The sequence below is a fragment of the Aethalodelphis obliquidens genome, unplaced genomic scaffold, assembly GCF_003676395.1.
Source record: "Aethalodelphis obliquidens isolate GAN/ISIS:26980383/991018 unplaced genomic scaffold, ASM367639v1 scaffold3, whole genome shotgun sequence".
Lineage (NCBI taxonomy): Eukaryota > Metazoa > Chordata > Mammalia > Artiodactyla > Delphinidae > Aethalodelphis > Aethalodelphis obliquidens.
The window spans coordinates 77,889,631-77,961,719 of record NW_020837947.1 but is presented as its reverse complement, the minus strand read 5'-3'; the positions used below and the strand labels follow the sequence as shown (position 1 = coordinate 77,961,719).

Here is a 72,089-nt window from a genome sequence, read left to right as displayed (position 1 = left end):
TTTCAAAGTTGATTTATGTTTTGAAAAGGTGCCTCTTTCTGCTTGTAAAACACTCAGCTGGCCACATTTTCACTTACTTTTCAACTGGTAACTGTAGGCACGCTTGGGGGAAAAGAAGTTAGCTTATGTTTATACCCCTCTCAATGTTTCTAATTTTCAGTTTGTAAGAAATAAAGAAAATGAATTATAAAATTTTGCCTCAACTCTTGAAAGGGAGATTCCATAATTTCAGAACTTGGATGAGAAGACAAAACACTAACAATGTGACGTTGATCAAGATATTTCTTTGGCATTTCCTTTCAGCCTCCACATAGACATTTGAGCCTAGTTTTTATACAATGGACATTACTAATTTCCTCTAGCTCCTCTATGTGCTTGCACGAAAGAGGAAAAACATGTCTGAAAGGCTAATAAAAGAAATAGTGAAACACATAGTTGAATGGTTAAAATATTAAGTGTTTCAAAATGGTAAAATTTGAAACTCTGAGTAAGAGACTGAGTATGAATGATTTAAAAAAATGAAGACATTTCGATTCGTTTCTGAAAAAAAGAAATGGAAACATTCTGCTTAAATGTTTATTTTCTCTTTTTTTCAAAATTTTGATGTTTCATTGCTGTTATTTTTATTGTATGAGATAATATTTGATATTTCATTAACATTGAATATATTTTTAAACATAAACTTTGTCTTTAAAAGAGTCTTCTGTGATATTGAAGTGATGTAGCAATCAGTTGACCTTAAGTTCAAATGTAGATCAGAATATTAATTTTCAAGTTACAGAATTCCTAGCAAAGAGGGGTGCGGTTATAGCTATGAAAACACTCCAAATATATATACAGAAAGAAACAGTAAATATCAGCAGTAACAAGCTTATGAATTACTTTAATTCTATAGTTTTATGATCAAATTTCCTGTTTTCTAAGAGAACCAAAAATATGTTAAAACATGACATGAACAGAACATTTAGTTGTTGGTGAAAGTTATAATTTATATTTTGTAGAATTGCACAAAGAAACATGAATGACAATACAGACAAGCGAGTGATTTGGGGAAATGATTAGACTTAGAATAAAGTGCTTGCAACACTGGGCTAAGAGCATGAAGTTAGTTACTGTTAAAATACCAAAAAAAAAAAAATTGCTTTCCTGAGTCTAGCTAAGTGACTAAGAGTGAGGAAACAGCTTGGGTCAAATCCAGATTAAAATCTTTGTGTTCAGACAATCTGAAAGCTTCCTTTTCCCTTTATTGCGTATTTCATGAAAGAATAAGCTATATCATATGTTAAAATATCTGCTATTCCCTCTTTAAGAAGTTAGATTCAAAACAATCCATTGTCCACTTCCACTCAGAAGTATTTAAACATATTTAGTTCACACCATTGCTCAGGTTTGTGTTCAAAAGTAGGTAATGAAGAAGCAAGGAGAAAAGAGTTCACTTGAGTTGATAACTATCACTAAGAAAAATTTGAGATGTATTCAAATTTATATGTAAGTTTCACTAATTTTTATTTGAATTTTAAATGTAAAAAATTCTGCTATTCAAAAGTATTTCACCTCTGGAGTAAATAACATTCAAAGATTAAAAAATATTTACACTTTGAACTCTACAAATATTAGTCCCTTGAAAGATTTTTTCAGTTACAAAATATTTCTGTTACTAGTATCAGATGTTCAGACTCTACAACAGTTGGGAATTTACGAAATTAATTATTCGTGTACAAATTCCCCCTCATAAATTTTGGCTGCCTTCACGGAAGGCTTTCACCAAGTGCTATCCAATTTTCACCTCTCCTTCATTCTCATGCTCTCTTATGAAAACAAAAGGAAGAAGAAAAAATAAATCTAAGATTAAATGACTCTTCCACCAATTCACACTCAAAGTTAAAAAAGAACATTTGGGGACCCCATAATACACCTATCTTCCCCCAAAAAAGTATCAAGAAAATTGGAAACAATTATTGTTAAACATAAAAACATAGACCTAATTTCCTATACCTTTGCTGAAACACAACTGGTCTTTTAAGAGAATGAAAATATAACTGAAAAATACAGTATTTGTCTTTCTCTTATTTCACTAAGCATAATAAAACAGACCAGTGAATACAGCAAACAGAAGCACACTCAGAGATACAGAGAACAAACTAGTGGTTACCAGTGGGGAGAAGGGGCAGGATTAGGGAAGGGGATTAAGAGATACCGGCTGCTAGGTATAAAATAAATAAGATACAAGGATATAATGTACAGCACAGGGAATATTACCAATATTTTATAATAACTTTATATGGAATATAATCTATAAACATATTGAATCACTGTGTTATACACCTGAAACTAATATAGTATTGTAAATCAATTATACTTCAATTGAGAAAAAAGAGAGAGTGAAAATAAATAGTTTGTATTATTACAGCCTTTTGGGGAAACATCAAGCATCACCTGTGGTTTTGCTTTGGTAGCAAAATGAAATGGCAAGTTTCTGTTAACGTATGTGGGACTCTCTCACCCCCTGCCGGAATGCTTCAATCACCCCTCCACTTGCTTGGTGGATATTTATGATCACAATGTGTGATTCTTCTGGTGAAGATTTCTGGAGGTTTGTGATGGAAAACGGAACACTGAGGGAGTTTTCAGTACAAAAACTAAAGTACTGTTGAGGAGAAAGTCCTTGCCTATAGAAACCAGTTGCCAAAGACCTAATCATTCATTTCCTTCATCTGTTATTTTCAAACAGTTGTTTTACTTAACTAATAACATTGTTGTTGCAATGTTAATTTTAAAATTTAATGTTCAGCTTTCAACAAGATCAAAATAGCATGGCAGAGTTCAGTGGAAGAAGAGAAATACTATATGCATCATCAAGGCCTTTATATCTTTAGAGCAAGTTACCAGTGACACATACAGTCACCACGTCTACCAGGTGTTCCAAGGGGATGCTTTTACCTGCTGCATTTTATTTGTCCTATAGAACTTGCTTTGTGTTAACAGATTTAAGAAAATAGACGTCTAAGGAAAACACAGGTAAATTAGACCCCTTCTCTCTAGCGTGATTAAAATGTTTCCTTTACAACCGTAGGTTCTTACTTAGGACTATGACCAATATTCTTACTTTCTCCAGGAAGCTAGTTGAAAGTGTTTAAATATCTAAAGTTAGAACAATAAAAAAATTATTCAAGTATAAAATAATACTTCAATGGATATATTATAGCAAAACAAATTACAGTCTCCAGTGAGATTGGATACCATGACCTGAAAAATTATATACTGTATTCCAACAGTGAGAAAAAAATTTGATTAAATATTCACATTTTAAAAAATATATATCAAGGTACTTCAAACCTTTTCCCCAGCAACACTTTAGTATGTATACTGAGCTGGTCATCTTAAGATCATGGTAAGAAATCTTCTAATGCTCTGTTTTTGTTTTTGTTTTTTGCGGTACGTGGGCCTCTCTCTGCTGTGGCCTCTCCCGTTGCGGAGCACAGGCTCCGGATCCGCTCTCAGCGGCCATGGCTCACGGGCCCAGCCACTCCGCGGCATGTGGGATCTTCCCGGACCGGGGCACGAACCCGTGTCCCCTGCATCGGCAGGCGGACTCTCAACCACTGCGCCACCAGGGAAGCCCCTAATGCTCTGTTTTAATCACAGAAAGATTAAATACATTTCACTTAATTCATTTTACTAATAAACAAATCAGAAAACAGAAAATTTCTTGAAAGTTTTTGTTATTTTTAAAATTATCTTATCATTCTTTCAAGTTAAGACCTCTGTATCTTTAAATTTATCTTCACTGGAATACTCTATGCTGTTCAAATTAATGCTTATGGGTCTCAGGTGTCTTAATAACATACAATTGTATAAGATAGAAGATTGTTGATCATGGTATGTCATAGTTTTAGGGGGAATTTATTTTAATTGAAAAATGTGTTTATCCAGAATTAACAAAATATAGGAAATTGAGCCCTGCCATCTACTAACTCTTTGATATGTTGTTTAATCTCTTTGATCTCCAAATTTCTCACCTAATGAGTGGAAATTGTAATAAGCAACATCATAAAGATGTTGTTAAAATTATGAGACTTATAAAGTATAATGTCTGCTACATGATTTATTATTGTAGTTGCTATTTTCACTTTTTGACAGTATAAATATAATATGGTATTTCATTTTGTTAATTTGCCTGACATATAAGAAACAAATAAATTTCCAGTACTATTTATAACCCAAATTTATGAAAAAAACAGTTGTCCTGAAGTACATAAAGTTGAAAGACATCCTTCATAACAAAACTGCATATTATCATTTCAGGAATAGTGAAAGCACATGGCTGGCAATAGAACACTAAAATATGTCTGGTATTGTCTCATTCAGAAATAGAGGTAATTTTTCATAGTTCTGAAAACATCAAAGAATGGATGGAGTTAGGAGAAATATAACATATGCATTTCTATAATGTGTAGTTATAGACCAGTAAAAGTGAGTCTATACGATGAGGCAATTACATGGACATTTAAAAAAAATAAAAACTAATTTAATACCAAGATCTTCTCTTTTTTATCTAGATATTTTGACTAAAAGACTACCTCAGCAATAAATTATCTAATTTAAGTACACTATTCCATTTTCTTTGCTAATACAGTATTTACCTATTGTTTGTTATGATTGTTGAGTTACTGTTGAGATAATAGACAATATATATACCTTGATGTATAATATATTTCAAAGAAAAATGTAGAATATGGAAAAATTTTGCTTTCTTCATGTAGTTTCTTAATCATGTATTTTGACTATTCCCCAAAGGAAATAATAATTTAAAAAACACACCTCAGATTTTCAGTTTCTATTTTTCAGTTTTTCCTTTGCTTATTTAGAACTGACCCTGAGCAAAACAAACAAACATAAAAAAAAAAAAAAAAAACCCAAAAAACAAAAAACTGTGGAGTGGATTTGTTCTGTTTTCCTCCTAGTTTCCTTTCCCATATTTGACACTATTTATATACAGGCGCCAGAGCGTGTCCTTGGAGTTGTTTTTCCAGTAGTGGTGATGGATTTACATTGATCCATCCACACTCATTGGCTCAATCTCCTGTGGACACCATCCTGTACTCGTTGGACACCAGGTCAACATCAGGGCTCTGGTTTTGCCTTGGAGCTGAGTAAAATGAACTGTCCCACATGTAGACTTCACTCAGCTCATCCCAGGTAAAACAAAAGTAGGGGTGCCCTTTTCCCAACCATCCTTCTTAACTCTTCTGACAAACCACCAATGTGCCTGAGCTCTAAGAATTCTAGGGAAGTTGTCTGTATTTAACCCTGTTCTCTTCTTTACAGGTAGGACTTGGAGCCCAAGACTTATGAGAAAAACCTCCAAGTGATGTGCATTTTAAAAAGAAAGCCCAGAAATTACAACTCCATACAAGTGAGTAAGATATCTTTTTAATGTTCTCTAGGTAACTGTTTACTTCAGCTGTTCACTGTCCTACTAAAGGTAGTGATGTCTTCAGTGTTATGCAGGAGTCCCCCTCACCTCATGTTGCCTTGTGTCATTTGCCTTTAATAAATTCATATTCTTGCGTTCATTTGCTTAACTTTTACATTTCCAGACAACCTAGTCATTGGAGAACTCTTATATTTCTGAGTTCCTTGCTTAAATAATATTTAGCCAGTTGAAGCGTTCAATTATCAGACTTTATATTAGCTTTAGGTTAAGAATTCTTAAAACAATAGAAGTATTATCAAATAATTCACTTCCTGTCTCTACAAAAGATACTGATCACCCTTCCTAAAAACATAGACTGTTGTAATGTGTTCATCTTTGTATTTTCCTAATGTTTACATGTAGCCCATTCTTCATTCCAGAAGATGAAATCCCTTGATTTCATGATTAGAAAATAAGTTTTCTCATTTTCTCCTGAGTACATTTTACACTGTGTATATTTAATGCTGCTTGTGGAAAAGAAAGACCTAATTTTTTCTTCAGTTGGTAAAATAGAGAAAAAAATAGGTAATAATCTAAACACACTATGCTATCCCAGGCAAAATAATATAGGAATGCCACACTAGTCTAATCCATAGTTTGTCTAGCATAATGTTCAACTTCTTAGAGAGGAAATTTCTAACATAAATGAGTGACATAGATGCATTTGATCTTTTAATTTTACTTTTATTTACTTTATTGGTAACATTATAACAATATTAAGAATAATAAAACTGGAGTACGCTTATCCAGGGTCTTTAATTCTAAATGATTAAAATGTATTTCACCTCTTACATTTTAGTTGTTATTTTGCTTACCTTTTAGTTGACAAGTAAAATCATGTAAATTAGCCAAAGACAGAAAATTAAGAGAATTTTTGATGATTTTTAAAGAAATTTGAAACAGTCTGAAACTTACAGAAATTTGTAAGTATAATACAAAACTTTTTTTTGTCCTGAATCATTTGAGAATTGGTTGCTGATATGATATTATGTCACACCCCAAATACTTTAGTGCAGCCATCCCCAATTTTGGCACCAGGGACCAGTTTTGTGGAAGACAATTTTTCCACAGATGGGGCGGGTGTGGGGCGAGGTCCAGGTGGTAACACAGCGATAGGGAGGATGGTTCAGGAGGTAATGAGAGCGACGGGGAGCGATGGGGAGCGGCAGGTGAAGCTTCACTTGCTTGCTGCCGCTCGTCTCCTGCTCTGTGGCCTGGTTCCTAACAGGCCGTGGACTGGTACTGGTCCATGGACTGGGGGTTGGGGACCCCTGCTTTAGTGTATATTTCCTACAAGTAGGGATAGTCTCCAACACAACCACAATGCAGTCATCTAAGTCTGGACATTCACTTTGATAGTTTACTACCATCTAATCCTTAGACTTCACTCAAGTTCCCCAATTATCCCAATGTTCTTTATAGAAAAAAAGACAGTTTACCAATACATTGTATATTTAGTTGTGTCTCATATTATCCTTCAATTTGAAAGAATTTCCCGGTTGTTCTTTGTCTCTTATGACTTTGTTATGTTTGAATTTTGTTGTTACTTTGTAGAATGTCCCTCAACTTGGATTTAGCTAATGTTTCTTTCTGATTAGATTCAGCTTCTGTGCATTTGGCAGAAATATGACAGAAGTTACACTGTGTTCTTTTAACTGCCTCCTATAAGGTGGCACACATTTTAAAATTTTTCCTATTACTGATAATATTTACTTTTATCACTGGAATGATGTGGTATCTGCTGCTCCACTGTAAAATGACTCCTTTTCTCTTTGTATAAATAAATATTTTGTAGGAAGGTAGCATGTAACTATGTAATTATCCTGTTCTTTAGAAAACTTTCAATTTATTTAATTATATTAGTTGAATTCCTAGTTCCTATTTTGCTGAATGAGTTATAATCTATTACTCTAAATGTTCATTTTCATGCTCAAATTATCTCCAGTTTAGTCAATGGCTTCCGTGAAATTTAGGCTTGCTTCTGGGTCCTTTTAAAAAAGTGCCCTTTGAGCCAAGAATGTTAAGTGAGGAAAAATAGTCTTTTCAATAAACAGTGTTGGGAAAACTGTATATTCACAAGCAAAAGAATGAAATTGGACTCCTATCTTATTAACTTCAAAAATTAACTTGAAATAGATTAAAGACTTAAAGGAAAGTCTTGAAACCATAAAACTCCTAGAAGAAAACCCAAGGAAAAATCCTCTTGACAAGGGTCTTAGTAATGAATTTTTTGGATATGACATCAAAAGCACAAAGGGAAAAAAGCAAAAATAAATAAGTGGGGCTACATCAAACTAAAAAGCTTCTGCCCAGGAAAGGAACCAATCAATAAAATGAAGGGGCAGCCTACAGAACAGAAGAAAATATTTGAAAACCATACATAAGGTAGTGGGTTAATATCCAAAATACACGAGGTCATCTTACAACTCAATAACAAAAAAATAAACAAAAACAAATCATCTGATTAAAAAATGGGCAGAGAACCTGAATAGACATTTTTCTAAAGAAGACATACAAATGACTGGCAGATACATGAAAAGGTGCTCAACATCACTAACCATCAGGGAAAAGCAAATCAAAACCACGGGGAGATATCACCTCACCCATGTTAGAATAGCTATTATCAGAAAGACAAGAGGATGTTGGAGAAGATACAGAGAAAAGGGAAACTTTGTGCACTGTTGGCGGGAATGTAAATTGGTACAGCCATATGAAAAACAGTATGGAGATTCTTCAAAAAATTAAAAATAGAACAACTATACGATCCAGCAATTCCACCTTTGGGTATATATCTGAAAGAAATAAAATCACTATCTCAAAGAGCTATCTATACCCCCATATTCATAGCAGCATTATTCACAGTAGCCAAGGTATGGAAGCAACCAAAGTGTCATCAACAGATGAATGGATAAAGAAAATATGAGAGAGAGAGACAGACAGACAGACACTGGAATATCATTCAACCATAAAAATAAGGAATTTCTGCTATTTGTCACACATGGAAGGACCTTGAGGACATTATGCTCAGTGAAATAAGTCAGTTAGAGAAAGACAAATACTGTATGATCTCACTTGTATGTGGAATCTAAAAAAAGCTGAACCCATGGAAACAGAGTAGAAAGGTGACTGCCAGGGGCTGAGGGTCGGAGGAAATGGGACGATATTGGTCATAGGATACAAACTTCCAGTTATAAGATGAATAAGTTCTCGGGTCTAATGTACAGCATGGTGACTCTAGTTAACGATACTCTATTATATACTTGAAAGTTGCTAACAGAGTAGATCTTAAATGTTGCCGAAATATGCAGAAACAAAATTATAGTTATGTGAGGTGATGGCTGTGTTAACAAATCTTATTGTGGTAGTCATGTCACCATATGTACATGTATCAAATCATCATGTTGTATACCTTAAACTTACACAATGTTATAAGTTAATTATATCTCAATAAAGTGATAAAAAAATAAAAAGTCCTCTTCATTCTTTGGGTATTTTCTACCACCACAAAATGTTAGTTCTTAAATTTTCTGGCACAACATGCTCCATTCTGTATTTTCCCTGCCCCAGCTGTGAAGTTGGCTATTTCTCCAATGCTCCTTTGATTGAAGAATGACAATTAGAAGTAGCAATCTGAGGGTTACATTTGCCTATTGTTATTGGGTGTTGCTGCTCCCAGGCCATTTTGATGGACAAAGCTATATTAACTTTGACATCTACCTATATAAGTGTTGAAATGCATGAGTTTACATTGCAATATTCAATTTCAAACCAATGCTACAGGGTCCATCCTATTTTTCTCACTTTCCATATTGTTCACCCACCATGAGAAATCTGACTACCATTAGCCTTAATGTATTGATTATTTAACCAGTCTCCTGCCTGTTAACCAACATCCCCTTGCCAGTGCTTCCCCTCCACTGCATAGATGCCCTCCCCACCTGCTCTGGGCTCCAACACAACCAACATGGGCATTGTTCTCACCACACTGGGCCCCGACACCCACACTGGGCAGCCCTCGTTACCCTGCTCAGGCTGATACCCACCTCTGAAGCACTGCAGCTCCCCTGGCTTGCTTGATGCTCCCGATGATTTGGAGTCTAAATTGCCTGTAAAAGAAAGGGAACGGGAAGAGGAAGGGTCATCTTTGTATTTTAAAAATCTAATTTAATAAAAGAACTTATTGTTTGACATTCTGTGGCACCCTTTGGGATGCCTTGTTCATCTTGATCTCACCACTACTGGACAGCTTAAGGGTGTTTCCTCTTACTTCTCTCTTGAAACACTTTTCTCTCTTGTTTTGTAAGGCCACATCTTAGATACTTTTTCTTTATTATTATTGACCACTTTCCCCCAATCATCTGCATTTATTTCTTTTCTTGTACTCATTCATTAAATAATAATGTTCTCCAGAGTCCTGTCTTCAGGCTTTTTTTCCATGGGAGAGCTACTTGATGGGATTCAGCAATGACCTATACTATTTAAGTGCAAAAAATTAATTGCAATAAAAAAACATAATTACTGGGCCAGACTCATACACCCCATAGCCTGGAGCCCAGGTGAGGCTCCTATTTCAGCAGCATAGCCCCATAATAACATGCATGGCCCCTGAACACTGTGTGACCTTGGAAAGTAAGCTGCAAGTTTATCGGTGGTACAATGGGGTAACCCAAGTTCTCATGAGCATCGTTGTGGGTCTCAAGCACAGGCATAAGGTCAGAGCAACACGAAGTTTTGGTAAGGTGTTGGCAAGGACTTAGTTGTATGGACACTGATTTCCAAAGTTGGTAATGTGTAGCCTGTGAGATGAGATGGCTCTTACCATAGGTTACCTAGCTCTTTTCAGAATTGAGAGAGTGGGTAGTAATCAAAGTTGTATGAAAAGGGTGTGAGACCCCGATCAGGAGAGCCAAAGACAAATTCAGGGGTGCTGGCTGGCACTAGGAGTGTCCGAGAGGTGCTAAGCAAGACAGTGCTGGAATCCTGGAAGACAAGGCATGAAGACAGGGCATGTATGAGTGCCAGGGGTCAGAAAAAGTGATTATTTCACCCAGGCTGGCAGTTTGAGGTAAGAATGCACTTTGTCATCATGAGCTGGTCACGGTTTCTCTTTACTATTTGGTGATGTTCTCTTTGGCTATCTAAAAAGGAAAAAAAAATTCCGAAGTAACTTTTAGAAATATTTGTGCAAAAGTTAAAATTCCAGCAATAAAACAAATTAATGTGTTAATCTCAACACAAATAAGAATATGACATTTCTATGTCTTGCATCACCTTTGTCATTGTTTTTGATGAATCAGTTTTAGATTATTTACTCTCAAAGGAATAGCATGTGATCTATTCTTTTTTATTTGTTGGTTTAAGAAAATAAGCTTATAGAACCACTTAGCAATTTCAGGGAAACAATTCTTCTTTTCACTATGATGTAACTTATTTGTAGATTTACAGCTACATTAATGGGACAAAATAGCATATTTTAAAAGAAGTTGAACCAATCAAAGAAGGGATTTGCAAATTATTCTGGTATTGTCCTCATTTCATCTCCCTTTGGATGTAATCTCGTTGATAGTGGAGTAAGGACAGAGTAAAAAGCCGGATGTAGAGGAAATAATAAAAAGAAAAACAAAAAAGGCTGAGCTCATCTTCAGCCTGGGCTGCATCTCATGCATCTCAGCACTGGTCATGTTTATCAGAGTTCCCAAGTATGGCAGTGACAAACCCTTTTTCCTGGCTTCTTGCCTTACACAGAATTAATAAGTAATGAGTTCATTATCTTAGGAAAGAGTGGTTCCATTATCGTATCTTTTTTAAACCATTTACTTTGGTTACCAGCTGTTATTGATTCATATTTGAGACACATAATATTATGACAGATATCTGTATTTATATCTATGAATCTCACATCGAAGACAGAATGGCACAGCACACACACACACATGCATAATGTATGTCTATGTATGTAAATATATTGTTATTATGCAAATGAATGATAATCATTTTCTAATGAGAGCTTACCATTTTATCGTTTAAAATATTTATTTGATTTCATGGCTTGATTTGAAAAAGACCCGTTGAAGGAGGTCAACTGTAGAGGGTTTTTTAGAAAGTTAAGTTTTCTGATTTCTCATGTCCAATAAGTAGAAAACATCATGTATGGGGTGGAGGCAGGGAGAGGAGTGGACAGAATGATGAAAGCTGAAAGCCGCTCAAGGTCCGCTTGCCCTGAAAGGTAGCTCACAGAGAGGAACACTGGTTTCATAGACATCTTTTCAAATTAGTCCTCCTCAGAGAACAACTGCCACCATTTTAAAACCTGCTATCTCTTTGCTGATTATCTGGGATAAAATCATCACAATTCTCTTCCTAATGAGCAGAATTTTTTTTTTTTAATGTCGAAGGAGCAGAAGTAGCCACAGCATAGATGAAGGCATTTGTGTAATATCTAGTAAATATACCACCGTGCCTCATAAATATTAAGTTCAGGACAACTTTCATCCAAAAGTGGGATTAGTTTGATCCAAACCAGATGAATGAAGAAAGCAGCTACCGTGTAAATAGTTCACTTGTTACTTTTCCAGATAGAAAACAAGCTAACTATAAATAATTTGGGGGCTGTTTAAAAGGCTTTCATAGTTTTGTCAGGATAACATTAATTTTTGGAATCTTTAAAATGTAATATTTTCCAGAGGTAAACTCTGAAGGGTTAGATGAGCATACAGACACATAAAAATATTTTAAGTGATACAACAGTAGATTTCTTCCCTACACTTTTTCAGTTTTAGTCGGGGACTGGTTTTTCTAGGTAATGTTTTTAAGACATTATGTTTAAACAGGTATAAAGAAGGCACTTTGTTTGTAGACCTAGAGGACCATGACATGTCCATAACGGAAAAAGGAATGTCTTTGTTGTATTTGCTTCAGACCACCATTCCCTGGCTATGTATCCATTGTCTACTTCAGCAAAAAACAAGCAGTGATGTTTTCAGTGAATAATGCCATTATGTAACCTTCCACCAATATGTGAATGGTCAGAGTGGTCCATCCAGTCCTTCTGCCTGCCTTTCCGCCCTTACCTTACCATTCCTTTACATCTGTGATGAGAAAGAGAAAAGAAACGAAAGGAGCAGAGCAATGCTTTAGACGAAGTTTGAATCCCTTCCTCTCCAAAAAGAAAATTCATTTTGCAATTTGAATTCCAACATCTCATTTTTCTTCTTCCCATTTTTTTTTTTTGTACTAACCCTCTTCTCTTTTAGGTTCAGTGCCTGTGTTGAATTTTCAACTCTCTCTACTTTCTCTTCCTGTCCTCCCTTGCATTCTGAAGGCTGAGATCCTTTCAGTAAATGATAGTTTGAATTAGTTCTGTTTTTTAATCTTGAATCTTCATATCCACATGCCTTGGGATCCACATGTTTTATTGAACATTAGAATGAGATATTATCTTGAGACTAGGTTCTGTTTTATTTATTTGTATCCTTCCCTCTCTGATGAATGGAGAAGCTAGCACAGTGTTTGGCACATAATAAAAGGTGCTCAATAAATAATTGCTGAAAAAGGGAGTCACATACCTGAGTTCTAGTGCTGGCCCTCAGTAATTGAGCCACAGGGAACTTTAGTTTTTTCTGCTATAAAACTGGATGTGGACATTACGTAGTTGTTATCTTAACTAAATGAGATGACTTATCTAAAAAGTGACCTGCAGAGTTCCAAGGACACAGTAAGTCCTCAATAAATATTAGTTCCAGTCTCTGTAGGCTAGTCATTTAATTTTCATAAACTGTACTCTCCTCTTTTGCACAAGAGGATTATAGTATTTCCTGGAACTTCCTGATAGGCTTGTTCTGAGGATTAAATAAGTTTAGGTTTGTGGAACTCCTTTTGCAATATTAAAAAAAATGATATAAATTTTATTAAGGTATTGAAAATGTTTATCAAACAGATTCAAAAACTGATGGATTAAGGAATTTAAGAACAAGACTGCTGTCGAGTGATTCTTCTCTTTCAAGGACAAATCAGTATTTATACTTTTTTAAAAGGTGTTTATGATTACTTGTGGTCCGTTTGTCTAAAACACATAATGTGGTGACTAATTGCAGAGTTGTGAGGCAGTTCTGCTTGGGTTTCAGTTCTGGCTTTAGCACTTTCCAGATATATAATCTTAGGCCACATCTCAATGCTTTAGTTTCCCCATTTGTGAGATGGCCACAGTAAGAGCGCTGACATTATGGAGTTGGGATGACTAAATGAGATAACGTGTAGAACTTGCTTTGAGCAGAGACTGAGGTGTACTAAGTACGTAGTATATGTCAGCTCTTGCTTTAAATAGAATCATCAATTTTTGTATGTTTTCCTGTAACCCTGACAACTTTAAATTTTTGGTCAACTCCATTTTATACTCCAGCATGGAAGAAATATCACACTGTATTTTGATCCAAACTGAAGAAGCATAAATAAAAAATATATATTGGGGCAAGGGGGATCTTTCACTTCAGTAAATTGATGTTTTATATAAAAGATGAGATTTTGTAAAAAAAAATTTAAATGATTAAGACTCTCCATTTTAACTATCGATGATTCCAATAATATTGACGATCATTCTGCTGGGAAAAATGATTATGTCTTGGTCAATGTCCTCTTAGTTGAAATGAACAGGAACACACCTCAAATTGTGTAGGCTACAAAGGGGCTTTTGTGGACAAATACTAGGTATTTCACAGAATCCAAGATCAGCTAGGCCATGGGAGAACTTATTCCAGGAGTAGGTAGTACTCTCAGTTCTTTATTTCTACTTTTCTCTCTGTGCTCTGTAGTCATGTTACCACCGAACCTGGTCCCCCTTGACGGGCTAGTACATGGTGTCAGGGAGGAAAGCATGGTTGCTGAGAGACCACCCTAACCCATGGGGCAGAGCTTGGAGAGAAGGGCTGGCTGTGTGCTGAGCAACCTGGAAGGTCTCTACTGTAGATTTCCACCTAAAATAAATGTATACTATAATGATGAACCAGGAAATCTTTCAGTGTCATACCTTTAAAAGGAAAGCACATTTTGATTTAAAAATATACCCAGAAGAGAAATAATAATGCTACCCTGCAATCTGCTGCATATATTGTTCCCAAATGGGAAGGATTAATTTGTTTACTGACTGAAAATGTATGAGATTCAATGTGTTTCTGATAAGTCTGTTTTGAATGGAATGCTCAGTACTTTTTAATATTCTTTTTTAAAGCCAAATGAAATATAAAAATTATTTGAATTTTAACCGTGGGCCAGGAAAAGGTGAGTGGCAAAATTCCTATAAATTTATAAACCCTCTATATTTCAAGTTGATCATTTGGTCTTTCAAGTAGAATTTGTGCTCCTGGAATAGCTATAATAACTCACTCATGTAAATTACCATTTGGTCACATCTTTAGTCTGCCCCCAAATTGTTTTTGGAGGCATCTTAATCTCTTCTGGCTTCATAGAAGTTGGCAGACAAGGCAGCAGGGAGCTATTGTGGGTTTGTCTGTTGATATAGGGCCAGAGCTTCTGCTCCTGTCCTGAATTAGGTTCATTGACAATATTCCCCTCACCACCTCACTCTTTCCCAGACTTTATTTGAAGAGTTTTAAGGTTCCGTTTGATGCAAAGAGCAGAGATTTGGGAAATGAGTAGGAAAGTCAAGATCTGGGAGAATGAGTGAGAGGAAGACAAAGGAAAAGATTGTTAAAGTTTAGGACTTTAAATAAATTTTCAGTGGCCTCATAACATCTTAGCACTTTAGTTCATAACCCAGAAATATGTATTATATGTATATATTTGGTAAATATGTGTGTGTGTTCTATATATAATAAAACACATGGCATTAAATCTTTGGGTTTTTTTAGTAACACTTATAGTTTGCAAAGAAATAATAATATACAGTGTCTCTGGCTAAAATTACTAATATGAATTTAGCAATAATTATTAGAACATGCAGTCCTTTGGCAAATACACCATTAAACAAATTAGCAGACAGAGCCTCTACGATGGTTTATTTTGCATATTGAGTTGATGGTTCATATCAAGTAGCACAAATAATTGATGATGTGGGTAAAATAAGCTGCCAGGGCCAAATTCATGAAGAATCTTTCATCAGGCATTTTAAAAGAGAGATGACCATTTAGAAAGATTTAGGAAGCCTTGGAGGAAACTTGCATTGGATGATTAGATCTGACACTTTTATTTATTTATTTGGTTGCACTGGGTCTTAGTGGTAGCAGGCAGGCTCCTTAGTTGTTGCTTGCCAGCTCCTTAGTTGTGGCACATGGGTTCCTCCTTAGTTGTGCCAGGTGGGATCCTTTAGTTGTGGCTTGTGGGCTCCTTAGTTGTAGCATGCGAACTCTTGGTTGTGGCATGCGTGTGGGATCTAGTTCCCTGACTGGGGATTGAACATGGGCCCCCTGCATTGGGAATGTGGATTCTTAACCACTGTATCACCAGGGAAGTCCCAGATCTGACACTTTTCTTTAAGTTAGGGTCTATTTTCAAAATAATAGGAGATTTTATAATTTACCCCAGGCTGCTATTATTTTTGGTACTACACATATGACCTTTCAGGTTTGTTTTCTTTAATCAAATATCTGATTCTTCTTGGACAAAAGCCAAGGCTCTGTAAGTCTCCATCCCTTTAATTATAAAATGATCCTGTAAAAAGTGATGTTCTGTGATCATAAAAGGTCTTTCTCCAGATTTAAGAGCATCTAAAGAGCTGTGAATAGTAAACAAGTCTGTCTGCAAAGATCCATGGAGGGAGGTAATAAATTTATATTTTGAAAGTCAATAATTCTAGATGTCTGGGGTTTCATTGGGAAAAACTAAGATCACAACAGAGTTTGCTACAGAGAATCATGGAGGCAGAAGTAACAAAACAAGCAAATCAAAAGAGGGGCTCTCAAATTTAAAAGAACTATGTTTTGTCCTTTTCCTACATGTATTTACTTTTTATTACCTTTAAGATTTGCTGTTCTGAGTAAGCCAAACTGTGGGTCTTACTTTTCATTCTTGTCTTAGGCTTTCTAGGGCATTGGGTTTGTGCATGAATTTTGGTTATATTTACCAAAGGCAATATAGAGATATTCTGAGAAAATGTCTATGATGAAAAGTGTTATAACTCAGTAATTTCAGCACATATAATAATTTTCCCCCCAACCTGTAAGTTGCTTTAACCATGCCTATGCATCTGGCACATAGTAAATACTTTAAAAATGTTACTGAATAAATTAATTCTATTCAGAGAGAAGTCTCTCAGTATTTTAATAGAAAAGGCTTTCACAGAGACTGAGTCTGGGTATGAATTTATTCTGATTACTACTGCTCAGGTAAACAATTAGGGTGCTTGATTTATTTATTGTAAACAAGGCAAATATGTCCCAAGTTAACTCTATTTTAAAGAAATATTAATTCTTCTTTGTTTCAGCTCTTTTCCCTCTCTCCCACTGTTACCTAAAAACTGGGTTCACCTCTTGGTGGGTGTCAAGCCTAAAGACACAATCAAACCAAAGATTGGAAGAAGGAAGGATTTAATAATTGTGGCAAGTATGGAGAACAGTGGAGATCTTGCCCAAAGCAGTGTCTCTGCAAACAGCAAAATTGGGGACCTTTTAAGCTAAGGGTACATGCATATTCATGAAGGGGCTTGGACAATTGACAGAATCTGAGCTTTAGTTGATGGGAGTCATGAGGGTCAGAAAAGATCAGCATTATCCTCCCTTAGGTTCCAGTTGATCTGGTGGTTGAGCATTCAGGCTAATGTTTATCATTGAAAGAGAACTGGGAGTCTTTACAACTGATATGTTATCTTTGCTGTTGTTACTTCTTTTGCCTGATAACAGTCCTTTGTTCCCGCATTCTTGTGTTCCCTTAAGATCATTAATTACTGAGACCTGTTCAGGGGCAAGCATTGTGGCCAGACTTAGATCACAAAATGGCTTAGGCCTAAAATGCCTTCTCTTATGTCAAGAAAACCATGCCTGGTTCTCTTTCTCTGGGGATGCCCTACCTTATCTGCTTATGTATCTTTTATGTTTCCATTGTCTCTCTTCTGCATGTTCTTCTTCCCTTTTCCTTGTGTCTTCTTTTCCCTTCCATGGTTCCCCTTTTTCTTTCCTATTCTTTCCCTCCCCTTAATGTCTTCCTTTTTTTAATGTAGTCATAAAAGAGAACAGACAGCAGAAGCAAGAATTACAATCTTGCAGCCTGTGAAATGAAAACCACATTCACACAAAGATAGACAAAATGAAAAGGCAGAGGACTATGTACGAGATGAAGGAAGAAGATAAAACCCCAGAAAAACAACTAAATGAACTGGAGATGGGCAACCTTCCAGAAAAAGAATTCAGAATAATGATAGTGAAGATGACCCAGGACCTCAGAAAAAGAACGGAGGCAAAGATTGAGAATATGCAAGAAATGTTTAACAAAGACCTAGAAGAATTAAAGAACAAACAAACAGAGATGAACAATAAAATAATTGAAATGAAAAATACACTAGAAGGAATCAATAGCAGAATAACTGAGGCAGAAGAACAGATAAGTGACCTGGAAGACAGAATGGTGGAATTCACTGCCACAGAACAGAATAAAGAAAAAGAATGAAAAGAAATGAAGACAGCATAAGAAACCTCTGGGACAACATTAAGCACAACAACATTCACATTATAGGGGTCTGAGAAGGAGAAGAGAGAGAGAAAGGACCTGAGAAAATATTTGAAGAGATTATAGTCTAAAAATTCCCTAACATGGGAAAGGAAATAGCCACCCAAGTCCAGGAAGCACAGAGAGTCCCATACAGGATAAATCCAAGGAGAAACACACCGAGACACATAATAATAAAATTGGCAAACATTGAAGACAAAGAAAAATTATTGAAAGCAACAAGGGAAAAAATGACAAATAACATAAAAGGGAACTCCCATAATGTTAACAGCTGATTTCTCAGCAGAAACGCTGTAACCAGAAGGGAGTGGCAGGATATACTTAAAGTGATGAAAGGGAAGAACCTACAACCAGGATTACTCTACCCAGCAAAGATCTCATTCAGATTCGATGGAGACATCAAACGCTTTACAGACAAGCAAAAGCTAAGAGAATTCAGCACCACCAAACCAGCTCTACAACAAATGCTAAAGGAATGTCTCTAAGTGGGAAACACAAGAGAAGAAAAGGACCTACAGAAACAAACCCAAAGCAATTAAGAAAATGGTAATAGGTACACACATATTGATAATTACCTTAAATGTGAATGGATTAAAAGCTCCAACCAAAAGACACAGGCTTTCTGAATGGATACAAAAACAAGACCCATATATATACTGTCTACAAGAGACCCTCTTCAGACCTAGGGACACATACAGACTGAAAGTGAGGGAATGGAAAAAGATATCCCATGCAAATGGAAAGCAAAAGAAAGTTGGAGTAGCAATACTCATATCAGACAAAATAGACTTTAAAATAAAGATTATTACAAGAGACAAGGAAGGACACTACATAATGATCAAGGGATCGATCCAAGAAGAAGATATAACAATTGTAAATATTTATGCACCCAACATAGGAGCACCTCAATACATAAGGCAAATCCTAATAGGTATAAAAGAAGAAATTGACAGTAACACAGTAATAGTGGGGGACATTAACACCTCATTTACACCAACGGACAGATCATCCAGACAGAAAATTAATTAGGAAACAGAAGTTTTAAATGACACAATAGACCAGATAGATTTAATTGATATTTATAGGATGTTCCATCCGAAAACAGCAGATTACACTTTCTTCTCAAGTGCACATGGAACACTCTCCAGGATAGATCACATCTTGGGTCACAAATCAACCCTTGGTAAATTTAAGAAAATTGAAATCATATCAAGCATCTTTCCCAACCACAATGCTATGAGATTAGAAATCAATCACATGGATAAAAACATAAAAAGCACAAGCACATGGAGGCTAAACAATACGTTACTAAATAACCAAGAGATCACTGAGGAAATCAAAGAGGAAATCAAAAAATACCTAGAGACAAATAACAATGAAAACATGACAATCCAAAACCGATGGGATGCAGCAAAAGCAGTTCTAAGAGGGAAGTTTATAGCAATACAAGCCTACCTCAAGAAACAAGAAAAATCTCTAATAAACAATCTAACTTTACACCTAAAGGAACTAGAGAAAGAAGAACAAACAAAACCCAAAGTTCACAGAATGAAAGATATCATAAAGATCACAGCAGAAATAAATGAAGTAGAAACAAAGAAAACAATAGCAAAGATCAATCAAACTAAAAGATGGTTCTTTGAGAAGATAAACCAAATGATAAACACTTAGCCAGACACATCAAGAAAAAAAGGGAGAGGATGCAAATCAATAAAATTTGAAATGAAAAAGGGAAGATATGACAGACACTGTAGAAATACAAAGCATCATGAGACTGCTACAAGCAACTTTATGCCAATAAAATGGACAACCACGAAGAAATGGACAAATTCTCAGAAACGTACAACCTTCCAAGACTGAACCATGAAGAAATAGAAAATATGAACAGACCAGTAAGTAATGAAATTGAAATTGTGATTAAGTCTTCCAAAAAAATTCCAGCACCAGATGGTTTCACATATGAATTCTATCAAGCATTTAGAGAAGAGCTAACACCCATCTTTCTCAAACTCTTCCAAAAAATTGCAGAGCAAGGCAGACTCCTAAACTCATTCTATGAGGCCACAATTGCGCTGATACCAGAACTAGACAATGATACAGAAAAAGAAAATTACCAACCAATATTACTGATGAATATGGATACAAAACTCCTCAACAAAATACTAGCAAACAGAATCCAACAACACATTAAAAGGATTATACACCATGATCAAGTGAGATTTATCCCAGGGATGCAAGGATTCTCCAATATATGCAAATCAATCAATGTGATACACCATATTAAGAAATTGAAGAATAAAAACCGTATGATCATCTCAATAGATTCAGAAAAATCTTTTGACAAAATTTCACACCCATTTATGGTAAAAACTCTCCAGAAAGTGGGCATAGAGGGAACGTACCTCAACATAATAAATGTCATATATGACAAACTAATAGCACACATCATTGTCAATGGTGAAAAACTGAAAGCTTTTCCTCTAAGATCAGGAAAAAGACAAGGATGTCCACTCTCACCACTATTATTCATTACAGTTTTGGAAGTCCTAGCCATGGCAATCAGAGAAGAAAAAGAAATAAAATGAATACAAATTGGAAAAGAAGAAATAAAACTGTTTCTGTTTGCAGATGACATGATACTATACATAGATAATCTTAAAGATGCCACCAGAAAACTACCAGAGCTAATCAATGAATTTTGTAAAGTTGAAGAATATAAAATTAATGCACAGAAATCTCTTGCAATCTTATATACTAAGAGTGAAAGACCAGAAAGAGAAATTAAGGAAACAATCCCATCACCACTGCAACAAAAAGAATAAAATACCTAGGAATAAACCTACCTAAGGAGATAAGAGACCTGTACTCAGAAAACTATGACACTGATGAAAGAAATTAAAGGTGATACAAACAGATGGAGAGATATACCATGTCCTTGGATTGGAAGAATCAATATTGTGAAAATGTATATACTACCCAAAGCAATCTACAGATTCAGTGCAATCCCTATCAAATTACCAATGGCATGTTTTACAGAACAAGGGCAAAAATTTCACAATTTGTATGGAAACACAGAAGAGCCCGAATAAAAAAAAACAATCTTGAGGGAAGAAAGCAGAACTGCAGGAATCAGACTCCCTGGCTTCAGACTATACTACAAAGCTACAGTAATCAAGACAATATGGTACTGGCACAAAAACAGAAATATAGATCAATGGAACCGGATAGAAAGTCCAGAGATAAACCCATACACCTATGGTCAACTAATCTATGACAAAAGAGGCAAGGATATACAATAGAGAAAAGACAGTCTCTTCAATAAGTGGTGCTGGGAAAACTGGACAGCTACATGTAAAAGAATGAAATTAGAACACTCCCTAACACCATATACAAAAATAAACTCAAAATGAATTAAAGACCTAAATGTAAGACTGGACACTATAAAGCTCTTAGAGGAAAACATAGGAAGAATACTCCTTGACATAAATCACAGCAAGATCTCTTTTGACCCACCTCCTAGAGTGACGGAAATTTAAAAAAATTTAAAAATGGTACCTAATTATACTTAAAAGTTTTTGCACAACAAAGGAAACTCTAAACAACATGAAAAGACAACCCTCAGAATAGAAGAAAATATTTGCAGATGAATCAACGGACAAAAGATTAATCTCCAAAATATATAAACAGCTCATGTAGGTCCATATTAAGAAAAAAACAACAACAAGCCAGTCAAAAAATGGGCAGAAGACCTAAATAGACATTTCTCCAAAGAAGGCATACAGATGGCCAAGAAGCACATGAATATATGCTCAACATCACTAATTATTAGAGAAATGCAAATGAAAACTACAATGAAGTATCACCTCACACCAGTTAGAATGAACACCATCAGAAAATCTACAAACAACAAATGCTGGAGAGGGTGTGGAGAAAAGGGAACCCTCATATACTGTTGGTGGGAATGTAAATTGATACAGCCACTATGGAGAACAGTATGGAAAAAAACTTAAAGTAGAATTACCATATGATCCAGCAATCCTTGTACTCAGCATATACTCAGAGAAAACCATAATTCAAAAAGACACATGCACCTCAATGTCCATTGCAGCACTATTTACAATAGCCAGGTCATGGAAGCAACCTAAATGCCCATTGACAGATGAATGGATAAAGAAGATGTGGTACATATGTACAATGGAATATTACTCAGCCATAAAAAGGAATGAAATTGGGTCATTAATAGAGACATGGATGGATGTAGAGACTGTCATACAGAGTAAAGTAAGTCAGAAAGAGAGAAACAAATATCATATATTAATGCATGTATGTGGAATCTAGAAAAATGGTACAGATGAACTGGTTTGCAAGGCAGAAATAGAGACAGAGTTGTAGAGAACAAATGTATGGACACTAAGGGGGAAAGTTGGGGGTGGTGGTGGTTGGATGAATTGGGAGATGGTGATTCACATATATACACTAATATGTGTAAAATAGATAACTAATAAGAACTTGCTGTATAAAAAATAAAATGAATAAAATTCAAATAAAAAAGAAGGGAAGGAAAAAGATAATTAAAAGGTAGAGAAATTAATTTTACTGACCTTATAATTCTGCCCAGGATTATAAAAAATAAATAAATAGTCATAAAACAAAGTAGATATTTTTAATATTAAAGTTTAATTTCTTCTAACGTACATTAGTTTTACATTTTGCAAACAAAATGCCTATATGATGCTTCCTTAGTCTTTAAAAAAGTCCATTTCCCATTTTGATTATTTCCTATTTGAATCATTCAAAGTTTTCCAAAGATACAAATATCTTGTCAGAATGGAAGTTACTAGCCATTATATGTTTTGTGGAGAAGTACTCTAATTTCATACATTTAAAATTACTATTTTGAAAGATTGTATGGTGGTTCCTAAACTCCAGAAAGATATTAGATTTAGAGAATAATAAGCTTAAATAACAAAGTTTCCAAGCTACTTTGTAATTAGAACAATAACAAATACTTTCCTTGGCATCAACTCACTACTTTTGTAGTAAATCAATTGTAAGTGAGTAAATCCATCGTTGGTTGGAAAGAAAGATTAGCATATCACTTTCTATAGTTCTTTTCAGTAAACAGGTGGATGGAAAAAAAGAGAAAGGAATAGATGTGAGTGGGAGATGAGAAACGACAGTTCCTCCAGGATGAGACAAGAAATATGGAGTATGTCCTTAGGTGCACTGAAGACTTATGTTTAACTAGGTTCCTCCTCTAGCAGCAGGCCCATACCTACACAACCCATCATCTTCCCAGGAGCTCAATAACCACCTGGGTCTCACTTGATGAGAAGGATGAAGAAGACAATCCAGTTCCTGTGGAGACCATCAGCAGGATAATGCCTTGTCATTGAATTCATCAGTCAGAGAGTCGGGGCGTCACATATGATCATCCATAAGATATTCCTTCATGACAGATGAGATGAGAATTCAGCACCTAAGACTCCAATCATAGCAAATTCTGTGGAGGGACACAGCATAACTCTCTCTTTTTCCATGCCGCCATCTGAGGCTAGATAGGAAATATCATTTGCTCTCTTAGTAGAAATCTACTTTAATTAAGAGTCTATCTTCCTCAAACAGTCTTCCCTTGGGTTTCATGACACCTCATTTTCTCCATTTTTCTCTTAGTATTCTTTATGATTTATAAATACATTCATTATCTAGCTTATATTAATTTTTATTTCATATGGTTCAGTGGTCATTCATTAAGATACATTTTTTCTCCATCAGATATTTGATGAACTTCATTTATATTAAATTAATTCAAGGATACAGAAGACAATGGGATGAAGGAAATAAAACTAGTGTTGGGTGGGGCTGGGGTCCAGAAGTGGTTCAAGTTGATGCTGATGAACCTAAGTATTTCAATGAAATAAAAACTGAAGTTTTATTTGAGACCTATGAAATATTCCTTGATATAGTGCTGTCTGTTTTGAAAGAGGAAAATGTTTCAAAGGCAAAACATTTAGAAAGAAAACATTGTGTTTTCACATGCTGATATCATCCTAGGAAAGTAAAACGCAAATGACTACAAAGGATTAAAATCTGAAGACCAGATACAGCATTTATCTGTTTGGACTAGGTAAACATGAGCCAAAGAGCAATATTGCTACATGATTTTGCCTGGGAGTGATTAAATTGGAGTGCTCTGTGACTTCTGAATTATGATTATTTACTTGGTCTTTATTTTTGTCTGCAGAGGGCCAGGTTGCTATTCCCTTTCTTGGTGAATTACTCAAATACTCTTGAGATCTTCCTAGACCTCTTTCTTGCTCCATAATAAAAACTGTTGTTCTTACACAAATTACAGCTTTAAGGCATAGATATATTGGAATACAAGAGATGGACGTAGCTTGCAGAAGTGATTTATTAGATGGAGCAACCCTTAAATATTTGAATGGTTGTAATTTGAGAGATTTGTAATCCAGTTAGCATTCATTATGTGGTTATTATGTGGCAGGTGTCGTGCTCAGGCCTCCAAACAAATCGCCCCATTTAAATTCAAATCAACATTATGATGTAGACACTATTGACTATATTATCATATTATCTCTGTTTTTCAGATGGAGAAATCCAGTCCACAGCAGTTCAGTAATTTTCCTGAGGACACACAGATACTGAAACATGGGGCCAGGATATGAACCTGTTATTCTGACCCAGGGCACTGATGAAAACACTCCAGCTCATCACTTCTTTGCTTTGTATACCTTTGGCCAAGACAAGAAACAGTGACCAATGGAAGCCACAGCAAGGCAGATGCAGGCTGAATAAAAAGAACTTTCTAATGATGAGATCTATACAAAGTAGAATGGAGTGCTTTGGAAATGATTGCTGCCTCCTTGGTTTTGTTCAACTGGAGATGGAATGAAGGCTTTGTGGCAATGTTGCAGTGGATATTTTTACTTCATGACAAAGTTAAACTATTTTTATTTTTTTTCCTTCTTGTCCTAGAGTCTATGATACTATGAAAAAATTTCATGTGGATATGTCTACTCCTAACTTACCAGCAAGAGTAGCTGTCTCTGCCTCTTAAATTTCCTTTCACAAAATGCCTCCACTGCTCACGTTGACTGGATCTTTTCCTCAATTTCCTTTACAAAGATCTGTATTAGATTAGAAATGGAGTCTGAGCATGGAAGAGGAATGCTAATGAAATTCAAAGTATGAAAAGAAGATGGAGAAAAAGAAGACCAAATGCAGAAAAATAAAAGAAAGAATGGCTAAGCCTCTCCTCTTTCTAAGTTAGTGGTTGAAAATTTCTTCTGAATTTCTTAATGAAAATGGGGTATGTAAGTACAGATACTCCTTAGTTTATAAACATATTATCTTTCAAAAAGCTCTTTCTTAAGTCTGTTTTTTTTTTTAAGCTCAAATGGCCTTAAGAAACTGATTAAGTCAGGTTCAAGTCCAGAATATATTTTTATAAAATTGGTTAGTAAATGAGTTCAAAGTGTTACAATTTGCATATTCCATCCCAATGATGTCTTTCTTATTAGGGATCCTTTTACAAAACTGGTCAATATTGAGCATTTTCCTGCTAACAATAATCTACACACACTACTTGAACCCTTGATACCAGATACCAATTATACTTGTGATAAAATTTTTATCAATGGTATTTTACCTGATCAGGTTTTAATTTCTCAAACTCCTATATTTCATCTGATTTAACAGTAGGTTTTTCCTTTTGTGAATTGCTACCTCTTGCTTGTTATCAATTGCCTGGACACATAATTTTTCATAAGTGATATGATTTTCTTTATATCCTTTAGAAATATTCTTACAATTGAAACACTCAGCCAACATGTCTGTAAAATATTTTTCATTTCCTTATCACTTTCATTTAAAAATATGTCTATTTTTATCATAATTATACATCACTTTTTACTGGCATTTTTAAGTCTCCCTTTTTTTTTTTTTTACTTTATTGGGAAAAAAAATGGTGTATAAGTCAAGATAGTTTATGCTGAGGTAACAAAAAATACCAAAATCTCAATGGCTTAATACAACTAAAGTTTATTTAGGTGCTTGCGTTACATGTCCATTTTGGGTCAGTGGTGGAGCTGGGCGTTCTGCCCCGGCAAGTCATTCCTCACTATCCTGAAATGCTGGCGCCTTTTCAGTGTACTACTTCAGAGTTTTTGAAATGGAGCAGGACCCTATGGGGCCTTCCCAGGACAGACACAACACATACACATCCCATTTCCTCTGCTTGCCTTTTATCTGTAGAGAAATTTTAGCTGAAGTTTAAACTTAATCAGAGAAGTGAGAAAATGCAGAAGCAAAGGAAAACAGTCAAACAAGACCAAATAAATAATAGTTTAGTCATTAAACATAGTCAAGGACGTTTAGTTCCTCCTCAAGGGCTACAGATAATATTCTGAGCCATATTATTTTAGCTGTTTTGTAGATGCTGAAACCCTCACTGGGTGGAAGAAGTTAACTACATGATGACCAGACTGTAGCCATGACATAAGCTTCCACAATTCTGAGAACTGGCCTCAAGGAAATGGGAACAAACTGACCCCGGAACTGAAGATTAACTGTATTTAAAACAATCAAGATGACACTGATCAGACCATAGCATGACCAATTTCAAGATGATTGTCAGAGCTGACTGTGCTGTTCTGCTTGCAGCCCCCTTCCTCCACCTATACACCCCTGAAACTCTGCTTTAAAAACTTTTTCCCACTGATCAGCAGTGGGGAATTGACCTTTGGACATGAGTCCATCTTATCCCCTGGTTCCTGAATAAAGCAACCTTTCCTTTCTACCAACATTTACCTCTTGAGTATTGGCTTCTGAGCAGCAAGCAGCTGGACCAGAGTTCAGTAACATTTTCAGCTTCAGAGGAAAACGGGGTAAGAGCTGCGTATTGGAAATTAAATGCTTCCTCCCCAAATGGCATGAGTTACTTCCACTCACATTTTATTGGCCAAGTCAGGGCACATCACCTCTCTTAACTTCCAGGAGGTGGGGAAGCACAACCTTTTGCGTACTTATAAATAAAGAACAGGCTATTGGTAAACATTGGTGGTACACTGGGATTTTAGTTTTCTTAAGCACTCTTAAATCTAAATCATGTAACATATACCCTAACAGGTTTGTATGCAAGTTTACAGCTGAGATTAAAATGACCACCCTTGCAATCTGTCGATGTGGGCAGAGTTGATGTACTTTGTTCTAGATGGAGACTTTGTGTATCTGTGAGGGTATTTTAGTTGAAAATACATAGATTTCAGTGACACAAGGCTGGCATGAACTCCTCTGCCTGACGATCAGGGGTTTCCTATGATGCAGGTCTCTTTCAGTAGAGCTGGTTGGGTCAACAGTATTACAGAGAAATTTCTGAGCTGCTTGCTGGGTTCCAAGAACTATGAATTGAGACCCCTCTGTAAAGGTGCTAGGGAAGCAATGAAGAAGATATTACTAATTTTACTAAAATAAGAATTATTTTTATAAAAGACATTAGCCCATGACATAACATTACATTCTTGGCCATAGTCTCCACATTAAAAACAGAAATGGCACAATCTTACAAACCATTGTCCAGGGTTGGGCCAAAATGGTGTTTACAGAGCCTTCAAGGTCTCTGAAAACTTTCTCTAAATGAGTTTATTTCAGAAACTTAAATTTAGACATTAGTTATAGCCCTTCACCCTTTTCCCAAGAATTCAGATGCTCTCTTTGTACAATTTTAAAACTCTAACTAGCTGAAGATTGTTAAAAGTGAACAAGTGTTGTCTTGGAGTCAAGATGGTGGTATGGGAAGATGCAGAGTTTGTGTCTCCCCACAACTAATGCAACTGACAGACACTGGTGGGGGACCCCAATGCCCAAGGAGATGGGAAGAACCCCCAAGCGAACTGGTAAGAGGTGGGGGGACTGAGGGGGGAGGAGAAGTGGATGCCAGACAGGACTGGCACCCCTGAGGGGTGGCTGAGAAGGGAGAGGGTTTCCCACACCTGGAGAGACCGTCAGGGCCTCAGATCAGGGTGGGGGAGCAGACCCAGTGTTTCCCTTGCCCAATCAGCCAGGGAAGTCTGCTCAGGTCTCAGGCTGGGTCCTATGCCATCAGAGGTCCCCTCGGGGCTGGGTTTGCCCTGGGGGTGAAGGAGGGAGTCCGGGAGAGAACAGGAGAGGCAGGCAGGAGGGCCCCTCCAGTACCAGAGGAGGGGGAAAGGAGCGGAGGGTGTTTGCCCTGTCCAATCAGGCACGGGGAGCCTGCTGAGCTCGAAGTCTAGTCCCCTGCCCTCCAAAGCCCCCTATAGGCCGCATGGGCCCTGGGGTCATAGGAGGGAGGCTGGGGAAATCAAGAGAGACAGGTGGGAGTGGACCTACAGGACCAGAGGAGCAGGAGAGGAGCAGAGGGCATTTGCTCCGCCCACTAGAGCCCAGAAAGCCTGCTGGGCTCCCAGGTGGGGTCCCCAACCCTCTGAAACCAGAGGCAGAAGCCACGCCTGGGCTCCTACTGTTCTGTTGAGCCTAAGCCCCACCCCCAAAAACCCCCCACCTTTTCCAGCACTGTGGGTCCTGAGCATTGGCCCTGCCCACTGTCCAAACATCACCCCTGCTTAGGTCCTGTCCTGCACAGCCAAGGCCTTTTCCACCTTTTTTTTTTTTCTCCTCCTCTTTTTTATTATTGTGGTCCGTTTTATCTTCTGGCTGTTGTTTCATCTATATTTTTATTTTTATATTTTTTCTAACATAGCTGTTAGTTGGTTTCCTAGTTTAATTTTATTTTTTACTTTACTATTCTCTCTTTTTTTTGGTTTTTGCCACTCCACGCAGCTTGCAGGATCTTGGTTCACGAGCCAGGGGTCAGGCCAAAACTCCTGCAGTGGGAGCTCTGAGTCCAAACCACTGGACTAACAGAGAACCTCAGACCCCAGGGAATATTCATCAGAGTGAGGGCTCCCAGATGTCCTCATCTTAGCACCAAGACCCAGGTCTATCCAACAGCTTACAAACTCCAGTGTTGGAAGCCTCAGGCCAAACAACCAGTAAGACAGGAACACAGTCTCCAAAATAAAAAAAAATTAAAAAATAAAATGAGAGAACAAAAAGATATGCCACAGATGAAGAAGCAAGGTAAAACTGACAAGACCAAATATAGGAAGACGAAATAGATAATATACCTGAAAAATAGTGCAGAGTAATGATAGTAAAGATGATCCAGAATCTCGGAAATAGAATGGAGGCACAGAATGAGAAAATACAAGAAATGTTTAACAGAGATCTAGAATAACTAAAGAACAAATAAACAGAGATGAACAACACAATAACTGAAATGAAAAATATACTAGAAGGAATCAATAACAGAATAACTGAGGCAGAAGAACGAATAAGTGAGCTGGAAGACAAAATGGTGGAAATAACTGCTGAGGAGCAGAATAAAGAAAAATGAATGAAAAGAATTGAAGACAATCTCAGAGATCTCTGGAACAACACTAAATGCATCAACATTCAAGTTATAGGGGTCCCACAAGAATAAGAGAAAAAGAAAGGGTCTGAGAAAATATTTGAAGAGATTATAGTGGAAAACTTCCCTAACATGGGAAAGGAAATAGTGACCCAAGTTCAAGAAGAACAGAGTCCCATACAGGATAAAACCTAGGAGAAACACACCAAGACACATATTAATCAAACTAACAAAAATAAATTTAAAGAAAAAATGTTAAAAGCAGCAAGGGAAAAACAAAAAATAACATACAAAGGAATCCCCATAAGGTTATCAGCTGATTTTTCAGCAGAAACTCTGCAGGCCAGAAGCGAGTGGCAGGATATAATAAAAGTGATGAAAGAGAAAGACCTACAACCAAGATTACTGTACCCAGCAAGGATCTCATTCAGATTTGATGGAGAAATCAAAAGCTTTCAGACAAGCAAAAGCTAAGAGAATTCAGCACCACCAAACCAGCTTTAAAACAAATGCTAAAGAAACTTCTCTAGGCAGAAAACACAAGAGAAGAAAATGACCCACAAAAACAAACCCCAAACAATTAAGAAAATGCTAATAGGAACATACATATTAAAAATAACCTTGAATGTAAATGGATTAAATGCTCCAACCAAAAGATAAGGACTAGATGAATGGATACAAAACAAGACCCATATATATGCTGTCTACAAGAGACCCACTTCATACCTAGGGACACATACAGACTGAAAGTGAAGGAATGGAAAAAGGTGTTCCATGCAAATGGAAATCGAAAGCTGGAGTAGCAACACTCATATCAGATGAAATAGAATTTAAAATAAAGACTGTTACAAGAGACAAGGAAGGACACTACATAATGATCAAGGGATCAATCCAAGAAGAGGATATAACAATTATAAATGCTTATGCACCCAACATAGGAGCATCTCAATACATAAGACAAATGCTAACAATCATGAAAGGGGAAATCGACAGTAACACAAAAATACGGGAATTTAACATCCCACTTACACCAACGGACAGATCATCCAAACAGAAAATAAATAAGGAAACACAAGCTTTAAATGACACAATAGACCAGATAGATCTAATTGATATTTATAGAACATTCCACACAAAAGTGGGAAAATACACTTTCTTCTCAAGTGAACACAGAACATTATCTAGGATAGATCACATCTTGGGTCACAAATCAAGCCTTGGAAAATTTAAGAAAATTGAAATCATAACAAACATCTTTTCTGACCACAACACTAAGAGATTGGAAATCAGTTACAGGAAAAAACTATAAAAACCACAAATAATGGAGGCTAAACAGTGTGCTACTAAATAACCAAGAGACCACTGAAGAAATCAAAGAAGAAATAAGAGAAATACACAGAAACAAATGACAATGAAAACACAACAACCCAAAACCTATGGGATGCAGCAAAAGCAATTCTAGGAGGAAAGTTTATAGCAATTCAATCTCACCTCAAGAAACACAAAATATCTCAAATAAACAATCTAACCCTACACCTAAAGAAACTAGAGAAAGAAGAACAAAGAATACCAAAAGTCCATAGAAGGAAAGAAATCATAAAGATCAGAGCAGAAATAAGTGAAATAGAAACAAAGAAAACAATAGCAATGATCAATAAAACTAAAAGCTGGCTCTTTGAGAAGATAAACAAAATTGATAAACCCTTCACCAGACGCCTCAAGAAAAAAAGGGAGAGGGCAGAAATCAATTAAATTAGAAATGAAAAAGGAGAAATCACAACTAACACCACAGAAATACAAAGGACTCTAAAAGACTACTACAAAACAATTATATGATGATAAAATGGACAACCACAAAGAAATGGACAAATTCTTGGAAGGTACAATTTTCCAAGACTGAACGAGGAAGAATTAGAAAATATAAACAGATTTTCGTAAGTAATGAAAGTGAAACTGTTATTAGAAATCTTTAAACAAGCAAAACTCCAGACAAGATGGCTTTACAGGCGAGTACTACCAAACATTTAGAGAAGAGCTAACACTGATCCTTCTCAAACTCTTCCAAAAAATTGTAGAGGGAGGAACACTCCCAAATTCATTCTATGAAGCTACCATCACCCTGATATCAAAACCAGAAAAAGATATCACAAAAAAAGAAAATGATAGACCAATATCACTGATGAACATAGATGCAAAAATCCTAAACAAAACACTAATAAACAGAATCCAACAACATATTACAAGGATCATACACCATGATCAAGTGGGATTTATCCCAGGGATGCAAGGATTCTTCAATATATGCAAATCAATCAATGTGGTACACCATATTGACAAATTAAGGAATAAAAACCATATGATGATCTCAATAGACTCAGAAAAAGCTTTTGACAAAATTCAGCACTGGTTTATGATAAAAAATCTCCAGAAGATGGGCATAGAGGGAATATACCTCAACATGATAAAGGCCATACATGACAAACCCACAGCAAACATCATATTCAATGGTGAAAAACTGAAAGCATTTCCACTAAGATCAGAAACAAGACAAGGAGGTCTACTCTCACCACCCTTATTCAACATAGTTTTGGAAGTCCTAGCCACGGCAATCAGAGGAGAAAAAGAAATAAAAGCAATACACACTGGAAAAGAAGAAGTAAAATTGTCACTGTTTACAGATGACATACTATACTTAGAAAATCCTAAAGATGCCACCAGAAAACGACTAGAACTAATCAATTAATTTGGTAAGGTTGCAGGATATAAAATTAATGCACAGAAATCCCTGGCATTCCTATACAGTAACAACTAAAAATCAGAAAGAGATATTAAGCAAAAAATCCCATTTACCATTGCAACAAAAAGAATAAAATACCTAGGAAAAAACCTACCTAAGGTGGCTAAAGACTTGTACTCAGAAAATTATAAAACACTGATGAAAGAAATCAAAGGTAACATAAACAGCTGGAGAGATATACCATGTACTTGGATTGGAAGAATCAACATTGTGAAAATAATTATACTACCCAAAGCAATCTACAGATTCAATGCAATCCCTATCAAACTACCATTGGCATCCTTCACAGAATTAGAACAAAAAATTTTACAATTCGTATGGCAACACAAGAGATCCTGAACAGCCAAAGCAATCTTGCGAAAGAAAAACAGAGCTGGAGGAAGCAGGCTCCCTGACTTCAGACTACACTACAAAGCTACAGTAATCAAGACAGTATGGTACTGGCACAAAACAGAAATATAGATCAATGGTACAGGATAGAAAGCCCAGAGATAAACTGACGCACATACAGCCACCTAATTTATGACAAAGGAGGCAAGAACATACAATGGAGAAAAGACAGTCTCTTCAATAAGTGGTGTTGGGAAAACTGGACAGCTACTTGTAAAAGAATGAAATTAGAACACTCCCTAACACCATACACAAAAATAAACTCAAAATGGATTAGAGACCTAAATGTAAGACCGGACACTATAAAACTCCTAGAGAAAAACATAGAAAGAACACTCTTTGACATAATCACAGCAAGATCTCTTTTGACCCACCTCCTAGAGTAATAGAAATAAAAACAAAATAAACAAATGGGACCTAATGAAACTTAAAAGCTTTTGCACAGCAAAGGGTACCATACACAAGATGAAAAGACAGCATTCAGAGTGGGAGAAAATATTTGCAAATAAAACAAGGAACAAAGGATTAATCTCCAAAATATACAAACAGCTCATGGAACTCAATATCAAAAAAAACCAAACAATTCAATTAAAAAATGGCCAGAAGACCTAAATAGACATTTCTCCAAAGGAGACATACAGATGGCAAAGAGACACATGAAAAGATGCTCAACATCACTAATTATTAGAGAACTGCAAATCAAAATTACAATGAGATATCACTTCACACCAGTCAGAATGGCCATTATCAAAAATTCTAGAAACAATAAATGCTGGAAAGGGTGTGGTGAAAAGGGAACTCTCCTGCACTGTTGGTGGGAATGTAAATTGATACAACCACTATGGAGAACAGAATGGAGGTTCCTTAATAAACTAAAAATAGAACTACCATATGACCCAGCAATCCCACTATTGGGCTTGTACCCTGAGAAAACCATAATTCAAAAAGAAATTTGTACCACAGTGTTCATTGCAGCACTATTTACAATAGCCAGGACATGGAACCAACTTAAATGTCCATTGACAGATGAATGGATAAAGAAGATGTGGCACATATATACAATGGAATATTACTCAACCATAAAAAGAAGCAAAACTGAGTTATTTGTAGTGAGGTGGATGGACCCAGAGTCTGTCATACAGAGTGAAATAACTTAGAAAGAGAAAAACAAATAGTGTATGCTAACACATATATACGGAATCTAAAAAAAAAAAAAAAAAGGTACTGGTTAACCTCGTGGCAGGGCAGGAATAAAGACATAGACATAGAGAATGGACTTGAGGAGGCGGTGAGGAGGGGGAAGCTGGGGGAAAGTGAGAGTGGCATGGACATCTATACAGTACCAATAGTTAGGTAGTGGGAAGCAACCGCATAGCACTGGGAGATCAGCTTGGTGACCTAGAGAGGTAGGATAGGGAAGGTGGGAGGGAGGCTCAAGAGGGAAGGGATAGGGGGATACATGTATGCATATGGTTGATTCTCTTTGTTGTACAACAGAAACTAACACAGTATTGTGAAGGAATTATACTCAAATAAAAATCTATTAAAAAAAAAAGTCAACAAGTGTTCACCCTTAGAAAGAAGCTACCTGACTTTTATTTCTGCAGAGATTTGAATATTGCTTCCCAAGTCTTTAAACAACAACAGGGGTGACTAATTAGGATCAACCTCGCCTCCTGTCTTCCCTCTCTTCCGTTTTCTCAGTTCCTCTTTTTCTCTCTCTCATTTGCTTGCTCTCACTTTCTGCCTCTCTTTCCCTCAGGCTACCTTTCTCTCTCTTTTTATTTATGTTGTCTTCTCTTTATTTTTTCTTTCATTCTCTGAATTAAAAAGAGATAAATAGTTCTTTCTGAAATGTTTTGCTTAGCAGCCTAGCCCCTGATCTGGTATGATCTGACTAATCTCTTGGAGGATGGCTTAAGCAGTATAGAAGTATATGGAAGGCACTCAAATGAAATTGGTCCTGTCTTTAGACAATGATTAAATGTTTTGTAATTTGAAAAAAAATGGAAATGTAAGCAGTAATTCATTAATGTTCAATGTTTCTTTTTTCTTCCTTTAAAATTCTTGTTTCTTGGGAAGAATACAAGAAATAATTTTGTACTGTTGAATAAATCCTGGTCGGAGGAACACTTAGTATGATGGGTAATCATCTATGTTAATCGGATGAAACTTTGTAAACTCCTCCGACAAGGTTACTGTGGCATCTTTTCTGACTTAGGGGGCCCTTTTCTATGCCATAGCTTCATTCTCAACATAGTCCTCTAAACTTCCTAATCTTTCTGTCATACAATAAATCTCACTGAAGGTGTAACTATGTAATTTCCTAAAACATTTTTTTTTCTGAAGTGATAGAAATAATTTCTGTTCACTAAAAGGAAGTAAGTACATTTTTAAAGAGAAAAGATGTACAGCTACTAAACAGCCCAACTGTATTCAAAATAATTCTAGCACTTTTCCACCAGATGGCACCCCCTTTTTGAACTTTGGCAAGAGATTCTGAAGGCTGAGGAAAGCCTCTCTCATTTTAGAAATGGGGTTGGTTCTGGAAAAGATTTTCAGTCAGCGAAATTGAATTAATAAAAAATAATACTTAGACTTTTCTAAGATGCTTCCACATAAAATGCATGATTAACTTAATAAATTAAGTTTATTAAATTAATTTATTAAATTAAATTAATATATTTAATTTGGTAAAATTAAATCTATGTAAATAAAGCCAATCCCAGTTTAACCTGAACTCCCCAGGACTTAATTTCCATCAAGTTTTAATTTTCATATGATCTTTCTAAATGACTCTCATTTTGAGTGCCTCCTTTAACTTTTAAAAAAGCACAGCAACCGAGTATATTTAGCAATTGAGTGTCCCAAATGAAGACTTGACTTAATTTATAAATCAACCATCCACCTGCCCATCAAAATTCCTAGGTAAACACTTTACCATTTTGTTCAAAACCATGGGATTGGTAGTGGGATCTTCCAAGTTAAACAATATGGGGCCAAGTCTACTGGCTGCACACTTCTTGTTTATGTATGTGGCTCTGTCTGAATCTCTGACTAAAGTCTAACACTATCTTTGTTGCTCTTCTATGGTGACCTTTTCAAGTGGATCAGGGCGTGAGATGCCTTCCCAGATGTCACCCCAACACAATCAGTCAGTGGAAAAGCATCCTATTTCAGTCTTGTATTCACTAAAGACATTACATTTTACTGAATAGGATCCAAATTGGATGATGTCCTTTGTTTTTGTTGGAGTTTTGCTCATTGATGATAAACAATCACGCTGAGAACTCAGGAACAGATCTTCATCATTTAGAGGGAACAAGAGCCAGTGAGAGAGATCTATCTAAAAATACACATCTGAGGCTTCAAGGCCAGGCTTCTTGTCCCTCTTGCTTCTCACATGTTGAAGACTGTCAGGGAGGTGGGAGGGGGCCCAGCACAAGATAGACTGAGTTAGATGGAACTAGAAAGGATTTTCAGAACTGATTTCTATGTCACTGACCTTATACTTGCTTAAAAATGAGATGTTCACATTTTCCCACACTCCCCTACATATGGATGCTCAGCTTGATAATATTTTTCTCATCTCTGAATTTGCTCAAGATCAAGGTAAAATTAGTATCTCACCTTATGAGATGAAATTTTAAAAAAGAGAAATGTTAGGTTTTAATAGTGGTATTCTTTCACTAACTATTAAGTTATTTATTTCTTCTAGTATAGTTCATATTTTAGACAAATGTCACATTATTTGATTTCTATAATGAAACTATCAATTATAATATTTGATAGGTTCAGGGAAGATGTATTTTTGATAAGGTATCTAAAATAATTCTTTAGGAACTGTTACTCGTTTCTGACATGATTGAGCATCTTAATCTGTCCACATGGTTACCAGATTTAACAAATAAAAGTACAAGATGCCCAGTTAAGTTTGAATTTCAAATAAATAATACATAAGTTTTTAGTATAAGTATACTACATGTAATATTTGGGACATACTTATATTTTTAAAAACTGTAGTTTATCTGAAATTCAAATGAACTGTGAAATTCAAACTTTCCTATCTTTTGTGTGTCATCTCCACCTAGTAAGTGACTCTTCTAGTGCAGCCTTCCTCCACAGTTTCCACAGCAAGCACTGTGGAAAACTTTCCACATAGACCCACCCCTCAGGACCTCTCAACCTTTTTGCCAGTATCTTACTTTCCAAGTATGGACTCCTACTTTTAAGAAATGAACCACTGCAGTTTGCTATTCTTGGGAAAATTCCATGCCAACTTCACATGAAATTGAAGATCCAGTATGATAGAAATTTTCCAGAGAGGTTCCTGGATTCTCTGAAGGGAGTCTCCTGAAGAAGCGCGTTGCTTGTTGTAGTTCTCCAAACTTCCCTTCACAGTGTTATATTAAACTACCCAGGAACCCCTGGGTTGTGAGTAACCAGACTAACTTTCATTCTGATCATTCATGATCTAGCATTATGGTCCTCATATTTTACCTTTGCCTTCTACACCCCATGCCTTGCAGTGAGGAATGGCTGTGGAGAATATCAATTCATCATGCAAGTCCCAGAGAGTTTGTCTGGGAAGAGTTATGAAACCAACCCTGTATTGTTCCTTTTCCTCATTCATGGAGGATGTAGCATGGGAGTTAGGCATGTGTTCAAGGTACATCCTGGTTCCCACAATTGTTTATCTCACTCAGGGTCACCTATAAGCCTTTAAGGAAGTCTTAAAATATAAACCTTTCTTGAGAAACAGGGAAGGGAAAACTTGCAGCATTAAAAACCTCCCATATAAATATATAACTTTGCTTTAGTACATACTAAAAAAATCTGATTGTCAGTTAAGTGTATAGCATTATGTTAATAGGTATAAATGGGTACACAAAAACAGAAAATGAGAATTCTTACCTCACTGAAGTTATAATCTAACAGGGGAGGCTGATATAGCATATGAATCAGTTAAGCAATGATGCAAAGTAGTATATGAACAAGTGCCAAAGTTGACCAAAGAAAGACCAAATGCACAGCAGTTCACTGAAGCGGGAAATCCATGTAGGTTGAGTGGACCTTGAGGGATAGGTACCACGAGGATTAAGGAAGGAGGTTAGGAAACAGCATGAAGGAAGGCTGAAAAGGATCAGGAGCACGTGAGGGCCAAAGAGGACCAGGTCTAGACGGATGAGTGGATCCCTACAGAGGCAAATGTGCAGATGAATTTACACCTGGAGAATGATGCAATATCAGAGCAGGAGGTGGAGTTTGCACTTGATCCCATAGGTGATGGGGAGCTATTGGAGATTTTTGAATCATGGAATGATATCATGAAAGTGCTTTGGCAACAGTGTAAGCTGGAAAAGAGGGAAAAAATATGGATTTTACACAGTGTTCATTTGAGGTGCTTGTGCAGTTTACTCAACATTAGTCTAAAAGAGAACAAAAGATTTCTTAATGCCTGTAAATCAGTAAAGGTAAAAACACAAATGTACACAGAGATGCATATAACATGCATGAAAAGTATAGTCTGCTCTCTGCTTCCCAAAGAATTACTCTTCTCTGTGGTATGCAATCCCCAGGAGAAGCTTGTTGAAAGTAGAGTGAATTTCTTTCATTACCTTTGTTCTTTGACTTTACTGCATGTAGGTTGAGCTGTACATTGTGTTCATTCTGTTTCTTGGTATTCCATCATCACTATATTGCAAAGGAAGAGAGGTGGGGAACTATAGACCTTTTTTTTTTAACATCTTTATTGAAGTATAATTGATTTACAGTGGTGTGTTAGTTTCTGATGTATAACAAAGTGAATCAGTTACACATATACATATGTTCCCATATCTCTTCCCTCTTGCATCTCCCTCCCTCCCACCCTCCCTATCCCACCCCTCTAGGTGGTCACAAAGCACCGAGCTGATCTCCCTGTGCTATGTGGCTGCTTCCCACTAGCTATCTATTTCATGTTTGGTAGTGTATATATGTCCATGCCATTCTCTCACTTTGTCACAGCTTCCCCTTCCCCCTCCCCATATCCTCAAGTCCATTCTCTAGTAGGTCTGTGTCTTTATTTCCGTCTTACCCCTAGGTTCTTCATGATCTTTTTTTCTTTTTCTTAGATTCCATATATATGTAATCTCCAAGATTTACAAGCAGCTCATGCAGCTCAATAACAAAAAAACAAACAACCCAATCCAAAAATGGGCAGAAGACCTAAAGAGACATTTCTCCAAAGAAGATATACAGATTGCCAACAAACACATGAAAGAATGCTTAACATCATTAATCATTAGAGAAATGCAAATCAAAACTACAATGAGCTATCATCTCACACCGGTCAGAATGGCCATCATCAAAAAATCTACAAACAATAAATGTTGGAGAGGGTGTGGAGAAAAGGGAACCCTCTTGCACTGTTGGTGGGAATGTAAATTGATACAGCCACTATGGAGAACAGTATGGGGGTTCCTTAAAAAATCTAAAAATAGATCTACCATACGACCAAGCAATCCCACTACTGGGCATATACCCTGAGAAAACCATAATTCAAAAAAAGTCATGTACCAAAATGCTCATTGCAGCTCTATTTACAAGAGCCAAGCTATGGAAGCAACCTAAGTGCCCATCATCGGATGAGTGGATAAAGAAGATGTGGCACATATATACAATGGAATATTACTCAGCCATATAGTCCTTCTTGTATAGGAATAGTCTTTGATTTTTTTGTTGAAAATTCTTCAAGGCTTCATGATCATAGATAAATTAAAACCAGAAAGAGTGGTCTCCCTTTGTCACATAATTAAAAATAGTCTTTCAAGTGACAAAATTAAATGTTAAAGGAAATCCTAAGCACAGTCAATTCCAGAAAAATTCCTAAAGACCTTAGAAATGCACAACCCATTTGTTGTATGCAAATGGAAACAAGTTGTCTTTTTAAAAAAATATATATGCATTTTAGAGAGAAACAAGTAAATGGAACATGGTGAGATGATTTCAACATAAAAAGGAAGTATCTTATAAATACCACACAGATTTAAAACTTGGTTCTAACTAGTTTTTCCTGTGTTATAAAATATAGTTACAGAATCCTGGGAGAAAACAGAATGGGAATAATGTTATTCTTAAAAGGCTTTGATGTTCCAAAACAGATTTCCTGTTACTTTAGTACCTATAACCTGTTTTTATTACTGCTTGCAAGTTAATCTTGATTTTTATTGTCTAAATTCTAAAGTCCTTTGGGCTGTGTCTCCACATGAAATCAAAAGTAGGGGATGAAACTGGATTAATTCACATACTTGCCTCAAGTCTCTGATGGACTTTGCTTAATCAAGAAGTCAATCTCTGTATTAGACAGGGTTCTTCAGAGAAAGAGAACCAATAAGATATATTGGTACCAGGGAAACCAACAGTATAAGTCCCAGTCTGAGTCCAAAAGCTGAGAGCCACAAGCTTTGATGTTGGAGGACACAAGAAGGATATCTCAGCTCAGGCAGAGAGAGCGAAATTTGCTCTTTTTCTGCCTTTTTGTTCTATTTAGTCCCTCAAGGGATTGGGTGGCACCCACCTGCATTGGTGAGGACTCTCTTCTTTACCCAGTCTACTGATTCAAATGCTAATCTCTTCTAGAAACACTCTCATGGGCACACCCAGAGATAATGTTTTACCAGCTCTTTGGGCATCCCAGTCAAGTCAATACATAAAATTAACCATCACTATCTCTGTGGCCTTAGTGTATAAGTAGCTAATTAAAATATGGCTCAAATGGTGACCTTTCAGGAGAAATTTAAACACCCCCTCTGCCCCCCAAAAGCATTCAGCTTTATTCAAGTTTATATTTGGAAGTGGTAAGGAAGACATTAAAAAGAATCAATTAGTCCAATTTTAATGTACTTACTATTCTGGTAAATGCTATTGAGACAGGAGATAGATGGGCTCCAGGCTAGGTATTTACAACTGGCCTCCTGTTTACATTTCTTGGAGCAGGAAAAAGGTGGGCTTCAGGCTGGACACTTACAAGTAGCCTCCTGTTTGCATTTCCTGAGACAGGAGGTAGGTGGGCTCCAGGTTAAGCCTTTACAACCAGCCTTCTGTTTGCACTTCGAAATAGAAATAACAACAGAAAGAGGATAAATAGCCAGGCTTTGTCTCCTGAGGACACTTTAAGATAACAGTCACAGTCACGGCAGGAACAGAGAGGGGCTAAACCCTGTTTGAGGAAAAGATAAGAGGTCATAGATTTCCCATCTTTGGGGCAAGGGAGACATTACACATGTGCAGAAAGGCTCCTGCGGGTCAAAAATGAGGGGGCACCACCCCAGAATAGGTGATGCCAAGGTACCCCTCATAGGACTCCGGGCTGGAATCCATCTTGGAAAAAAGTTGCGCACGCAAGTTGGGGAGGGCCCTAGGGCAGGCCAGGTGTGGGAGAAGAAACTAGATAATTGGCCAAAGGTAAACAAAGACCCGGAAGAACTGCCCTATATACATGATCTAACCACCTCTTTACTGCTCTCCTCCTGGTTAGGGAGGATACCCACACCCTTCTCTCCGGGTTTGTATTTCTGCCTTGCTTCGCCTTAAATAAATAAACTGCTTCTCTGTGTGCTCTCCCACTTGTTGTGCTGTGCCTCTAATAATAAACTTTGTACCTGTTTTTACAGTTTTTGCCTCCTTGAAACATTCTTGATTTCAAATGGGAGCAAGAGCCAGGGGAATTTTGCTTCTAGCCTCTAGCCCCTGGTGGTCTAGTGGCTAGGATTCCTGGTTTTCATCCAGGCTACTCAGGTCCAATTCCTGAGCAGGGAACTAAGATCTCACTTCAAGCCACCACTCACTGCTGCTGCCTCTCCAAGATCACTAGGAAGGAGAATGATAGCATTCTATTAGACAATCTAAATAGGAGAAAAAATATATATGTTTGGGATTCCCTGAGGAAGCGGTATTTAAGCTGAAACTGAAAGATGGGTAAGGGAAGGAAGATGAGGAACAGAAAAGAGAGCATCCCCACAGAGGAAAGTGCTTACTGGAGGACCTAAAAAGCAAGATAAAGATGGCGCAGGAAGAGAAAGAAGGACAACTGAGTATTGTGGGAGCTCAGAGAGTATGGTGAATGATTTATTTTTTTCACTTTTATTCATTCTCTATCTGCCCTTGGATGCCTCTTCCCCACTGAGTTTGGAACTTGGCTATATGGCATTCTTTGGACAATGAATATTTTTCATGTATAAGTGAAAGCTTTCAATGCACTGGTATGACTTAGCTGGACTTTTTTCCCCCTTCTTTCTGCCTGGATGGATCAGCCTGCACTGGATAGGAGCTGACTCCTTTGGCCTTCATCCCCAAACATAAAGACAGTGGAGGGATCACATTTCACCCACAGCCTGGACCAGAAATTAAGATGGTGACAGTTGACATGCAACGTAAGTGACAAATTACCCTATGGGGTTATAAGCCACTGAGACCTTGGGGATTTGTTTGTTAGGCATCATTAATTCAATGAAAGCTGAATGATATTAAGGAAGGAAAACCCAGAGATATATAAAAAGGTCAGACCATGCAGGGACTTTTAGGCAATATTAAGGACTTCAGTTAATCACAAGAAGTCACTGAAGCAGGGTATTGACATAATCAGAATTTTATTAAAAATAAGAGAGAGAGAGAGAAAGAGAGAGAGAGAGAGAGAGAAGAAGATGAAGAATATAAGAAACCTTTGTAGTTTACTGCACTAAGGAAGATTATCTAAAAATTTAAGTACTTAACATTGTCAGACTCTCATTTAAGCACTTTACCTGTAATAGCTAATAAAATTCAAATGTATTAACCTTGGCTGAGCCAGGAATCAAACTTCAACAATCTGGTTTCACTGCTACAGTCAGAGGAATCCAGAGGAGACAGGATGCTGGTTTGAACCAGGGTTGACCAGAGAGATGGAGAGATTGCGATGGAAGTTGAGAGATATACACAAAGTAGGAATATCAGGGCTTGATTTTTGTCTGGCTGTAGGAGATTTCAAAGATGGCTTCCAGATTTGTGAAATGAGTAATACACCAGGAGAGGAGGTACTGGGAGAGGGTGAGTTGGGAGAATCTTAATTCAGATTGTAAGCTGCTTAAGGGTAGAAACTATGTGTTATCAAGATTTTGCCTGTGTGTTATAAAGCCTCAGTGATGACTTACAAAATAAATGAAACATAGATTTACAAAAGTCTATTTTAAAGTATCATGGGACTTTAGTATAACATTTTCTTAGATGAAGATGAGTTTTTCTTAAGGGTTTCTGTTGATAGAATTCACAAATTTGACTCAGAGAGAACATTCATGTTTGGCATGAGTATTTCTTCCATACACTCAAGGTTAGTGCTTGTGTTGTAATTTTGCATTTCATTGCTACCTCTTTTTATTAGTGGAAAATGCTAATTCATCAGGTGTAGCCACATGCTATTCAGAAACTTTATTGTCATATTAGAGCAAATTTAATGTGATTCACAGTTTTAACATAGAACAGCATTTGTATTGTAAATTTAGTAGTGAAGAAACAAGCATTTATTCTAAGACTGCTTTGTGCCAACACTGTTTCATTTATTTATTTATTTATTTATCTTTGGCTACGTTGAGTCTTTGTTGCTGTATGCAGGCTTTCTCTAGTTGCGGTGCATAGGCTTCTCATTGCAGTGGCTTCTCTTTGTTGCAGAGCACGGGCTCTAGGCACGTGAGCTTCAGTAGTTGTGGCATGTGGCCTCAGTAGTTATGGCTCACAGGCTCTAGAGTGCAGGCTCAGTAGTTGTGGTGCACAGGCTTAGTTGCTCCACAGCATGTGGGATCTCCCCAGACCAGGGCTCGAACCCATGTCCCCTGCATTGGCAGGCAGATTCTCTACCACTACACCACCAGGGAAGTCCCATGTGCCAAGACTATGTTAACAGGTTATAACAAGGTTATTTCATTTAGTCCTCACAGCTGTTCTGTCACAAATTATGTTTTTGCCTTGGCTACAGTTTCTTCCTATTGCATTACACTTCTGGATTTTAACAGTGATTAATTGTATTTTTTTGAGAAATCTTTAGTATTTTGTAGGATTTATTATTAAGCATGAATAGTAACTAAAAGCTTCCTTAAATGCAGATATTAATACAACTACTCTATGCCACACTCCTTTAAAGGAGTCCATTTGTAAAGCTGGTGTCTTTCAGAATCAGCACTCAAGTTACGCCTTACATTGCAGGGCTCAAGAGACTTGCTGTTCTTACTTTTTAATGACACATACAATCCCTTTGTCTGTCTCTTTCCCCTTCTTGGCTGGAGTTATTGTCACCTAATTGTCTTCTGCTGAGACACTTAAGCACAGTCTTCAAGCAACATAAGGGCTGTGCACAGAAAGCCAGAGCCATGGTGCCGTCAGGCTGAAAGGAAATGGAGAATGGAGTAAGATTGATGTAGGAATGTCAGGAAAGAGATACAGTAAATCCCCTACATACGAACCTTTGAACGTTGCAAACTTTCAAAGATACGAACGTGCATTCCATCATCAGGCATGAGTGAAATTGTAGCTTGCCTTCCGTCTCCTGTCTCCTATCGCTGATGATACTTCAGCTCTCCCACCTCCCACCTCCTCTCCCTCCTCCAGTCAGTAAGTCTTCTTGCCTGTTCACTTGATGCCAGCCCCTGTATGCCAGCTGTTGTACTGTACTACTGTACTATTCAAGGTACTGTACTGTAAGATTAAAAATGCTTTCTTTATTTGTGGTGTTTGTTTTTTATGTATTATTTGTGTGAAAAGTATTATAAACCTATTACAGTGCAGTACTATATAGCTGATTGTGTTAGTTGTGCACCTAGGCTAACTTTGTTGGACTTACGAACAAATTGGACTTACAAATGCGCTCTCAAACGGAACTTATTCATATGTAGGGGACTTACTGTAGTGATTTGTGTATCCTCTTCTGTCTGAGGTAAATATGTGTGGCTAAGGTGACATATAAAATGTTCAACAACCAGTGTGGTCTAGTTACCTACAATCAGAACAGATGCAGCACAAAATAGAACAGAAATCAATCACCAATCACCAAAAGGATATCATTCACAAATAGTCTTTAGGGCCTGCAGGTAACTTCTAGCTGAACATCAGTCTTGGAAGTAATTTTCTAAGTGTGGTGAACATGAGTTTTTTTTTTATTTTTATTTTTAGATTTTTAATTTAATTTAATTTTATCTTTTTGGCCACCCATGTGGCATGTGTGATCTTAGTTCCCCTACCAGGGATTGAACCTGTGGCCCCTGCATTGGAAACCAGGAGTCTTAACCACTGGACTTCTAGGGAAGTCCCAGGCATGAATTTTAAGAAGGCTTGGGCTGCCTGTACTATATAAAATTATGTACTTATTTGTCTCTATAATAGGAAGTAATTGATTTGAAAAGGAATACAGTGACATGTTTTAACAGTCAAACGTTTTACCCTCAATAAAGGTATTTATTAATAAAAATTAATATCTGCATTATCCCAGGACGTTGTGTGTATTTATTTAGTACCCTGTGATTTATAAAGCACTTCCAAGTCTGCAGTCTCATACCGTACTTATAAGACTCCTGAGAGGTGGATGGAGAAGGTGGGAGATGAATAGAGAAGTTAAATATTTGTCCAAGACCAGATGGCTAATATGCAGAGTAGTCATAATGAGACATGACTTTTAGAAAGATGTGAAATTGTGAAAATTAACTATTGTATTTCCTATAAAAATATTGAATGGCTTCTGAACTGCTTAAGGAAGCTCAAAATTATACTGAAAATAAGTAGTAACTAATTTTTTTTCTTGGGAAATAGTGAAATAAGGTAAGTTCTGACATTGTTGTGTTTGTGCTTATGAAAATAAATAGAAGAGCACATATTTGTTAGCCTCTCAAGGTAGTTGTTCTTAATTCTGTGAAAAATCTATTTCTATCCATTGTCCAGCTGTTGATTTCTAAATACCATTCTCCAGTAAAATGAACCAGGTATCCTTGGAGAAATCACCTATTCTAGAGCTGAGACAGAAAAAATGCAAGATCAGTCTGGGCCATTTCACAGTGCCAGAAAGAAAAGAACTGGGGGAAAAAACTCAGAAAACAACAACAATAAGAAAAACAAAAAAACAGAAACAACAGGATGGGGGCATGTTCAAGGGATACCAGGAGCCAATCTGAAAGAGTTCCCAATGGCCAAAGCTGGAACAATTCAAGAAACAGAAGTAGAATTAGCTTATAATAGAAAATAGAAAATAATATCCACAAGTCCATATTAAATAACCCATTATTGAATAAATAAATTAGTACAAAAAGTCAAATCTTCCTTACAGAAAAATTCCAAATAATATATGTGCATAATCCTCTCTCCAGAAGGCATTTACCACCCCTCCCCGGTTTGAGTGTGGGCTAGAGTTGGTGACTTACTTCCAAAGAACAGTGTATGAAAAGGGGCAAAATAGTGGCTTTACAGTGAAGAAAACTGGCAAACACCATTTCAACCAAGTGATCAGGGTTAACCTCACTGGTGTTAAGCCATGTTCATATCATGTACACCCCGATATGTTTTGATAAAAAAAAGCACTTTATCTTTGATTAAATCTTTCCAAAATCTTATAATCTCAGTCTAATTATGAGACAAACATTATACAGACCCAAACTGAACTGCATTCTATAAAATATCTGACAGAACTCCTCAAAAATGTTGAGGTCATGAAAAACAAAGATCAAGAATCTGTCGTAGACCACAGGAGCCTAATTTGAGACATGACAAATAAATGTATTATGGGATCCTAGACTGGATCAGAACTTGGACATTAAGCAAAAAACTGGTGAAAACTGTATACATTCTGAAGTTTAGATAATAATTTAAAAAATGTAAAAATGTTGGTTTCTTAGTTTTGCCAAATGTGTCATGGTAAAATAAGGTGATACGTTAGGGGAATCTGAAACCCGGGCGTATGGGAACTCTGTACTATCTTTGCAACCCTTCCATAAATCTAAAAGTATTCCAAAATAAAAAAGCTTATTGAAAATAAACTACTCAGAACGTCCTTGTGTACACGTGGGTCTATGTATGTGTCTGTATATGTAGGTACGCATGAATGTCAATCAGTAGAGTTGAGCACTTTCCTGACAATTCTATAATATTGAGTAATAGTGACAACTATTTTTACTTTAACGCTTGTATTACACTTTGGCTATTTTTGGTATGTGCTCCCAAGCCAACATGGCATGGCTTCTGTGTGCATGTTGTCATGCTCACACATATCTTTACTTATTTTCATTCAGCTCTGAAATGAAAGTGTGTTAAATGACCAGTTTTTTGAACATTAAAGAACCTTCTATCCAGGGACAAGAGCCAATGGGCAGCCAGAGCACATACTTGCTTTTATTTACTGTGATGATTAAAGGGATTCATTTTTCTAAAAGATCAGCACTAAGGGCCTCTGTATCCAGTGCTCATTCTAGTGGGAATCAAAAGCCTTCTGGGAGTCATAATGGATAGGACAGGATTCCTGTCTTTCAGCAGCAGTGAAGCATCAGATCAAAGGTTTTACACTCCTCTAGAGCCCTCAGACCTCATCCAGTTTTGTCTCTGGTGATGGTCAAGTAGTGAAGTCATTATAATGGCAAAGAGTATCTCTTGCTCAATGAAAAATAGCTTGGCATGTATACTACCCTTCTGTAGTGATGTTAATGGGATGAATAAAAAAAATTGTGAAAGTAGAACTGGCTATTTAGTGAAATAAGAAGAGCAATGTGGAAGACCAGTATTTTCTGCACAGCTTTGCTGTTCATCAAATTCAATTTGGTATCCTTGGAGGGAAGAACAAGAAAGATGTACAGGTTTTCCCTGCTATCTGAAAGTAGAGCATTCCTATAAAGCCTTTTGTAAACTGAGAAGGCATGAAGTGAAGAAGCAATTACCTTAACATACATCTTGCTAATGGACACACAGAATAAATCAAGATAAAGCACAGATGCTCACAGACACAGTTCAAAGCTCTGGCGGCTTGATGCTGAGATGCTGTATGTATTGATAGCTCCTGGGGAAGGAGCTTGGCGGTGCCATTCTGGCTACTGGGGCATATGCGGCTCAGTGCAGAGCAAACACTGAATGTGACTTTCTCTTTCCACCTTTTTTTTTGGTTTTACTTGTTTATTACTTTTATTATTTTTTTAACGTTTTTATTGGAGTATAATTGCTTTACAATGGTGTATTAGTTTCTGCTTTATAACAAAGTGAAGCAGTTACACATATACATATATCCCCATATCTCTTCCCTCTTGCATCTCCCTCCCTCCCACCCTCCCTATCCCACCCTTCTAGCTGTTCACAAAGCACCGAGCTGATCTCCCTGTGCTATGTGACTGCTTCCCACTAGCTATCTATTTTACATTTGGTAGTGTATATATGTCCATGACACTCTCTCACTTCGTCCCAGCTTCCCCTTCCCCTTCCCTGTGTCCTCAAGTCCATTTTCTAGTAGGTCTGCGTCTTTATTCCCGTCTTGCCCCTAGGTTCTTCGTGACCATTTTTTTTTAGATTCCATATATATATATGTGTTAGCATACGGTATTTGTTTTTCTCTTTCTGACTTCCTTCAATCTGTATGACAGACTCTAGGTCCATCCACCTCACTACAAATAACTCAATTTCATCTCTTTTTATGGCTGAGTAATATTCCATTGTATATATGTGCCACATTTCATCATCCATTCATCTGTTGATGGACACTTAGGTTGCTTCCACAGCCGCTATGAAGAACAGTATGGAGGTTCCTTAAAAAGCTAAAAATAGAACTACCTTTTCACCTTTTTAAGTAAAAGTGAAAATCCTCTTCGGATTTCTTTTGGTTAGCGAAAACAGACGCCACTGTAGGTTTTGATAACAGTGAAGGGGCAAAAAGCAAACTTTTGAAAACTGAAGGATACCCATATTCATTCCCTAATGTTGAACTTATCAGTTTATTAATAACATCATCAGTGCAGGGCTTTTATAGCTCTACACTAAGCTGGCCTGATATGAGGAAGCTATTCATCCATTTTTCATGTCTAAACAATTTCCAAATGACTTAATCTTTTGGTTTATATTCCCAGATTTTCTCAGTCAATTCCCCTGTCTTTCAGGCTGTGTGTCTAACATGCCAAATAAAATAGTAAACTCAGTGAAAAAAACCCACCAAAACTCCAACATATTCGTCCTGTTGTTGGGTGTTGTTTTGACAATATGACTTGATGGATGACGGGTCTTATTCCAATCTGAGTAGTTGTGTAGATACAGCCTGTTATCCTGCCAAAAGACAGTTTGGGGAATTTTTTCTTGACTCAAATGATTTGTCAGTATCTGCAATGTAGATATAGATAATATCTTCATAATGCCAGGCTTCTAGATAATGATGGAAGAATCCACTCTAACCATCCTAGAATTTGGAAATATCCTGACAGTAGGTTGCCTTTTTTCACTTTATATTCAATAATTTTGTATTGATTAAATGTTCCCACATATTTATATAAACTCTTAGGCAAAATAAAACTGTGAAATAAACTTACTTTCTTAAAATGGAATAACCAATGTTTTTAATATATAGAAATTGAGTATTAAAATCCATCATCACATCTAAAATACTTTTCAAGTGGTAAATCTAAAGCATGAAAGGATGTATTCCTAATTGTGAATTATTAGGTCTAAATAGGTTACTAACAAAAATATTAAGATTAGTAGCTTTTGATTTCTGATTTTACATATTTCCTCAAATTTTACAATATTTTACATATTTGCTCAGAAAATTATAAAATCAAATACAAAAAGATCTCTTCTATTTTTTAAGAAAAATTATTATTCGGTAAGAAGTACCTTCTCTGAAGAATGTTAACTTATTTCCTGAGGATATGTTAGGCAGTTCTTAGTGCTTTTTTCATTTCCTCCTGTTGGGCTATGGGCTTTCAAACCTGATCCTTGACATTCATACCCTTGAAATTGAAAACTGTTTCTTATCCACATTGCCTGAACTTAGTACCTGCTGAGATTTGTGGGACAATGTTTTAGTTAGGAAACTATGTACAGGTTGGGGTCTTCCACACAGAACTCTGGGGAAAGTGCCCACTCTCCTTAGGTAAGTGGAACCACAGCAATAAACCTTCGGGGGTAAGAATAATGGAGAAGGGATAGAATGGAAATTTCCAAGACTTTGCTAGCAATAAAATGTTTTAACAAGGACGTTTTCCAGAGTTATCTGATTCTTGGGTGTAATAAATCCTCTGCTAGGAGTCTGGAAAATGGTCTACAGTAGTAAGGGTTTGCGTTAATGGGTTCTGGAACAGAGACGACAAAATGTTCTCTCTTTCTGTCTCTCTCTCCCTTTTTTGTTTGTCCCAAGTGTAATCTTTGGTCAGAATTCCTGCTCCCAACTTCACCCCTGAGTCTGTTTTGAGAGTGGGCTTAGTAAAAATGTAATTTTTTTTGGCTTGCCTTTTTGACTGATAGAGAGATCTTAAGGTGAATAATTTTTGAAGCAGTTTCACTTGAGCAAGGTAATGTTTCTTTCACTTTGTTCAGGTATTATTCTTTACTACCTCAATATCCATTGTGATTCTTTTTCTAGAAATTGTTTTTCAAAAATAAAAAGAGATCATGCCAAGAATCTTATAAAGTCATGTCTGAGGAACTCAACTCAAATGCAAGTGTCTTGATTCCAGCTCCTTGGGAATATGAGTAAGAGGAAGAACAAAGGATGAGTCAATTCTGCCACCTAAAAAACTGAAAACTACTGAATATTTTGCAAAACAGCAAACATCATTAAAATTTCTGAGAATATGTAATAGAATTTACATGCTCTGGTTTTCAAAGTAATATGCATTCATTTATTTATTTAGAAAATAAAGGATAAGAAAAAGAAGAAACTATTCAATCAAAACCTCACAGAGATAAAAAATATTAATATGTTAGACCTTTAAAAGACTTTTTTTCCATGAAATTCTTTAATAGTTTTTTAAAAATGTTTTTCTTTTAGAAAATCTTTTGGTTTCTTTTGGACATTTTCTTTAACTTTTTTTCACAAAATTCTTTCCACACTTAAATCTTTAAAATCTTAGAAGAAAAATAATCTTAAGGTAATTTTATGATTTACTTTTTAAAAGTAAATCAAATGCTCTTTTTTTTTCTTTTTGTACTGTTATCTTTGGTTTAGTGCTTCTTTGTGAGTGATACTTGATTTATTTCTCTTCAAGGTTAATTTCTTAAGAAGTAAGTCTACCTAAATTTTTCTAAATCATGCTATTTCTTTAGACATACGATTTTAAATCTCAACCCAATCTTTATAATAAACTCAGAGTTACTAAGTCAAGATTCTGTGGCATTTGTCTTTTTAAAAGGGAGACAATGATGGATCAAGTTAATACTGATTAAAATAAAATGGGAACTCTTTGAATTCTGCACATTCTTATTCAAGATTATTCCATGGGCTTCAGTATTTTGTGTAAAATCATCCTGAGTCTTAGACTTAGTTGGAGTTTTTGTCATCAATATGAAGAATCATTGACCAAAGACTCACTTTTCTCTTGGGTAAGGGGAGGGGCAAAGTGCTGTTGAGTCCAGTGTTTTGGTCCAGTTATCATCAGTTTTTTCAGTGACCACAGATTGAACTTCTAATTGCAGCCAACTCTCTCAAAATAGTTGTTTTGGGTTACAAAGGGAAATAAAATGAGGGTACATGAGTCATTCTACATTCTTTAAAATGACTAGCACAACAATTTTCCTAAGGAGGGGCAGTAGGGTCATGTTCACCTTGAAAGGATACATCTTAAATAATTGAATAATACAGTGAAACTACAATAAAAGATGATGCAGACATTTCCATTTAAACAGGGATTCTACCTGTGTCCTCTTTTATAGCTAAGATCCACCAGCCAAGTAGCAGAAGTTCTGGAGTTTACTGGACACCCCTGAGAAATACAGCTGTCATCAACAGCTTGAGGCTTCTGTACCTGAAATACAGCTGCTAGCTGTCATCTAGAAGCAAGAGTTTTTAGGGTGGAATTAGGTGAAAGAAAACAGTACTTATGAAGAGGGCCAGAAAGAGGTTCCCCTTGAAAAAGATGTGAAAAATTTGGGTCCAGGAGTAATCAGATTTATTGGTAATGCTATATTGAGGAGCCTGGTGAACCAAGCCAGAGCCTGTCCCTTTCATGTCTCTGAAGAACTAGCCCTTAAGGGAGAGGCAAGCTTGAGCTCAAGAAGTTCTCTTTCTACACAGGCTCAAAATATGCTGTGCAGGGCAGCCAATGGGTAGCTTCATATTAATAATTATCAGCCTCAGCTGATGTTGTTACTTATGTGAATTATAATTGGATATAGCAATTACAAAAGAGCAATAAAATTTCAGAGTCATGAATTGACTAGAAAAAAGAAGTTTAGAAAAACAAAATAATGAAGCCCATTTTATACTATTTCTGTACAAAAGAAGAGCAATCAAAAGAAAGGAAGTGTGGTTGAAAAATGCCTTGTTTAAGTATATACAGATGAGGTGTTTCCTATATTAGATGAAAATAGGTGTATATTCCACTTTCTATTACCCGAGAAAAATCAGACACATCTTTTCACAAAGAAAGAAAAGGTTAGACAATGGGATAAGCTAAAACCCATAGTATTACAAATTAGATTTTTATTTTGATATCAGTAATATTTTTAAAAGGAAAAGGGAGAGCAATAAAGCTGATCTTTTCTCCTATGTATGAAATAAGGCTTCCTGTACTATTCATCATAGCTTTGAAAAGTTGAAAACTTTTTGTTTTTAAATATACTTGGCAAAATTCTGCTCAAACCTAATAATAAGAAACCATCTTTTTTCCTACTGGACAGCTGTTAGCCATTAAAATAATGGACTTTGAACTTTAATCTTTAAATCATGTGCAAATATTTGTATATCTGCAAATTAGGAAAAATATTTTCCCAACACTGCTTAACAAAAACGTTTAATCTCTGCGTTATTCTTATATTATTGTAACATTTCAGGTGTCTCTTAAGAGACAGTTTAAGCTTCCAGCTTACACTAATATTGACTGTGTCCAGCCAAAATCTGAAGTAGCTTACTGGCTACCGATTACTTAGTCAAAGCTGAATACTATGTATTTAACTGTTCATCTTTTAAGGCATGTTTTTCTTATAGCTTCATTACCAAGTAATTATGAAATATTATATCATCAATTAAAAAAAGGGCATTTTAACTTGAAATAGAAATTTTTAAATTACCTAATAATCTTGACTTCACGAGAGAGTCAAGAGAGATGGCCCATTAGAATTACATTTTGTATCACTTGGTGTTTAGGGTCTATCACTTTACTCATTTATTACACATTCTGGAGTGTCCACAAGAGGCCAGACACTAGGTTAAGAGGTAAGCTTACAGAGAAAACATGAAATAGTCCTTGTCCCTAAGCAATTTAGAATAAATTGTAGTAATATTGTATTATAAGTGCTATAATAAGTGTCTGCAGAGGACATCACTGGAATAAAGTAGGAGTCAGAACAAGGGTATTTGGTGCTACCTGGGTATAAAGGTAAGGACACAAGTCTAAGAAAAGATGACATAATCTGATATTTGAAATCTGAGTGTAACAATTTGTTATGGCTAAAGGTCAAACTGAAGTTAATCTTCTCCATGCTGGAAGAGGCATTTACACGTGTGTTTTGTGTAGATCTGTGTGCCTTTCCTCTAGACTCACTCTCCTCATTGATAAGTCTTCCTGCTTACCTTTGATCATTTTGATCAATTTCAAAATTGACAGGCCTCTTATTTATCATCTATCCCAATGGTTCTTGAATTTGTTGTGAATCAGGATTACCCGGATGGATTCTTAAAACATAGATTTCTGGGCCCTACCCAGTGTTTTTGACTCAGTAGATCTGGGGCAGAGATCGGCAATTTACATTTTTAAGTTCCCAGATGATGCTGCTAATCCATGGACCATACTTGTCCTGTTATCAGAATCATCTGAGAATGTTTTTAAAATATATGGGGTCCATTTCTAGAGACTCAGATTTAGTTGAACTTGGGTGAGAACAAGGAATCTGTGTTTTTAATATATCTCCCCAGTTGATTCTGATCATCAATGAAGTTTGGGATCCACTGACACAGTCCAGTTCTCTCATTTTACCAATGATAAAATTGAGATGTTGAAAAGTAATGACAATTCAGCAAAACATACACAATTAACAAGGATCAGAGAAAGCTCTTTTCCCCACTATACCTCCATTTCCTTTCCCTTCAAGAAATCATAATGAGAATTTGTTCTTTACTGAATCAAGTCAACACTCTTATTGCAATATTCAGTGATTTCCAAAATCTCTTCCTTTTAACTTATGGTCCCAATAGTTAGTCTTGGATACAATTAGGCTGGCCCCAAATCAATGATCAGGAAAAAAGTATCTACTGTATTCTATGGGAGGGGTTGGGGTGGGCTCAGATTAGAATAAAACTCAGTCCCTTCTTTCAAGGAACTTCCAGATAAGTAGCAGACACCACATTCCCAAACATGCACAAATACACACCCTTGCATAATGGTAATAAAAGACAGATTTATAGTAAATACTATTGAAGAAGTACAATATATCAGAAAAGCCTCAGCATGATGAAACAAATATTTATATAAATCTACTTGCCAGACGCTATACCAGCTTCTTAGGGTTGCAAAAAGTGTTAAGTCTTAGTTTTCTACCAAAGGAAATCATAATAAAACTATGCAAAACACAATTGACTCTATACTGAAACATAGTTAAACTATAAAATGGCATGAGTAAAATGCTATCAGAAAATAGAAGTGGGAGTGATTAATTCAGCTGAAGTACATGGAAAAGTCCACAGAAAAGGTTATAGAAAAAGCATTTACACATTTTGTTTAGATTTGGGTACTTTTCTTTTAGTTTCTCCTCTTGCTTTCATTTTTACGTGGCCAGGTGAAGGAGAGGGCAGAGCAAAACACAAAGGTGAACTTGTAACATGGATTTTTTCAAAAATAGGTAATGGACAGAGAAGGCTAGAACACAAAGCATGTGGACACAGAATAATATTCATGAAGGTGAATTTAAGCTAGGCTTTGAAAGATGCATAGAATTTGGTAAATAATACTAATTTTTGCATACATTATTTATATTATTTTTTTAGATTTCTTCCCCGTTTATTTCCAAACTACCAAAAGTTTTACCCATTCCCCAGGTTCAAATCAAGGTCCTTAAAAGTTACTACTTTGGTGCTTGTCAACCCTTTCTGAGAATCACAGTTACCTCTGATGCTTAAATAAAATACATAAGGTCTGGCTCCACTTGAGAGGTTTTGATCCTGAAAATTTCAATTCAGGGTGCCTGATGGTTGAACCCTGGTATTTCTAGTAGGTAGTTTTTTTAGCTAATTTTGATCTGAACCACTGGCCTACCTAATGCCAAAATCTAAGATGGGTTCAGTGGGTAATTGCTAAACTGAATGTTTCTCTGCAATCTAAATGCTTAGATAAGTTCTCTTCACAATTTTATTATCTTTGTCCCAGGAAGATAGTTTTAAAGTATATACCCTGAGATGCTAAGAGAAATCAGGGAAGAATCAAATCAGGGAAGAATAAGCTACACAAATATTTTGGGAATAAGGAAACTCAATATGTCTATTTATCTGCTCATGTCCACACACATGCTTCCATAAAAAAAAACCATCCCACTGGACTAGTTTGTTCTGTAACCAAACAAAGATTCTAAATGTACACGAATTTAAAGTCAAGAATATTCATACTTAACTCTAAAACGAATTTTAATTCACTATCCAAATTGAACCAAATTGTTCAAATTGCATAAGTGTTACAGACAACCTCAGAAAATAAAAATGTCTAATTGATCCCTACTGGATATTGAAGAATTAGTCATCACTGAGTAGTGCTGCATTTCTAGAGTCTGCTTTCGAAGCTCACTCTCATTAGTCATAGAGCCTTGTGTGGGTGGATATAATGTGGTTAGAGCAACTGCTGATGACTTGTTTTTCTTAGACCATTTAGTAAGCACTTTTATTGAATAAGGTTTGAATTATTTTTATGTCCTCACAGGTCATAGTGAATGTGTCGCTTCAAAATACAAATAAAATATTTTTTTTATTTCTGAGACATGATGTTCTGAAGAGTCAAATCCCATAGCTGTCCATTTAATTAGATCTTGCTGGATTGAGATTTTATTATTAGGCATTCCATTAGCTCAATACTCAAGGTCAGTGTTGTTAGGACTAAAAAACTATGTTTTCTCATGGACAAAGGATGTGACCTTGGAGGGCAAAGCAAAGATATTCAACATATGATGACATTGTAAAATATTTTATAATATTTTTCTGAGTACTACAGATACTATACTCTCCACCCCTCTAGTCCCTCAGTGAGAGAAAATTTGAGCATATATGATACATAAGGACTTATATTTTGAGATTTATTTAAAAATAGTAAAAAAATGCTATTCCAAAGTATAATAATTGTAAGCTGTATCATATGTGAAATCATTTCTTCTCTCTTCATAGTATGTAACTTTTCATCTGTGTGAAAAAGTTATGTACATCAGGTATAATATTTCAATATCATGTTTTTTTAAATGAGATTTAGTATGGTACTTACGTTTTAAAATCAACATGGGTACAAATTAATAGAACCTAAGGTATTTTATAAAGTGACAGTAAAATAGGAAATATTGTTGCATGTAAACTTTAAATACTACTTGACATGTGTGTGGTGATGAGGGTTGAAAAATAAAGGAAGAAGCCTATTCTGACCCAATGCAGGTAATTTATTAGGAATAGCTAATTTGATATTTATCACCACTTTAAAGTAGATATTATTACAGTACAAATGAAGAACTTGAAGTGAAGAGTTTAAGTAGTTTAACTCATAGTTGAATAAGTGACAGAACTGGTATTTGAACCTAGGTGATCTACTCCAGGATTTCTGATCTTAATCACCACACTATACTGAGAGAAGAATTTGCATATATAACTCTTAACATTATGATTCATGCTGGGAAGAAAGCCCCTTATAAGATGAAAGAGTAAAATTCAGCAGCTATGTAACACAAATTATTTTAATACTCTGCCTGCTATATAAGAAACTTCATTTGCTAAAGTAGAAAATAAAATGTTTAAAAATTTGAAAAGAAACAAAATATATTGCCTATGAATTTTTAATATAGTGGAGAGAACATTGGACTTAGAATTAGGGATTTTGAACTCTAGCTTTATCCCTATCTTGGTCTAGACCCATGGTTCTCTAACTGCACCAAGGCATCCTGGGATACAGGCAGTGAACTCACGGAGTACCATGAGGTACTTTAACAGTGGCACTTGACATATGTTGGGCACCACGCAAACTACTAGCTCAAGATAGTTCACGGTTTTGATATTATTTCACACTACAGTCCTTCAATTACATAATATTTTTGTGAAGCTCAGGTTTCAACAATCACTGTGATAAAAAGCAAGTAGCACTTGAACATCGATATGGAACAGGAAATGTGATGGCAATATACAACCTGATTCCAAGGTCTGAGAAATCAGGCAGTGTCTAGAGGGAGCATATATCCCATCAATAAGTAACTGTGGTTAAGTAAAGTAAAGTAAAGTAAAGGTGCTATTTTTTCTTTCAATTAGCATATATGATTTTGTTTAAATGGCTGCCGAGTTGTTAGGGTGCAAATAATTTATTAATTTGTTTGCATTAATTACTTAATAAATGGGACTGATAGGTATTTATTTTGTACTAAGAGCATCATAAAAAATTGCTGGGGACTTAAGGGCTTCATGAACTAAGAGACTTTAAGAAACTCTGGAGTAGAAATTTGGTATATTGAAGTTTTGTATGTTGAAGTTTTTGTTCTAGCTTCAGTTTGCTTTTCTGAAAAAGTCTCAAATTCTAGTCTAATTCTAACAGGCAATGATTCTATGGCAAGACAGAGGGTAATTTAGGCAACTCTGAGAATTCCATACCCCATTCACCTACAGTACTTAAGCACTACACTAAATTGGGAACATTTAATGATTTTCTAATGCATTTTAAACCAGATCTTTTAAAATACGTTAACTGTTAGGTGTAAATGTGTTAATTATTTTACAAATATATCTCACCTACCTCTTTAATCCACAGAGCTTGTGGTTGGGGGTTTTTTGTGTGTTTTGTTTTGTTTTGTTTTTTGGCATTTAGGAGTTTCCCCCATCTGTTAACATGTTGAATTAGAAAATTCCCAGATTAAGTGAAAATCTGTACTTTGTAAATATTAGAAAATCTAGAGTGTCTGAACTACCTAAGAAAATATTGTTGCATGAAAATTTCAAATCAAAAACAAGTAGCCCACTGTTTTCAATAAAAATTCTAGTTAATAACCACACCAGAATTGCATTCTTTTATATTGCCAACTTACACAAGGAAATGCTCATTTAGAAAATATTTAAATATGTGTCTATAAAAAAATAATACTTTTGTTACATGGAAAAGGATTAATCTTATTAGGCTGATTGATTCTTTATTTGAGGTACAATAGTTTTGTATTGACTTGGTTGGTATTTTCGGGGGCTGTTTTTGGCTCAAAACATGGGCCAAAATAGGTGTTATGTTACAGCCAGACGATTAACACATTTGATTTTATTGGCAATACCTGAAAGAAAGAAAATTGCAAAATATTTGTGAGAGACTTGTATCTTTGGGTTAGTGAATTTAGAAATACAGAAAGAAATCTTTTATTTTGGACAACTGGGTAGTGACAGAATGGTTCTGTGAATGGAGTGTGAGCTCTTGGATAGTACTTGCTTAATGAGTGTTTAATGAACTAAAACAACCCCCTAAAATGCCACCCATTGTTTTAATTCTATAGCAAAGTGCATATATGGAAACAAGTAACTCATATCCTTTGTTGGTCATATGACCATAGAGACAGTTCATAGTTAATTAGTCTGAATAAAGTTGTGGAATATTTCAACAAATATTGTCAGGGTTCATTTCCTTTTTTAATAGGAATAAAGATTTCCTCAACGAATGGATGTAGAAAATGTAGTATACATATACAATAGAATATTATGTAGCCTTAAGAAAGAGGGAAATCCTTTCATTTTTGGCAGGAAAATGCTGCTTGTATGAGGAGTCTAAAATAGATTCATAGAAGCAGAAAATAGAATGCTGGTTAGAAAGCAGAGAACAGGGGCTGGAGGGTGGAGGGGAGGTATTAGCCAGAGGGTACAAATTGTGAGTCATATAAGATGAATAAGCCCTAGAGAGCTACTGCATAGCTCAGTTCCTACAGTTAACAATATCATATTGCATACTTAAAAATTTGCTAAGAAAGAAGATCTTATGTTAAAAGTGTTTGTATCACAAAATAAATAATAAAGAAGGCAGGAGAAAACTTTTCAAAGTGATGTATATGTTCACGGCATAGATTGTGGTGACAATTTCATTTACCTCCAAACTCATTAAGTTGTACACATATATACACCTTTTGGTATGTCAATCATACCTCAGTAGAGTGATTTTTTTTTTTCAAAGATTTCCTTTAAGTAGCAAAGAGAACACTTGGTGATTTAAAATAAAAATGAAGACTCATAAATATGTAAAAGTTTAGAGGTTATCTACTGTTTCCAAACAAAATTTAGATGCATTATAGGGTCTTGGTTGGATCACAATAAGGGTATCAATCTTGGAAACAAACCAGCAATTGTTATTTTTTTACACATGAACTGAAGTGGAAGTAACAGTTCTGCCCATTTCTGTGAGCAGCCTATTCAAGTGTTTCTATACATTTGTTTCAAATATTTGCTCTTGGTATATATTGATTTAATTAAGTGTATGCATTTCCTACTGCCGCTGTAACAAATTACCAAAAAGTGACTTAAACAACATAGATTTATTATCTTCCAGTTTTGGAGGTCAAAATTCTAATGGACTAATCTAAAAAAAAATGGTACAAATGAACTTATTTACAAGACAGAAACAGAGTCACAGATGTAGAAAACAAACTTATGGTTACCAGGATGGAAAGGGGAAGGATAAATTAGGAGATTGGGATTGACATACACACACTACTGTATATAAAATAGGTAATTAATAAGGATGTACTATATAGCACAGGGAAATCTGCCCAATATTCTGTAATGGGAAAAGAATTTTAAAAAGAGTGGATATATGTATATGTATAACTGATTCACTTTGCTATACACCTGAAACTCACACAACATTGTAAATCAACTATACTCCAATAAAAAAAAATTCTAGTGGGCTAAAATGTAGGCGTCAGCAGGTCTGTGTTCCTTCTGAGGAGCTAGGGGAGAATCTATTTCCTCGCCTTTTCCAGCTTCTAGAGACTGTTCTTATTCCTTGGCTTATGGCCCTCTCCATCTTAAAAGTTTCTCTCTGACCTCTGCTTCTGAAGTTACATCTTCTATGATTCTCCTGCCTCCTTCTTTCCCCTATAAGGACTCTTGTCATTACATTTTTCCACCTGGATCTGTACAGTCCCTTTTCCACGTAAGGTAACATCTTTGGTGGGAAGGAGAGGTAAGGGATATTATTCTGCTTATCACATTAAGGTATGTTTTGCTTCATTCAACAAAGTATTTTAGGAGACAGTATGAATATTCTATGAAGTCTCTGAATTTAGTGGATTAACTCCCCTTATTTGACACATACAATTCAAGTTTACATTTGATAGAATAATTATAAATCAAAACCAATCAGCTACTAACACATATTTCATTAAATGCAGTTATGTTATAGCAAAAAAGTGAAATGATGAGACTTGTATAAAATATTTTCTACAATTTGAAAACAGTTTTTAAATCTAAAATTTATATTAGGTTTGTTTACCTGAAATAAACCTAAAGAAAGTTTACAAATATTTTTTATAGTAAATGAGCAGGATAAATAAATGGTCCTGATTAGAAGTTAATTCTTATCTTTAACTATGGAGCACATCTTTCTTGTGTTCCCAGAAGAAAGCTCTTTCACACCAAAAAGTGCATAAAGTAATCCATGTTTTGGCTCCATCTATGTGGAGCTTGTGGATTTCACACAGAGATTTTGGCTGCCAAGAACACAGTACCATTTGAGAGAAACAGCTGTAAAATCATACAGCTATTTACTTGTACAAAAAAAGCAGGCAGCAAGCATTTTTTAGGACAGAGGTTCTCAAACCTTAATATGGATAAATATCACCTGGGGAATCTTATTAAACTGTAGATTCCAGTTCAGATCTGGGGAGTCCAAAGATTCTGGCTTTGTTATGAGGTGCCAAGTGATGCTGATGCTATTGGTCTCTGAACCACATTTTGTATAGCAGGGTTGTAGAACATTCTGGGAAGGAGCAAATGCTGCTATGGAAATCATCTTAGAAAAACATGGTTCTCAACACATTACCTTGAGTAAGCATTTAAGTGACAACCAAAACTTTTTTTGTGAGTACTAATAAGAAACAAGAAATGGACATCACAGTAAAGACTGGGTAGGGTGTATGATTATCACCATTTCTTTAATGAGGAAGAACTAAAACTGTGTTTTAATTAGAATTCTCTGTATATACTTTCTAGTCAGTTGTGAGTAGGAACATGTGGTAAAAACATTGTTCATATTATAATGTATGAATTTACTTATTCTCACTAAATCAGTTTTTTTCATTTAAGCAATACCTTATATTATTGTTAAATATATATATGTATACAATACACTTGCATCAGTAGAAGACAGACAGTGGTGAAAGGAACAGAATAATGACCACAAATCAACACTCTCCTGTGATTTAAGCTCCTCTTTTCCTGTTCCCCATCAGGGCTCCCATCGCTCTATTTCTTATTCATTTATTTCATGTCTGTCTTTCAATATGGAATGTAAGGTCCTTGAATTTTCACATTGCTCATCACTGTATCCCTCGGTTACATCGCCTGACTTGGGACAGTGTCTTAGTAATTTGTTGTTTTCCGAAGGTATGGGTGGGTAGGACTTCTTGGTTGATGAGTTTGAGGAGAAGATACAAAAAGGAAGAGTCCAAGGTAATGGATATTTTTTCTTTTTCAGAGAAAATGGATACAAAAATGGTACAGTATACGACAGCTGAAAAAAATACTGAAATTAGAAAGATAAATTCAGTTCAGAAAGAAATAAAAATTGAGTTTAACTTGAAATACATTATTATTTAGCTTGAAATACCATTATCCTAATGGTGAGATGTTCAAGGGCAAAATGTTCTGTAGCAGTTTGGAGAAGAGAGACTTCTGTAGTGATTCCTATTCCTGCAGAACACCAGTTCCATGTGATTTAATAGGTGTTCTGCCAAAGAAAATTCACAAAGTTTGCATCCACCCGCAGGATCCTTCTTTCATCTTTTTCTTGGCTTTGGTACTTCTCCAGGTCTTCATTTTAATCTGTTTAGCTGTTTTCAGTATGTCTCTATAGCTGAGTTTTCTTCATTATAATGATTATTTATTGTAATAATTATCTCAAAATGTATGTATTTCGTATTTATTTTTGTTAATTGTATGCATTTAAATTTAGCATGTTCTGTTAACTAATTTTATAATTTATTTAAAATTTGTAATTTAATACCATGTGCTAATGCATATATATGGAATCTAAAAAAACAGTACTGATGAACCTAGTGGCAGGGCAGGAATAAAGATGCAGACGTAGAGAATGGACTTGAGGACACAGGGGGAAGGGGAAGCTGGGACGAAGTGAGAGAGTAGCATTGACATATACTCACTACCAAGTGTAAAATAGATAGCTAGTGGGAAGCTGTTGCATAGCACAGGGAAATCAGCTCGGTGCTTTGTGATGACCTAGAGGGGTGGGATAGGGAGGGTGGGAGGGAGGCACAAGAGGGAGGGGATATGGGGATATATGTATACTTATAGCTGATTCACTTTGTCATACAGCAGAGACTAACACAACATTGTAAAGCAATTATACTCCAATAAAGATGTAAAAAAAATTTTTGTATTTTATCTTTTATTGTTGTTGTTCTAGAAAAAACAAGCATAGCATGTAGGTGTGTGATAGGCATCTGAGAGGAACACCTGAGGAATTATGCCCTAAAAAACAGTGGTTTCATATTTATTCTCCCATTCCTACTACTACTACTAATTACAAAGCTTTCCTAGACTCCTAGTTTCAGTCCTGGTGAAATAAATGTGAATTAAAATAACAGTGCTCTTTTTTAGATCTCATGTTTTCTTTCTAAATAATGCTGGACACTATAGACTCGATTTGTATCCCCTTCAAATATCTATGTTGAAGTCTTAACCCCCAATGTGGCTGGATTTGAAGATAGGGCCTTTAGGGAATAATTAAGGTTAAATGAGGTTTTAAGGTTAGGCCCTAATCCAATATGACTGATGTCTTTAGAAGAAGAGAAAGAGACACCAGGGAGGCACACACACAGAGCAAAGGCCATGTGAGGACAAAGGGAGAAGGAAGCCATCTGCCAGCCATGGAGGGAGGCCTTAGGAGAAATCAAACCCACCAATACCTTTATCTTGGACTTCCAGCCTCTACAACTGTGAGAAAATAAACTTCCACTGTTTAAGCCACATGGTCTGTGGTATTTTGTTACAGCAGCCCTAGCAGAGTAGGCTAATACAGCAGGTTCTAAGCCATCACTGTTGTGTATCAAGCTGACAGAGACACATAGCTTCCTCTCCTATTCCAATGGGCAGAGCAAGACACAAGGCTCTACCTCACATCAAGGGGCAAGACTGAGGGGCGTGCACAAAGGAGAGCAGATGTGCACCATGTGCCCAGTTGTTGGTTGTTACTCTGAACAGGTTACACTGATTTCTCACCCTCTTCATATCGCCTAAGACTCGGTGCTCCCATTGACTTGCACTCACATTTGATTTCACTTTTTCCAATTACAGAAAGTAAGTTGTTCATAACTGGCTATTCAGACCCATTGTTACATAGGTGACCTGCTCTATGAAGCCTATTTCTCATCACAAGATGGCTCATATTCAGGAGATTAAAATTAAAATTACTGTAAGAACACATGCTTAATTAATAAAGATATAAAGAGCTGCATTGTGTATATGTAGTATACACACATATATTTCTCGGTTACAAAAACTGAGAGGGCCTAAAAGAAAAGACACTCCATAGCAAGAAGCACACCTAGTGCTCAGGTCTTGGTTTCTAATACCATTCTTCAATAAAAGGAACCAGGGATCTTGAGAGAAATAGTTGACTATAGGACTGGGGTGGAATATATACAAGATGAATCTGGAGCAACTAAATTGAAAGAAAGAAATCCACAGTGATGGGGATGACGGGAATATGTCAGAACATAGAAGTCAAGTGAAAGAGCTATCAATGGCCAAAACTGGAATATTTTGAGCAAAAAATAAATAGTATTAGATTATAACCTAAGGTATAAAATGAATATCCAACTACATGAAGAAGAGAAAATTCTCCTGTATAGAATTCCAAATAAATTATGTAGTTACTCTTCCCTAATGGAAAAGGAGCATAAGTCCCCATTTCTTAAGTGTGGGGTGTGCATAATGACTTTCTTACAAAGAGTACAATATGAAGGGGGGGAAGAGTGATTTAATAATGGAGAAACCTGACAAACACAACTTCAGCCAAGGTCAACATCAACAGTCACAAATTATGTTGATAGCCTTAATATGATGTGATGAAATGATACTCTACCTCTACCTGTGTGACATTCCTCCTCCAAAACCCAGAACCCCAGGCTAATAGTGAGAAAAACATGATTTCTATAGAGAGGCATTCTACAATATACCTGACCAATACGTCTCAAAGCTGTCAAGGTCATCAAAAACAGTCACGTCTGAGAAACTGTCAGACTCAAGAGGAATTGAAGGTAATATGACAACTAAATGTAATGTGGTACACTGGATGGGATTCCGGAACAGAAAAAGGATATTACATAAAAACTAAGGGAACCTGAATAAATATGGGTTTTAGTTGATAATATATCATACTGATTTATTAACTGGAACAAATATAGTAGCAGTAAGATGGTAATAAAAAGGGAAACATATTTTTACTATCTGTACAAATTTTCTGTAAATCTAAAACTGCTCTTTAAAAAGTACACTACTAATAAAAAATGATTGGTAGAAAAAATTTCAATTACTGATGACATTCTATGTGCCTTTGTTAATCTTAGCTCAGGGAAACATCTGAATGAATACAGTACAATCTTCTAAAATGTTGCTAGAGGAGACAGTTATGTTAGAAAACAAAATCCCGCATATTCAAAGCTTTAGAACCCTTTTTTCTCTTGCCATACAGCAAACTGATGTTGGCATAGATAAGAATGGCTAAAATAATTTAGTCATATTTAATGTTAAAACTATGATTTTTAATTACCTGGAACATATAAGAGGAACTTTTTTTCATCTGATGCTGATTTAGCAAGCCTCAAAATGAACATGGTATGTCATGGCAATTACATTATTCCTGCCAGGGTGCATGCAAATTTTTTAGATATCTGGTCTCAATTTGACAGTCTTTTGAACTTTACATATCTGCTATGCACCATTAGCTAACACCATAATTTTAAGAGATCTGATACTCAGGTTGGCAATGTTTCCACTATCTCACCCATAAAAATAAACCTCAACTAGGGATAAATGTATTCCCTGGGACCATTAATGAGGTATTGTGTAACGCAATTAGGAAAATAAAAACACCTTTCTAAATTAATTTATGAGCAGAATCTACTAATGTTGAATGGCAGTCTAGCATGCCTCCTCAAAACACCAGTTCCATGTGATTTTATAGGCATTCTGCCAAAAACCGTTGTCACATAAGTTTGGGAAAAGCTAGGTTTAACTAAAGTAGATAGGATATCTTTTCCAAGACTTCTCATAATATACTGGTATTTTATGATTCCTCAAATGTGCATAATTTCCCAAGATTTTTTGGAAAAAACCCACTTTCAAAGAAAACATGGTTATTCTAAGAAACCAGTTTCTATGGAGCTCCACTTGGGAAAACTTGGTCTTGGTCAATGTTTTTCAAAAGCTGGTTTCGGAATCAGCAGCAGCAGCATCAGAAGGGAAATTGTTAGAAATGTAAATTCTGTGCCTTACCTTACACATTCTGAATCAGAAACTGGTTGGTTGGAGCCTAGAACTCTGTGTTTTAACAGGCCTTCCAGATGCTTCTGATGCATACTAAAATTTAAGCACAATTAACCTAGAAGAAACTTGCATCTTGAATTTACAGACCAATGTTGTTGCTTGCTTAGTATCTACAGTATTGTTGTTCTCCTTCAGAGGATTGATGTCTTCAAATAGGCTGAAAGCCATTACTTCATCTTGACTTTAAAAGGAGATGTATATGACTTCTTAGTTCACAGAACTGGATCAGTGGGATGTATTAAGAAGTCTCAGATGAACCAGAAGAGTTCTTCAATTCTTACGTATCTGAATTCTGTTCAGTGTGGAATGAATGAATGAGGAGATCCTATTTCTTTAGGTAGGACTTGAAAGAAGGATGACATTATGGAAAAAGAGACATAAATACTTTATTGTGGACTATGAGAAACAGCTTTTATTTCAAGGTCCGATTACTCAGTAAAGGTAAAGAAAGTGAACTAGATTGGCAATGAAAAGTCTGTGCAGTAAGGCATCACATATAGAGTAATTGAGAGCCTAGTCTCTGGGCCCAGATTGCTTGGATTTGAAACCCAGCTCTACATTGGGCAAATAATTTAATCTCTATGCTTTAGTTTTCTTGTCTGTAAAATGGGGATAATAATAGTACTTATGTCATAGGATGCTAAAAAGATGAAATAAATGAGGTAATGTATTTTTAATGGTTTTTTTCTCCCAGTTTCCTTAATAAAACTTAATGTACCTTAATATATGATTGACAAATAAAAATTATATATGTTTAAGTGTCCAATACAATGTTTTGATATACATATAAATTGTGAAATAGTTACCACAATCAACCAATTAACATATCCATCACCTCACCTGCTCACATAGTTACCTTGTATGTGTTGTATGTGTGTGTGTGTGATGAGAACAGTTGAGATCTACTCTCTCAGAAAATTTCAAGTATATAATATGTTATTATTAACTATAGTCATCATATTGTACATTAGGTCTCCGAAACTTATTCATCTTGTAACTAAAATTATGTACCCATTGACAAGCATCTCCTTATTTCCCCCACCCCATGGCCCCTGGTAACCAACATTCTATTCTCTGTTACTATGAGTTCAACATTTTTTAGATTCCACATGTAAGTGAGAATATGAAGTACTTGCCTTTGTGTCTGGTTTATTTCACTTAGCATGATGTCCTCCAGATTCATCTGTGTTGTTACAAAGAGCAGGGTTTCCTTCTTTTTTAAGGTTGAATTGTGTTCCATTGCATAATTATACAACAGTTCTTTATCCATTCATCCACTGACAATTAGGTTGTATATATCTCAACTATTTAATAATATTACAATAAACAAAGGAGTGCAAATATCTCTTTAAAATAGTGTTTTTTCCCCTTTGGATAAATACCCAGAAGTGGAATTTCTGGGTCATATGGTGGTTCTATTTTTAATTTGGGGTGGGGGGAATCTTCCATACTGTTTTCCATAGTGCTTGAATTAATTTACAGTCCCACCAACAGTGCACAGAGTTCCCATTTTTCCACATCCTTGCCAACACTTGGTTTTCTTGTCTTTTTGATAATAGCCATTCTAACAGGAGTGAGGTAATATATCCTTGTGGGTTTGATTTGCATTTCCCTGATGATTAGTGATGTTGAACATATTTTTGTGTACCTGTTGGCCATCTGTATGTTTTCTTTGGAAAAATGTCTATTCAGATTCTCTTCCCATTTTTAAATTGTATTTTGTTTTACTATTGAGTTGCATGAGTTCTTTATATATTTTGAATGTTAACCCTTTATCATATATATGATTTGCAAATATTTTCTTCCCTTCAGTATGTTGCTGAAAATGAAAAATTTTGATGATTTCCTTTGCTGTGCAGAAACTTTTTAGTTTGGTATATTCCAATTTGTTTATATTTGCTTTTGTTGCCTTTGCTTCTGGTGCCAAATCAAAAAATTATTGCTAAGACCAATGACAAGATTTCCCCCTACAATTTCCTCTGAGAGTTTTAGAGTTTCAGGTCTTACATTTAAGTTTTTTAAAAATAAATTTATTTATTTTATTTTTGGCTTCACTGGGTCTTCATTGCTGCGAGTGGAGCCTGTGAGTGGAGGTTATGATTTAGTAAATGAATTCAGTAAAATTGTAGAATACAAAATCAATGTGCAAAGTTCAGTTGCATTTCTATACACTAACAAATAACTACCAAAAGAAAAATTAGGAGCTCTAGGCGCGTGGGCTCAGTAGTTGCAGCACACAGTCTCAGTAGTTGTAGCTCGTGGGCTTCAGAGCATGGGCACAGTAGTTGTGACGCATGGGCTTACTTGCTCTGTGGCATGTGGGATGTTCCTGGACCAGGGATTGAACCTGTGTCCCCTGCATTGGCAGATGGATTCTTAACCAATGGACCACCAGGGAAGTCCTACATTTCTGTTTTTAATCCATTTTGAGTTGATCTTCTTGTGAAATAAATATCCAATTTCATTCTTCTGCATGTAGATATCCAGTATTTCTTAACACCATTTATTGAAAATACTATTCTTTCTCTACTGTGTATTCTTGGTGGTGCCTTTTCAAAGATTAGTGGAGATATATGTGTGGGTTTATTTCTGGGCTCTCTATACTCTTTCACTAGACTATGTATTTGTTTTTATGTCAGTACCACATTTTTTTGCTTAATCTAGCTTTGTAATATAATCTGAAATTAGGAACTACAATGCCTCCAGCTTTGGTCTTCTTGCTCAAGATTAATGTGGCTATAGCAGCCTTTTGTGATTCTGCAAAACTTTTAGGATTGTTTTTTCTATTTCTGTGAAAAATGTCACTGGGATTCTTATAGAGATTGCATTGAATATGTAGATGGCTTTAAGTAGTATGGACACTTTATTCTTCTACTAAATAAATTCTTCCAAACCACGAACACAGAATATCTTTCTATTTATTTGTGTCTTCAACTTTTTCATCAATATTTTATACCTTTAGTGTATAGATATTTCACTTCCACGGTTAAATTATTTATAATTATTTTGTTATTTTCGATGTTAGTGTAAGTGGGATTATTTCTTAATCTTTCTTTTGGTAGTTATTTGTTAGGGTATAGAAATGCAGCTGAACTTTGCACATTGATTTTGTGTCCTGCAACTTTACTGAATTCATTTAATAAATCATAACAGGGTTCTTTTTCTTGTGGTACGCGGGCCTCTCACTGTTGTGGCCTCTCCCAGTTGCGGAGCACAGGCTCCGGACGCGCAGGCTCAGTGGCCGTGGCTCATGGGCCCAGCCGCTCCACGGCATGTGGGATCTTCCCAGACTGAGGCATGAACCCGTGTCCCCTGCATTAGCAGGTGGACTCTCAACAACTGCACCACCAGGGAAGCCCAAATCATAACAGTTTTTGATGAAGCCTTTAGTGATTTTTATATGTAAGATTATATCATCTATAAACAGAGACAATTTTACTCTTCCCTTTCCAATTCAGATGACATTTATTTCTTTTTATTATCTAAGTGCCATGGCTAGGACTTCCAGTATTGTGTTGAGTAGAAGTAGAAAAATTGGGCACATTTGTTTTGTTACTGATCTTAGAGGGAAAACTTTCACCTTTTCACAATTGAGTATGGTGTTAGCTACGGGCTTGTTATATATGGCCTTTATTATGTTGAGGTATATTTCTTTTATATCCAATTTCTTGACAGTTTATATCATGAAAGGAAGTTGAATTTTGTCAAATGCTTTTTTTCCCCTGCTTCTATTGAGTTGATTACATAATTTTTATCCTTCATTCCTGTTAGTGTGGTGTACACATTTATTGATTTGTGGAGGTTGAATCATCCTTGCATTTCAGGGATAAACCCCACTTGATCATGATATATGATCCTTTTTTTTTTTTTTGCTATATGATCCTTTTTTTTTTTTGCAGTACACGGGCCTCTCACTGCTGTGGCCTCTCCCGCTGCAGAGCACAGGCTCCGGATGTGCAGGCTCAGCAGCCATGGCTCATGGGCCCAGCCGCTCCGCGGCATGTGGGATCCTCCTGGACCAGGGCACGAACCTGTGTCCCCTGCATCAGCAGGCGGACTCTAAATCGCTGCGCCACCAGGGAAGACCACACTGGGGGTTTTTTGTTCTTCTTTCTCTAATTGCTTTAGGTGTAAGGTTAGGTTGTTTATTTGAGATGTTTCTTGTTTCTTAAGGTAGGATTGTATTGCTATAAACTTCCCTCTAAGAACAGCTTTTGCTGCATCACATGGGGTTTGGGTAATTGTGTTTTCACTGTCATTTGTTTGTAGGTATTTATTGATTTCCTCTTTGATTTCTTCAGTGATCTCTTGGTTATTAAGTAGTGTATTGTTTAGCCTCCAAGTGTTTGTATTTTTTACAGATTTTTTTCCTGTAATTGATATGTAGTCTCATAGCGTTGTGTTCCGAAAAGATACTTGCTATGATTTCAATTTTCTTAAATTTACCAAGGCTTGATTTGTGACCCAAGATATGATCTATCCTGGAGAATGTTCCATGAGCACTTGAGAAGAAAATGTATTCTGTTGTTTTTGGATGGAATGTCCTATAAATATCAATTAAGTCCATCTTGTTTAATGTATCATTTAAAGCTTGTGTTTCCTTATTTATTTTCATTTTGGATGATCTGTCCATTGGTGAAAGTGGGGTGTTAAAGTCCCCTACTATGATTGTGTTACTATCGATTTCCCCTTTTATGGCTGTTAGTATTTGCCTCATGTATTGAGGTGCTTCTTTGTTGGGTGCATAAATATCTACAATTGTTATACCTTCTTCTTGGATTGAATCCTTGATCATTATGTAGTGTCCTTCTTTGTCTCTTGTAATAGTCTTTGTTTTAAAGTCTATTTTGTCTGATAAGAGAGTTGTTCCTCCAGCTTTCTTTTTTTTTTTTTAAGGTACGCGGGCCTCTCACTGTTGTGGCCTCTCCCATTGCAGAGCATAGGCTCCGGACGCGCAGGCTCAGCGGCCATGGCTCACGGGCCTAGCTGCTCCGTGGCATGTGGGATCCTCCCAGACAAGGGCACAAACCTATGTCCCCTGCATCGGCAGGCAGACTCTCAACCACTGCGCCACACAGGGAAGCCACAGCTTTCTTTTGGTTTCCAGTTGCATGGAATATCTTTTTCCATCCCCTCACTTTCAGTCTGTATGTGTCCCTAGGTCTGAAGTGGGTCTCTTGTAGACAGCACATATATGGGTCTTGTTTTGGTATCCATTCAGCCAGTCTATGTCTTTTGGTTGGAGCATTTAATCCATTTACATTTAAGGTGATTATTGATATGTATGTTCCTATTGCCACTTTCTTAATTGTTTTGGGTTTGTTATTGTAGGTCTTTTCCTTCTTTTGTGTTTCTTGCCTAGAGAAGTTCCTTTAGCATTTGTTGTAAAGCTGGTTTGGTGGTGCTGAATTCTCTTAACTTTTGCTTGTCTGTAAAGGTTTTAATTGCTCCATCAAATATGAATGAGAATCTTGCTGGGTAGAGTAATCTTTGTTGTAGGTTTTCCCCCTTCATCACTTTAAATATGTCCTGCCACTCCCTTCTGACTTGCAGAGTTTCTGCTGAAAGATCAGCTCTTACCCTTATAGGGATTCCCTTGTATGTTATTTGTTGTTTTTCCCTTGCTGCTTTTATTAGTTTTTCTTTGTATTTATTTTTTGATAGTTTGATTAATATGTGTCTTGGCATGTTTCTCCTTGGATTTATCCTGTATGGGACTCTCTGTGCTTCCTGGACTTGATTAACTATTTCCTTTCCCATATTAGGGAAGTTTTCAACTATAACCTCTTTAAATATTTTATCAGATCCTTTCTTTTTCTCTTCTTCTTCTGGACCCCTATTTTTCGAATGTTGATGAGTTTAATGTTGTCCCAGAGGTCTCTGAGACTGTCCTCAATTCTTTTCCTTTTTTTTCTTTATTCTGCTCTGCTGTAGTTATTTCTACTATTTTATCTTCCAGGTCACTTATCCATTCTTCAGCCTCAGTTATTCTGCTATTGATTCCTTTTAGAGAATTTTTAATTTCATTTATTGTCTTGTTCATCAGTTTTTGTTTGCTTTTTGGTTCTTCTAGGTCCTTGTTAAGTGTTTCTTGTATTTTCTCCATTCTATTTCCAAGATTTTGGGTCATCTTTACTAT

General features: G+C 36.1%; 1 long non-coding RNA gene across 1 annotated transcript; it reads left to right on the top strand.

Annotated features, from left to right (window-relative positions):
* The first annotated feature begins 19,952 nt into the window (after positions 1-19,952).
* LOC113606163 (uncharacterized) lies at positions 19,953-31,679 on the top strand. The gene is made up of 3 exons (XR_003427459.1): positions 19,953-20,044; positions 29,281-29,284; positions 31,555-31,679. It is a non-coding gene; the product is annotated as an uncharacterized LOC113606163 (long non-coding RNA).
* The last annotated feature ends 40,410 nt before the right edge of the window (positions 31,680-72,089 follow it).